This window comes from Ranitomeya imitator, unplaced genomic scaffold (genome assembly GCF_032444005.1).
Source record: "Ranitomeya imitator isolate aRanImi1 unplaced genomic scaffold, aRanImi1.pri SCAFFOLD_590, whole genome shotgun sequence".
Lineage (NCBI taxonomy): Eukaryota > Metazoa > Chordata > Amphibia > Anura > Dendrobatidae > Ranitomeya > Ranitomeya imitator.
This window is the reverse complement of record NW_027193464.1, coordinates 269,192-341,280: the sequence shown is the minus strand read 5'-3', so window position 1 is coordinate 341,280 and position 72,089 is coordinate 269,192. Positions and strand designations below refer to the sequence as shown.

The 72,089-nt window shown below is 44.3% G+C and overlaps 1 protein-coding gene across 3 annotated transcripts; it reads right to left on the bottom strand.

Moving 5' to 3' along the window:
* Positions 1-11,759: 11,759 nt before the first annotated feature.
* On the bottom strand, positions 11,760-61,686 carry LOC138653385 (5-oxoprolinase-like). Of its 3 annotated transcripts, XM_069743242.1 has the most exons (28): positions 61,579-61,681; positions 61,443-61,483; positions 54,478-54,668; positions 54,186-54,377; positions 53,896-54,010; positions 53,650-53,773; positions 53,371-53,566; positions 53,135-53,300; positions 51,976-52,114; positions 51,770-51,837; positions 51,337-51,602; positions 49,102-49,214; positions 48,847-49,017; positions 47,601-47,738; positions 46,854-46,992; positions 39,871-39,983; positions 36,641-36,792; positions 36,392-36,552; positions 35,146-35,247; positions 31,396-31,570; positions 28,321-28,505; positions 22,283-22,429; positions 21,422-21,556; positions 20,669-20,818; positions 16,346-16,503; positions 14,034-14,194; positions 12,591-12,688; positions 11,760-12,051 (listed from the first exon to the last, which is right to left on the bottom strand). In XM_069743242.1, the coding sequence occupies exons 3-28, from the start codon at positions 54,643-54,645 to the stop codon at positions 11,902-11,904; spliced, it is 3,882 nt and encodes a 1,293-aa protein (XP_069599343.1). In that variant the 5' UTR covers positions 54,646-54,668; positions 61,443-61,483; positions 61,579-61,681; the 3' UTR covers positions 11,760-11,901. The 3 variants fall into 3 exon arrangements, with proteins under 3 accessions (XP_069599343.1, XP_069599342.1, XP_069599341.1); XM_069743241.1 differs by having other exon boundaries at positions 61,340-61,686; XM_069743240.1 differs by having other exon boundaries at positions 61,443-61,686.
* Between the last annotated feature and the right edge of the window lie 10,403 nt (positions 61,687-72,089).

Here is a 72,089-nt window from a genome sequence, read left to right as displayed (position 1 = left end):
CAAAATCGCCAAAACTGACCCAAAATCAAATCTATGAAGTACGAAGAAAATTACATATTTGCTACAAACCCTATGAAAAGATTCAAAGAAGTTCCTCTGAAAGGGTTAAAAGCTGAAGGCTCAGATCTCTCTGTAAAGATGGCGGAAATTGACAAATGGAAGCAGGTGAGTATCTCGGGGGGTGCTCAGCTGAACACTCCATTATCACAGCTCTTCAAAGACTCTATAGGGTTAAAACTGACCTTATTAAGTAGAGCATTCCAACAGATTATCGACAGAGTTAAATTTTGGGTTTGGAATTGGCTAAAAATGTAATTATATTATGAGTTATACTGTACAATGTATTATTTATTAATGTAATTATTTTATTCAATATAATTCTGCAGTTACATACAAATATGCTACAGTATTTACTGTATATTAATATAAGTAGAGATTATATTAACTGTATTTTTATATATATATATATATATATATATATATATATATATATATATATATATATATATATATATATAGTGAAATAATTAAAATTTACTCCAGTAATATTTAGAATTACAATAAGTATATTTATTAAATATATACATATGTATAAGATATTTAAATTATTTTGTTTTTAAATAAATATGAAATTAACCTTTATCTTTCATTTTCCCTTAGGTATTTTTTGTTCAATCCTTGCTTTGAAAGTAAAATTCTGTTTCATGAATTTGTCTTATTCACACAGGAAGTTATATTAACTGCATGATTTTTTTTAATATATTTAACACTTAAAATAAATAATATATAACTAACAACCTAAAATTTGTGTTATTGTAAGTTTTTCTGTAACATAGTTTTTTTTTTCCACTGCATGGTGCATGACATGTCACACCCCTGTTTCAATTTAGACTGTAAGAAGAAGCTTTAGGAATTTCCTCAGCCTTTACATTCAAGTGGATCTAGTTGCAGGCCCTGTCCTATCTATAGGTTAGAACATTCAACTCAAGTTTCTTATGAACGAGTCCTTTCTATAGGTTAAAACATAGCGTTACTGTTAGATAATATTTGGGGAATATTCAAAGGAATATTAGAATACTAAATTTAATGATTACAATGCGCATTGATTGATAATTGGGATACAATATTTTGGGTTAATATATACATGTATTTTTTATTCTTTGTATGTGAAATATGTAGTTTCAACGTCTATGTGAGTCACAGTCTGAGTGACAGATGAGCGTATGAGCAGCTGCTGAGAGTGAACCTAATGCTATGAGTGGACTTAACGTAAGAGTGAAGTTAACGAGGGAGTGAATATAGTGTGGAATGTATGGTATGAAACAGGCCTCATGATTTATGGTATGTTGGAAAGAAGAAAAAAAACACCTGGTGTTAATGAGGAAATAAGATTCAGTTAAATTATTAGAATATTAAGATATATTGAATTATTTACTCAACATATTCACTATTGACTAAATCAAGAAATAATAATTACTAAATAAATAGAAACATAAGTACAATCGCACATCAATATGGTTTATCAAGAAAATCTACATTTAGAATAATTTTTCCTAACGAAAATTATGATATTCAGTGTTTTTTTAATAGTTACATAGATGAGTACACATCTTCAAACAAATATAAGTCATAAAGCTGGTATGACTGTTATAAAATTATTTTTCACTTGGGTTTTTACAAATTACCGTATATACTCGAGTATAAGCCGACCCGAGTATAAGCCGACCCCCCTAATTTTGCCACAAAAAACTGGGAAAACTTATTGACTCGAGTATAAGCCTAGGGTGGAAATGCAGCATTTACCGGTGAATTTCAAAAATAAAAATAGATCATTATTTCCCCATAGCTGTGCCATATAGTGCTCTGCACCGTTCATATTTCCCCATAGGTGTGAACCATATAGTGCTCTGCACCGTTCATTGTGCCCCCTAGCTGTGCCATATACGGTGCTCTGCACCGTTCATTGTGCCCCATAGATGTGCCATATACGGTGCTCTGCACCGTTCACTGTGCCCCATAGCTGTGCTGTGCCATATACGGTGCTCTGCACCGTTCACTGTGCCCCATAGCTGTGCCATATACGGTGCTCTGCACCGTTCACTGTGCCCCATAGCTGTGCTGTGCCATATACGGTGCTCTGCACCGTTCACTGTGCCCCATACATAGCTGTGCTGTGCCATATACGGTGCTCTGCACCGTTCACTGTGCCCCATAGCTGTGCTGTGCCATATACGGTGCTCTGCACCGTTCACTGTGCCCCATAGCTGTGCTGTGCCATATACGGTGCTCTGCACCGTTCACTGTGCCCCATAGCTGTGCTGTGCCATATACGGTGCTCTGCACCGTTCACTGTACCCCATAGCTGTGCTGTGCCATATACGGTGCTCTGCACCGTTCACTGTGCCCCATAGCTGTGCTGTGCCATATACGGTGCTCTGCACCGTTCACTGTACCCCATAGCTGTGCTGTGCCATATACGGTGCTCTGCACCGTTCACTGTACCCCATAGCTGTGCTGTGCCATATACGGTGCTCTGCACCGTTCACTGTGCCCCATAGCTGTGCTGTGCCATATACGGTGCTCTGCACCGTTCACTGTGCCCCATAGCTGTGCTGTGCCATATACGGTGCTCTGCACCGTTCACTGTGCCCCATAGCTGTGCTGTGCCATATACGGTGCTCTGCACCGTTCACTGTGCCCCATAGCTGTGCTGTGCCATATACGGTGCTCTGCACCGTTCACTGTGCCCCATAGCTGTGCTGTGCCATATACGGTGCTCTGCACCGTTCACTGTACCCCATAGCTGTGCTGTGCCATATACGGTGCTCTGCACCGTTCACTGTGCCCCATAGATGTTCCACATAAATTTGTGCCGCCGCTGCCGCAATAAAGAAAAAAAAACACATACTCACCTCCCTTGATTGCAGCTCCCGGCGTCTCGTTCCGGCGCCTCCATCTTCCCGGCGTCTCTGCTCTGACTGATCAGGCAGAGGGCGCCGCGCACACTATATGCGTCATCGCGCCCTCTGCCTGAACAGTCAGAGAGCAGAGACGCCGGGAAGATGGAGGCGCCGGCCGGGAAGATGGAGCGACGCCCGGCGGCTGGAACGAGGACAGGTGAATATAACATACTCACCTAGTCCTGGCGATCCTCGCGCTGTCCCCTCCTGTCTTCGGCGCTGCAGTTTCTTCCTCTCTTCAGCGGTCACCGGCACCGCTGATTAGAGAAATGAATAAGCGGCTCCGCCCCTATGGGAGGTGGAGCCGCTTATTCATTTCTGTAATGAGCGGTCCCACGTGACCGCTGAAGAGAGGAAGAAACTGCAGCGCCGAAGCCCGTGGGACGGCAGGGACAGCGCGAGGATCGCTGAGACTAGGTAAGTATACCCCAGCGCCCTCAGCCCCTCACCTGCCGACCCCACCGCTACCGTGACTCGAGTATAAGCCGAGGGGGGCACTTTCAGCCCAAAAATTTGGGCTGAAAATCTCGGCTTATACTCGAGTATATACGGTAATTTTTTTTTTCATAAAATATTTTTTTTATATTAACCCCTTTCTGACCTCGGACGGGATAGTACGTCCGAGGTCAGATCCCCTGCTTTGATGCAGGGCTCCGCGGTGAGCCCGCATCAAAGCCGGGACATGTCAGCTGTTTTGAACAGCTGACATGTGCCCGTAATAGGCGCGGGCAGAATCGCGATCTGCCCGCACCTATTAACTACTTAAATGCCGCTGTCAAACGCAGACAGCGGCATTTAACTACCGCTTCCGGCCGGGCGGCCGGAAATGACTCCATCGCTGACCCCCGTCACATGATCGGGGGTCGGCGATGCGTCAGGATGGTAACCATAGAGGTCCTAGAGACCCCTATGGTTACTGATCACCGGTGGCTGTGAGCGCCACCCTGTGGTCGGCGCTCACAGCACACCTCCATTTCTGCTACATAGCAGCGATCAGCAGATCGCTGCTATGTAGCAGAGCCGATCGCGTTGTGCCTGCTTCTAGCTTCCCATGGAGGCTATTGAAGCATGGCAAAAGTAAAAAAAAAAAAAAAAAAAAAAAATTAAAAAAGTGAAAAAAATAAAAAAAATATAAAAGTTTAAATCACCCCCCCCTTTCGCCCCAATCAAAATAAATCAATAAAAAAAAAATCAAATCTACACATGTTTGGTATCGCCGCGCTCAGAATCGCCCGATCTATCAATTAAAAAAAAGCATTAACCTGATCGCTAAACGGCGTAGCGAGAACAAAATTCGAAACTCCAGAATTAAGTGTTTTTTAGGTCGCCGCGACATTGCATTAAAATACAATAATGGGCGCTCAAAAGAACGTATCTGCACCAAAATGCTATCGTTAAAAATATCATCTCGGCACGCAAAAAATAAGCCCTCAACCGACCCCAGATCACGAAAAATGGAGACGCTACGAGTATCGGAAAATGGCGCAATTTTTTTTTTTTTTTAGCAAAGTTTGGAATTTTTTTCACCACTTAAAAAATAACCTAGTCATGTTAGGTGTCTATCTATGAACTCGTACTGACCTGGAGAATCATAACGTCAGGTCAGTTTTAGCATTTAGTGAACCTAGCAAAAAAGCCAAACAAAAAACAAGTGTGGGATTGCACTTTTTTTGCAATTTCACCGCACTTGGAATTTGTTTCCCGTTTTCTAGTACACGACATGCTAAAACCAATGATGTCGTTCAAAAGTACAACTCGTCCCGCAAAAAATAAGCCCTCACATGGCCAAATTGACGGAAAAGTAAAAAAGTTATGGCTCTGGGAAGGAGGGGAGTGAAAAATTAACACGGAAAAACGAAAAATCCCAAGGTCATGAAGGGGTTAAGGGGGAAATGTGTTTTTGATCCAGATTACATCATCACATTTCATTAATACCTCTTCTTCACACATTTTAATAAAGGAGAAATATTAATAAGGTATTATTGGGTATAATAACATTAAGTATTAAACAAGTCATTTTTTCCTCTAATGAAGAGTATTATATGCAAAGCTGCATAATTTCAATATTTTGGTAATCCAAGATCATGACAACATTTAGATGATAAAAATATTAAGGGAATGTGTTGCTGAGACATAATCTCAGCATTTGTCATCAACATATAAAGGCCTTATTCTTATTTTTTATTCTCATTTTTATTTTTCATTTCTTCATCAACAAATAAAGGCCTTATTTTTATTTTATTTTTATTTTTTTATCTCAAGAAAAAAACAATGTTTCATAAAGTAATGTCTAATACAAGAATATTGCTTTATTAAATATAATGATCATATGTTTTCATAATATAAGAAATGTTTCAATTCTGAGTTAAATACAACAATTCTTTCACTCATTCATTCATTCATTCATTCATTTATTCATATATATTCTTATTTTGGTTCATGGCTACACGTTTTTACATATAATTTATTAATAATGTTTTAATTAAAAAATGTCAGCACTTGTTACATAAAAGACACACTGACATCTATGGGTTCAAAAAGAAATTACACCTTTGACATAAAAATGTCCAATCACATGAAGAATATGGTTAATATGTTATCATTTATTATTTTATTTTTTCAAATATAAATTCCATATTAATATCATTTAATAATTATATGGATATAACTGACTGCTATGGTAAGCTGTGATATTATAGGTTAGGAATATTACCAGATTTGGTATAGAATAGGGAATGAAGACTTCAATCAAGATACTGAAATTACGTTAATAAAGATTTTCATATTTCTAAATTCAATTGATCCTTAAAAATTACAAGAAGATAAAGCCGTTATCCAGAAGTTCCACAAGGTAACAATGCAATGATTTCTGAGTAATAATAGACTGTGTCAAATACAGTTCATATCATCACTCACGACTGCTGCATCCATCACTGACAACTGAGTACAACATCAAAGATGAACTGTTATTACGTTTTTATCACGTTCCAGTGGTTTCTTATCACCTATAAGACTTCCATGAAAGCTGGTGAACAATCAGGTAATTGTCAGGACACTACAATCTTGACATGTGTCCTGTGCACTAAGGACTGGTTATGGTGCTATGTTTAGCGAGGAAGAGTCAATGTAACCCTTGCTGTGCTGACCAAAGACGTCACATCTGTCCCAAGACCAGTGCGGATGATATGAAGATTACAGATGACTTCCAAGGCGAGCCAATGTAAGTCCAAGTTTCTAAAGGTGACACTGCACAGATATTAAAGCTACATTTCATCTATGAACTTTGTTTTCTTATCAACTCACTTGTTCAGACTGGCCTACCGCCTCAATGCATTAACCTAACGATCCCTGTGTGGCCTATTTATAAAAAAAAAAAAAACAGGTTCCTCACATCATGTTCTCATACACTTTATGCAGTTATCAGCCCTCTGTGTCTGTACTGCTACATACTTAGGCAGTTAACTGGTTCATGCAGCTTTACATGAACACCTGAGCCTTACACTATGGCCGGTCCGAATAACTATAGCAATTGTTACCATCCACCTCTCGTGTCTCCCCTTTTCCTATAGTCTGTAAGCTTGCGAGCAGGGCCCTCACTCCTCCTGGTATCTGGTCTGAACTATATTTCTGTTATGCTGTAATGTCTATTGTCTGTACAAGTCCCCTCTATAATTTGTAAAGCGCTGCGGAATATGTTGGCGCTATATAAATAAAAATTATTATTATATTATAACATTTGAATTTATGGACTTTGATTGACACATGATACACAGTCTCTACATATCTACATGCTATCATCTATTTCAAAAGAATTATAATAAAGATTGTTTGAAAAGAACCAAGAAGAAGAACCAAGATAAAGACCAGATGACATCAGATGACATCAGACCTGAGATGCTTCAAGTAGATATAGGGAAGTATAATTATATATTTTATATGAATATTAGTCACGGCTTACCATAACATGAATTTACATATCATTATATTATTGAGAACATATAGCAATATTATTATTGATATTATTTATTACATCATTTTGCCGAAGAGAAGAAGAAAATCTAATATTTTTAATTTGAGGGTACCAATCAATGTCTGTCACCCTCAAAAGGGGGAATTGTTAAATATTAATTATTACCGTAATTGAATTATTCTCAATTCTGTACTGAGCACTTTGCTTCTTGCTGACACTATCAAAAGCTATTTCTGTGTATGTAGCTCAGAGTATAAGTTATCACCATATACAGAGGACACGTGATCTGTGTTGGACATATAAATAACGTCTCTTAGGAGGGTGTGGGGGCCTTTTGTCACGTGGGACTGTCACCCCTGCCTTCACCATGGACGTCGGACAAAGAAGGAAGAACAGCTGATAGCCATGATGATTTTGGACTTCACACAGATAGACGGTTTTACCATTCAGGACATTGGGAAAGATGAGTAACAAGACAAGCGCTGATATCTACACATGGACAATCTGTTCATAACTATTTCATCTACTTTTATGTTATTGCTGCAATGTGGTTTTCCTATGGACAATTCAATAAACCACTATATTTTTCATGAGAACACCGTGACATTTTTCTTTTAAGAGTAAGCACCTGGTGAATAGTCCTGATTAAATATATGTGCGAAATAATCATTTTTAACAATAACATGTACAATATATACAACGCTTGTGTGTATAAAGCTACTGTAGATCATTGCATTACCTGTACACGGATACTGTATACAGAGCTTTTGTGTACAATGTCACCGGTGATCACAGTATGCAGTGTCCATGTACAGGTAATACACAGTACAGATCCCCTGTGTATAATGGCACTTATGGTGATATTAGTATTGTTTTATTTTATTAGTGACCGAATACTACAATACTGATCATTATGTGGTGGTAATATGTGGTCCGGCCCATGTGTGGCTGTATTTGTTCCTTGTATGTGGTGTTATTGGTCACTATATGGTGGTAATATGTGGTCTGGTCATGGTGCGGTGGTATTTGTCCCTTGTATGTGATATTATTGGTTGTTTTAAAAATTAATAAAATATGCAATACAATTAAGATATTTATTTTAACAAATGTTTAAGTTAGACTCTTTTGGCCGAGCTCTACCTTGTCGTGGTGGCAGATTAAAAAAATATTTTGGCTAAAACAAAAGCTGCTGGCTATGTTTGCGATCTGGTGATGGGAACTATTAATGTGTGATTTGGTGACTAGTGGAGCTTTTCCAAGAGAGAGCGGTGGGACTGTTTACAGTTCGAAGGATGGAGGCTGTTTGTAGGGTAGTTGGAGTTTCTTGCAGCCCAGAGAGCCATGGACCATATTGTGATATTTAGCTTAGATTGGGGGAAGTCATCTGCAGAGGGTCCAAGCCATCCTAGATGCACCCAAAGAAGTGTCCCATGGGGAAAAAACAAGGGAGAATACATGGGCTATATCGTTGGAAGAGGCAAAGTAAATCTGCAGGAGGAGAAGAAGGTGGAGACAATCCAAAATTGGCCAAAACCAGTTTCCAAGGAACAGATTCGTCCATTTCTGGGAATGATGGGATACTATTAGCGGTGTATGTCGGATTTCACCATGATGGACGCACCGCTGATCAACCTTCTTAAGGGCAGGAACCCAATGCTGGGCAAATGGTCTCTTAAAGCAGAGATGGTGTTACAAGAGTTGAAACACAGGGCTGCAGGACTTCAGCTTTCATATGGAACACAGGTCTGGGAAGCTGCGTGGTAATGCAGATGCCCTGTCCAGACATCCCTGTTTGGTGACTGAAGGTGCTAAAACCCCTGGCTTTTGGCAGAAGGGGAAATATGTGACAAAGTCACTGGCAAAGTACTGAAGGGTAGATATGTAGCACGGGCGTTGTTAGATTTTAGTGTGCTGGAACATTTTAGCTGAGAAGGGTTAATCAGCCACGTTTAGTGCTAGGTTGATTATCCTCTGGACTCCTCTCACTCCACAATGGTTTAAAGGGAACCTGTCACCCGAATTTGGTGGGACAGGTTTGCGGTCATATGGGGAGGGTTTTCGGGTGTTTGATTCACCCTTTCCTTACCAGCTGACCGCAATATTGGGTTGAAGTTCATGCTGTGTCCTCTGAAGTACACGCCTGCGCAAGGCAAGATTACCTTGTGCAGGCGTGTACTTCGGATGACACAGCATAAACTTCAACCCAATATTGCAGCCAGCGGGTAAGGAAAGAGTGAATCAAACACCAAAAACCCCGCCCATATGAACGCAAACCTGTCCCGCTAAATTCAGGTGACAGGTTCCCTTTAAATACCCAGCCTTCTAGAGCATTCGGAGTGGGGTGGGCCTGGTGGTACATGTTCTGGAGCAGTGTCTTCATGTTAAGGAAAACAAACTTGTGTTTGTTCCTGAAGCAGGCGGTATCCCTGTAGCAACAAGGACTGTGCCATACATTACTGTTTTCCTTCTAGGCAGGGAAGAGCATTTGCTCTTCAAACATTGCACTGTCTATGCAGTATATTTAATAAACCAGTGGAAGATTTAAAGCGTAAGTATTCCTGTGTCCTCCTGTGGTTGATCAGCACACTCTGTGCAGAGGTATCATATCTATCTACCTGTATATCAAACAGCTGCTAATGTTACTTGTTCCTTTTTTACTACAGTCACCCTGTCTATCAGATCTAATACCAGAGATATATATACTAATGCCAGAAGGTTGTGCTATAAAAGGTGAATATTTACTTCCTGCAGGGGTCTGGATGATGTTCTAATAATTACGCAGTTTTCTGAAATCCTTGACATTGGTTCATACATTTTCAGCTCCATTAATATCATTTGAATATTTGTACATGTCGACTAATGCTCCAACACACCGTTTTTGTTCTACGACATATTGGTCTTGGGGGACCCTAGAACCCTTATGTCCTTGGATTGGAGGAAGAGCTTGACCAACAGCTCCTGTGGAAGTGTTCAATCCTATCACACCAATTACCAATCATCCATAGATTGCTTGAACTCCTCCTTAAGATCCCTTACCTATAGTGTAGAACCCTGCAAAATTACACAAAAAATGTTTTCCTCTATCTATAACTTTGCCGGCTCCCTCCAATTTTATTACTATGGCAATAATTTTTGGTTGGCCACAGATTTCATGTCTTCCACCATTATTTTCTGTAGTCTCAGTCCAGGCGACTAATAACACAACAGAAGTCCATGTATCCAGGACCAACAATCCTTAAGAAACTTTATGAAATCCAGACGACAAATCCCTCAGTCATAGCAGGGGGATTTAGCCTAGCCGGCAACCGATCTCCAAAACTTCATAGGCCATCCATCCACCTCAGCTTGGATCCTCTCCCTTCGAAGTCACTCCAACAACTGCATGACTAAGGGGGAAGGAAATAAAGACACCACGTGTTTAAACATTTGATTTTATCTCAAAGAATGATGCATATTCCAGAAGCCCATCACCTGGGACTCCATGTGAGACCCCATGTAGTGACGGCTCCCCTGGGTCTACATACAATCTCCATCCACACAATGGACCTAGTTGTTGGATGCACAGTGACTTGAGATACAGATGATATTAATAGAATGATTGCTTTACATTTATCTTTGGCAATTTCCTGTTTGGCCTTAGGTATAAATAAGATCCAGCCTGCACGCCTTCCTCTGCTTGCGGTCACTGAATGGAAACATTGATTCCTGAGGACGAACTGACGAGCAAGCAAATCACTAATATAACCCAACAATATTGATGCAACCGGTGCTCCGTGATGGAAAAGTCTGCGTCCCCTAGACTCCATTCTACAGGCATTGATCCAATAGTCTTTAGTCCGTGGCCAGCTCCTCACAACATTCAACAATCATGGAACAAAAGACTTCAACCCATGATATCCCCGGTCATTGCTTCTATGGCTTTCTTACCCGCTTTACAAGAAGGGTGACCTGTTCATAATTCATCTTTATAGGAGGTTTCTCCATCTCACATCACTTTTATTTCTTTATGGTCCTGTCCTTGTCTTACATGAACAAGACAGAGGAAAGAAAAGACACTCGCCTGTAACCATTGTGCAAAAATCAGGCACAAGTCTAAATGAAGTATCGGTTCAATCCATCGGCTGCAGCAACGCCTGTTATTCGCTGGACCGAAGAGGCTGGGAGTTACAGATGAAACTATAGAAAATCCATGGGCTAAAGGTGCGATGCCGAGGAGTAGGAAGTCCAGGAGGATAAGAGACATAATTTAGCCAAACTACGTGTTCTGGAGTCGATCAGGCTCCTTCATCAGGTCTGTCAGTACATTTATGAATAAATTGTATTTCTCACCCGCCTGGACTACCTACTTTTTGGCAGCGCACATTTAGTTCATGGATTTTCTCTCGTCGTTTCATCTGTAATTCCAGGTCTCTTCAGTCCAGGGAATAACGGCCGTTGCGGCAGCCGATGGATTGAACCGATTCTTCATTTAGAGTTGTGCCTGAATTTTGCACATTGGTAACAGGCGAGTATATTACTCACCGGTAACAGCACTTTACCAGCTGATCTGCTAAGCTTTTTCACATAAATTGTATTGGGTTTCATTTTGAAGTTATAAAGGAAAGATATTGTATGCCCGTGCTTGTCAACTCTGTCCATTCCAGATGGACGCTGGATGTGGCTTCATGTTGGTCTTTGCCGCCACCGTTTACCGGTTAACCAAGATCTACGTTTTCAAAAAACGTTACTGAACCATAAAACCTATTGGTCCTTGTTCTCCATTTACTCAGAGTTTTTGTGTTCAATTTTTTAAATCATATCAAGAAACTAAAAAATAAAATGTAAACAAATTTATGAAAAGTGTTATTTCTTTTTATTTTTTATTAGTAAAATTCTATCATATAATCTTCTAGGACAGTGAGAGCGGATTGTCTCAAAAGCGCTACGACTGCATCCATTGCCCAGTCGTGGATCTCAGACTCCTGGAGCGATTCACACGGTCTCCTGAGCCATCCGATAATCGTAGACACTTCCTCGCTCTGCAAAACTGCGACTTTGACTCTTTATAGGCACTTGGGTATTATCACCGCCCTTGTGATCACCGTACCCTCCTCCTCCAGGGGTATGAAGAGTGAATATGTCCTGGGTGAGAAAAAAAATTAAACATACAATCTATATTTCAACCATAACAGGCCAATGTCCCTGGGGTTGTGATGTAGAAGAAAAGCATCTGGCAGATTTGCTGGTATGTCTGTTATGCCAAGTAAAGACCAGCAATATGATTGTGGGGTGCTGATAGCATGGACAAGACAACCATGATGATGCTGGAGACTTCTTTGTCTGACGTGATTGTACATCTGAAGTGTAATCGAGATCAGAAAGGACCCCAAAATGGAAAATACAGATGGTGTGTACTGCATGGTAATTTAGGGCCTCAAGCCCTCGTAACATCACTGCTGCCCTAAATATTAAAAAAATATATAGTTTCGGGAAGAAGTAGAAAGCAATGCAGGGTCCACCTCTACCTGGAGCTGACCTTGCCTCTAGGTACCCGGCCTCTCTAACATCTGCAATCCCTTTACCCATGATCAAGACAACCAAGCAGAAAAGAGACAACCAATGAGGCCTTAAGAAGCTCATACATTTGGGACAATAATAATGTGTAAGATGAATTCTCTTACCCCAGGTTCTAATGAAACAGATGTTTTCCCACCCAAGTTAATGTTTTTCCCTTGACTTCGTAGCAAGATGTTGAGCCCAGGGGCACCAGGAGATCCACCTAGAATTAAAGTAATTGATTGGTTGTTAAAAGCAATTGCAGGCGTGTACTATGGAGGACAGAGAATCACCTTCAATCCAATATTGCAGCCAGCGGGTAAGGAAAGGGTGAATCAAAAACCCAAAAACCCCGCCTCCATGGCAGAAGATTGTTCCCTCCAAATTCAGGTGACAGTGTCCCTTTAATGGTAATCTGACGAATATTTTGTTGCACTGAATGCTCTTGAGCAAATCATCAAGATCTGCTGGTGGCAACTCCTGTGTATTTACTGACCAATAATGTCCAGCTGTGTTCGATGGGAGAAAAGTCCGTAAATGATGCAGCGGTAGCCCGTTTAGGCCACGTAGGCGTCATATAGTAGCACAGGCAACATGAAGTCTCATTTTATCATGTTTAAAAACAGCTCATGGGACTCCAAAAAAATGGCCGCACTAATGGTTACATGACCACATCAACGTAAAGTAGAGCTGTTAATGTACCCGGAAGGGAGACTAGAAGAGTCCAGTTACCCCACACCATCATTCCGAGATTAGAACCAGTGTGACATTCCCTCGTGAAAGCACCTTCATGGCATTGCCCAAATGATCTTGTCAGTTTAGCAAAAAAGACATGTAGTGAGTGATCCATGTTGTACTGCAAATAAAATTAGATGCCACATACAGAGCGTAGGACATCAAAAACAGTGTCTACACAAACCATCAGAAGGCATTGAGCTTCAAGCCAGATGTCCATCTACAGGCATCCATAGATCTCAAGTCACCCTGCTCAAAAGGCATTGTGCGGCAGAAGAACATGGCAAGGGAGGCTGGAATTGAGGCCTCTCCTCCTCAGCGACGAGCCCCAGGTGGCCTAAAGGACTTGTCTATCATGTCCGGACTTGTCTATCATCGAGCACATTGGGGATGTCATAGGTCGGTGATTATACAGGAGCTGCCAGAACTTTCTTCAGACAAGCAACCATAAATAACCTCAGTGATAGAAGAGTTGGTGTGCTAAGAGCCTGTGTATCTGCACAAAAACATATCCGATACTGAAAAACTTTTAAATGTTTTGAAAATGTGGTTTCCAATTTTTCATACTTTGCATATAATTAATATGTCTTGATCTAGTGATTTTTATAATTCTATGACTTTTCCTTGCTTGTGTTGTGATTTCGATGTTGACTGTAGTTTGAAAGCCGTCCAGGGCCCACAGGTTGAGACATGTCTGGTCCAATGAAGGTCAGCTGCGCCCCACCTCACTCCAGTTGATTGACTGGTGTCTACCATGTATGTACTTACTCCATAGCTCTGCTATTAGGCACAGTGACATTAGGCGGTATCACGAGGAAGATCTATCGTGTCACCTTGGATTCCGTACGGTCGGAACACTCTTCGTTCTGTGAGAACCGATAAGATGACACATTCTCTGAACAGCAGCTCCCGAATCACACCGTCACCACCACAGAACTTTCCCTGACCACCGGAGCCCGGACGTAACTGGAAACGCTTCAGGACCACTGGGTACCTAAAGAAAGAGGCACAGGAACAAACTGAAGGAAACATCTAGCCCCATCTCTGCTGGATTATAGTAGATTCTCCTGCATGAAATTAGTAATAATGTCGGTTTGACATTAATCCAAGTGGACTTCTTCACAGATTGGCATGTGCTGCAAAGCATTGTAGAAAGAAAGTATCCTCCAAAGGAATAAATTAAAAAAAAAAGTTTTTCCCAGTAACAATTTTCAATGGTGTCCTAACATTCCTTGATACATTTGTTATTTGTTCTGGTGTTCGTGACGTAGCTATTGAAAAATGATGGGTTTAGTGTGGAAAAGTACTAAATTGTAAAAAAAACAACCAACTTTTTCACTGTATTCCTACACATTTATATGCAAGTTGAGTTATTTTTTCCCCACACAGATTTAATAAAAAAAAACAACAAAACACATAAGTAATTTTATATTTGCTTTACTAATTATTTACTCTCGTAGAGGAAAAAGTATAAAGTCTTATTAGCTCAAAATGATGCCTTTGAGAAATACAACCCGTCCTGCAAAATGAAGGCGACCCTATAGCTACATCTACAGATAACTTTTTATTTTATGTCTCAAATATTAACAACTAGATGGTGGCCCGATTCTAACGCATAGGGTATTCTAGAATATGTGTGTAGTTTATTTATGAAGATTTCAGAATAATGCAATGAATACACAGGATTCAGCCGGCCGGGCGCGACCAATTAGCGAAGCGTGGTTCAAATCCCGCGCCAATTCGCGGCCGGACTGCGCCTGTCGCTGATTGTTCGCAGCCGGCCGTGACCAATCAGTGAAGCCAGGGCCAGCGGCAGGTTTTTGAGGGCCCCGGGCAAAAGAGTCTCACAGCTCACGAAGCATATAACACAGCCCACGTAGTATATAGCACAGCTAGGTAGTATATAGCCCAGCTACGTAGTATATAACCCAGCTACGTAGTATATAACACAGCCACATAGTATATTGCAGTCACGTAGTATATAACACAGCCACGTAGTATATATCACAGCCCACGTAGTATATAACACAGCCCACCTCGTATGTAGCACACCCACTTAGTATATTGCACAGCCACGTAGTATATAGCACAGCCCACATAGTGTAGAGTACAGCAACATAGTATATAACACAACCCATGTCGTATATAGCAACGTGGGCACCATATAGCTGTTAAAAAAATTATTAAAATAAAAAAATAGTTATATACTCACCTTCCGGCGGCCCCTGGATCCAACCTAGGCCTTTAGCGATGCTCCGTTCCCAGTAATGCCTTGCGGCAATAACCCGTGATGATGTAGCGGTCTTGCGAGACCGCTACGTCATCATGGGTCATTGCCGCAATGCATTCTTGGGCTCGGAGGGTTGCGAGGAGCGGGAAAGGCTGCCACGGACGCCGGAAGGTGAGAATATAATGATTTTTTTTAATTATTATTTTTAACATTATATGTTTTTACTATCGATGCTGCATAAGCAGCATCAATAGTAAAAAGTTGGTCACACTTACAGGGTTAATGGCAGCGTTAATGGACTGCTAAAATGCTATATGGGCGCTGACTGGAGGGGAGTATGGAGGGGGCACTGACTGGAGGGGAGTAGGGAGGGGCCAATTCACAGCCGGACTGTGCCTGTCGCTGATTGATTGGTAGCGGCCGGCTGGGCGCGACCAATCAGCGACGTGGGATTTCCGTGACCGACAGACAGACGGAAGTGGACCTTAGACCTATATATTACATCGTCATTGGGTCCACATGTACGGTGTGAGGCTCAGGAGCCGCTATCGTCAGATGAAGCTGCTGTTAACTATTTAATTGACTCTGTCAATCACTGATCGTTCTTATGCCTACACACACCAGACCCTATCGGCCCCCAGTGATGCATTTTGGGGGGCTGATGTTTTCAGTAGACCCCAGCTGCCATGTTAACCCATGTGCCATCCTGGTACACCTATGACTATGCTTCATAGGAGACCATCATTTGCTCTATATACTGCAATACTACAGTATCAAGGGATCTGAGGGTCAAGTCCCTTAGAAAGACTAACAAGTGAAGCACAAATTACAAAATAATAATCACAATCCAAGAAAACCACTCTGATCTGACTCCCAATATCACTATCTGGCCTCCATATACATTATTCCTCGTACCGTCTCTCCAGAATCTCCGGGTCTGTAATTCGCGTATTGGTCATGTGACTATGAATTCCACTTCTCCCGTCCCAATGTGGACCGGCCCCGGCACCGCCGGCCACCGTCTCATAGTATCCAATGTTCTGGTTCCCAAATGTGATGTTGTTCATACATCCCTGAAGAAAAGGACTCCATTATGATGATGGCACCGCAGAGATGTGCTGCTTCTTCATACATCATGGGGAATTTGGATGGAGTAGTGAAAATATTTTGGTAAATATTTCCAATTACAGTGGCTTGTGAAAGTATTCACCCCCTTGGCATTGTACCTATTTTGTTACATTACATCACCGTGTTTAAATATTTTTGTAATCCGATTTGTGTGTGATGCCTCAGCACTAAATAATCTAAGTTGCTGAATTAAAAAAAACAAATAGGCATAAATTAAATATAAGAGACAAATAACTAAAAATTGGCATGGGCATATGTATTCACCCCTTTTGCTGTGAAGTCCTTAAAAATTTCTGGTGCAAGCAATTCCCTTCATGAGCCACATGCTTAGATAGATTGTACACATGGGAACGTCCTAAGTGTCACAGGTCTGTCAGTATACAGTGCCTTGCGAAAGTATTCGGCCCCCTGGAACTTTTCAACCTTTTCCCACATTTCATGCTTCAAACATAAAGATACCAAATGTAAATTTATGACGAAGAATCAACAACAAGTGGAACACAATTGTGAAGTTGAACGAAATTATTGGTTATTTTAATTTTTTGTGGAAATTCAAAAACTGAAAAGTGGGGCGTGCGATATTATTCGGCCCCTCTACTTTCAGTGCAGCAAACTCTCTCCAGAAGTTCATTGTGGATCTCTGAATGATCCCATGTCGTCCTAAATGCCTAATGATGATAAATATAATCCACCTGTGTGTAATCAAGTCTCCGTATCAATGCACCTGCTCTGTGATAGTCTCAGGGTTCTGTGTGAAGCACAGAGAGCATCATGAAGACCAAGGAACACAACAGGCAGGTCCGTGATACTGTTGTGGAGAAGTTTAAAGCCGGATTTGGATACAAAATGATTTCCAAAACTTTAAACATCCCAAGAAGCACTGTGCAAGCGATCATATTGAAATGGAAGGAGTGTCATACCACTGCAAATCTACCAAGACCCGGCCGTCCCTCTAAACTTTCATCTCAAACAAGGAGAAGACTGATCAGAGATGCAGCCAAGAGGCCCATGATCACTCTGGATGAAATGCAGAGATCTACAGCTGAGGTGGGACAGTCTGTCCATAGGACAACAATCAGTCGTACACTGCACAAATCTGGCCTTTGTGGAAGAGTGGCAAGAAGAAAGCCATTTCTCAAAGATATCCATGAAAAGTGTAGTTTAAAGTTTGCAACAAGCCTCCTGGGAGACACCAAACATGTGGAAGAAGGTGCTCTGGTCAGATTAAACCAAAATCGAACTTTTTGGCAACAATGCCAAATGATATGTTTGGCGTAAAGGCAATACAGCTCATCACCCTCAACACACCATCCCCAATGTTAAACATGGTGGTGGCAGCATCATGGTTTGGGCCTGCTTTTCTTCAGCAGGGACATGGAAGATGGTTAAAATTTATGGGAAGATGGATGGAGCCAAATACAGGATCATTCTTGAAGAAAACCTGTTGGAGTCTGCAAAAGACCTGAGACTGGGACGGAGATTTGTCTTCCAACAAGACAATGATCCCAAACATAAAGCAAAATCTACAATGGAATGGTTCACAAATAAATGTATCCAGGTGTTAGAATGGCCAAGTCAAAGTTCAGACCTCAATCCAATCGAGAATCTGTGGAAGGAGCTGAAAACTGCTATTCACAAACGATCTCCATCAAACCTCACTGAGCTCGAGCTGCTTGCTAAAGAAGAATGGGCAAGAATTTCAGTCTCTTGAAGTACAAAACTGATTTAGACATACCCCAAGCGACTTGTAGCTGTAATCGCAGCAAAAGGTGGCGCAACAAAGTATTAAGTTAAAGGGGCCGAATAATATTGCACGCCCCACTTTATAGTATTTGAATTTCCACAAAAATTTTAAATAACCAATACATTTTGTTCAACTTCACAATTGTGTTTCACTTGTTGTTTACATTTGGTATCTTTATGTTTGAAGCATGATATATGGGAAAAGGTTGAAAAGTTCAAGGGGGCCGAATTCTTTCGCAAGGTACTGTATATGCTTTACCTTTTCTGAAAGGCCACAGAGGCTGCAACACCATTAAGCAAGAGGCTCTACTAACCAAACACTATGAAGACCAAGGAGATCTCCAAACACCACCATGAAGACCAAGGAGATCTCCACACAACACCATGAAGACCAAGGAGATCTCCAAACAACACCATGAAGATCAAGGAAACCTCCAAACACCACCATGAAGACCAAGGAGATCTCCAAACACCACCATGAAGACCAAGGAGATCTCCAAACACCACCATGAAGACCAAGGAGATCTCTACACAACACCACGAAGACCGAGGAGATCTCTACACAACACCATGAAGACCAAGGAGATCTCCAAACACTATGAAGACCAAGCAGATCTCCAAACACTCCAAACAACAAATGAAATCAAACACCATCAAATCCATTATCATTAAATGGAAAGAACATGGTACCACACCAAACCTGTCAAGAGAGGGTTGCCCACCAAAACTCTCATCCTATGAGAAGTGCATTAATCAGAATGGCAGCAAAGAGACAAAAGGTAACCCTGAATGAGCTGCTGAGTTCCCAAGCAGAGAGTGGGGTATCTGTCCATATGACCACAATAAGCTGTACACTCCATTGGGGTGACCTTTATGGAAGAATAGGCACAAAAAACCTCTACTTACAAACAAAATTTGTGAAGATCCTTTGAGTTTGCCAAAAGATTTGAAGGAAACTCAACAAATGTGTGGAGGAAGGTGCTGAGTTCAGATGAGACCAAAATTGAACTTTTTGGCCACCAAGGTAAATGCTATGTCTGTTGCCAAACCAATACATCTAATCACTCACTGTGGGGATGGTGTTCTTGGAAACATGGTGGTGGCAGCATCATACTGTGGGGATGTTTTTTGCAACAGACACAGAGAAAATGGTCCAAGTCGAGGGGAAGATGGATGGTGCGAAATACAATAATATTCTTGAGCAAAACCTGTTTCAGTCGGTCAGTGATTTGAGACTGGGACGGAGGTTCACCTTCCAACAAGACAATGACCCCAAATATTACTGCTATAGCAACACTACAGTGGTTTAGGGGAAAAGTGTAAATGTTTTTGAGTGGCCTAGACAAAGCTCAGACCTTAATCCACTGGAGAATCTGTGGTCAGACTTGAAGACTGTTATTCACCCTGAGGAAACCATCTAACTGAAGAAGCGGTTTTGACTTGAGGAATGGACAAAATTTCCAGTGGCAAGATGTGGAAAGCCCATAGAGACTTATTCAAAGCGACTTGCAGCTGTAAGGAGGGTCTTCAAAGTACGGGGGTGAATAGTTATGCACACTGAAGTTTTCAGTTACTTTGTCCCATTTGTTGTTTGCTTCACAAAAGGAAAGAAAACCAAATGTTCACAATTGTCGGCATGTTCTTTATATGAACTGATGCAAACCCTCAAAAAAAAAAAATAGCGAAATTCCAGGTTGTGAGGTAGCAAAACACGAGAAATGATAAGCGTGGGGGGAGGGGGTGACTGTGGTGAATACTTTTGAAAGCCACTGTATATTCATCCCCTAATTATATCAATTCCCACTGAAAAAAAAAGCAATAAAAAGTTTTATGTACTGTAAAATGTTATCAGAACAAGACCTCATACTCCGCTTCATCGATGGAAAGTAAAGTTATGGGTCTAAGAAGATCGCACCACAAGGCGATTTTTTTTTTTCCATGAAATTCAGAATTTTTTAAAGTTTAGTAAAATAAATCATAACAATTTTGGTATCACCGTAATCGTACTGACATGGAGAATTCGGATTCCAGGTCATTCTTAACCGATAATAAACGCCGTTAAAATGAAACCCAAAAAACGATGGTGGAATTGTGTTTTTAATCATGTCATCCCACGTGGAATTTTTTCAGTTCATTATATGGTAAAGTGAACGGTGAAATTCAGAACTAAAACTCTTCTCAAACTACGAGCCCTTATACAGCTATGTCAAGGGAAAAATAAAACGTGGTGGCTCTTGTAAAAAATGAGGAAAAAAAACAACACAAACAAGAAAAAAAATGGCTGTAGTGGGTTCTGGAGTTGGTGCGCCAGAGTCCGGGGTCTGCACTCGCGGCATAATAGTGTGAATGAGGCCCAGCCCATCTCACCTGTGAAGCCGCACAAACTTGAAAGGCCTTAAATATGACATCAACAATCCTCTGTGATGTCAGCACATTGCCCCCTACAACGGCAGCGTCCGGAGAGGGGTCCAGGATCGATCCTTTTGGGATAATGACTCGAATGGGCACCAGGCAACCCTAAAAAAAATATTCCAAAAATAAAAAAAAAATCAGTGAGGCCCAGAGTCATGGTCCTTCCTTTCTGGAGTAAATATGGTTCTATAGATTATACATTATTTTATCTGCACTTTTAAGTGAACTTGTCACAAGATACAAGTTTCCAAAACTCAGCGCAGCATGAATCAGATGCTGGCGGCACGATTACAGGCAGGAACAATGTTCTCCGAAGTTCTCCAGTGTTTCAGAGAACATTTAGTTAGAAGATCCAGCTGGGGACCATAACCGGAGATCAGACTGGTCCACCACTGTCCCTGGCCGGCAACTGCCACCACCGCTGTAGGCGATTGATAGGTTTCTCCCAATGCAAGAGACCTGTCAATCACCTGGAGTGGTGCTGGGAACCAAACCTGGAGAGGACACTGGCCGAAACCTCTAACTACTACATATTTCCTCTGAAACGCTGGAAATATTCAGGGGAAAGGTTCTGAGCTGTAGCCGTGCGGCCGGGCTCCTGTGATTGTGGCAGCATGAATCCCCCGACAACCCATGGACTGTGAGTGCTTCTGGGGTCTCATCCATTAACTTCTCATCGATTACACGTGGAGAGATGTCTCCGCTGACCTGGTTTAGTGGAATATCTTGGCCGACCATGCAGCGTAGACAGTAAATGAGGGCGGAGAGGGTGATGGCTCGAGGGGCATTACAGTTCCCAAAGACTTCATATCCGGAGTCAGTGAAATCAAAGATCGCGCTGCCCTGAGACAAGTGGAGAACATTTACTGTAATTCCTCATAACATTTCTGACTTAATAAAAATAAAAAATTAATAAAAGATCTGCGCCCGAGAGGCGAATGAAGGAATTACACAATATTAATCCGTACACGGAGCCATGCAGACCAGAACACTTGGGCATAAGGAGAGTCGTAGAAAAGTTATGAATAGAAAATGGTTATAAAGACATAAAAATCAACAGCTGAAAAAATATATAAAAAAATCTATTCTTAGACTGTTACGTCAAACGTCTTACATTTTGATCATTAAATAGAATCAAGTTGTATGTAAATTAGCGATGAGCAGATCAGGAAAACTTATGTTTTGGTTCATTTGTTTCTCAGAGCAAAATAAATGCAAAATGGAAAAAAAAAAAAAACGAAAAAAAAACAACAAAAAAAGCTCTTATACCGACCTCCCCACTGACCTCTACAACCGATCCAAACTGCGGTCCGGTAATTTGCGCCAAACAAATTACAAAAAAAAAAAAATATTCTGCAGAAAGCAGATAATTGTAAAATCCGAGTACAGATCAGTCCCATCCAAATAAATGTGTCCGCCTCCAATATAAATATATCAAAAAGCTCAGGATGCAGGAAAGACACGATCTGCGCCTCCCCTGCATCACTACATGGCGTCACTATTACCAGTTATTTATACCAAACCTGGAAACTGCGAAACTACAGCAAATTACAGCGCGATAGGTTTTACCTCCTCATTGTTAATCTTCACCTTCAGCTTGATAGGAGACCCGTCATCCATGTAATCTACAGACTCCACCTCTAGAGCTCCTGTCTGCTGCTCCCACCGACGAGCAAACTCCCGCAGCATGTCTCTCACTGCAACCTCTGCGTTACCCTAAACAAAAAGAACGTGCACTACATCGCTCCAAAAATGATAAAATAACAACATGAGCAAAGAAAAATAGCATAATACAATAACAGTAGTTATATTCATGTACATAGGGGCAGTATTATAGTAGTTATATTCTTGTACATAGGAGCAGTATTATAGTAGTTATATTCTTGTACATAGGGGCAGTATTATAGTAGTTATATTCTTGTACATAGGGGGCAGTATTATAGTAGTTATATTCTTGTACATAGGGGCAGTATTATAGTAGTTATATTCTTGTACATAGGGAGCAGTATTATAGTAGTTATATTCTTGTACATAGGGGCAGTATTATAGTAGTTATATTCTTGTACGTAGGGGGCAGTATTATAGTAGTTATATTCTTGTACATAGGGAGCAGTATTATAGTAGTTATATTCTTGTACATAGGGGCAGTATTATAGTAGTTATATTCATGTACATAGGGGCAGTATTATAGTAGTTATATTCTTGTACATAGGAGCAGTATTATAGTAGTTATATTCTTGTACATAGGGGCAGTATTATAGTAGCTATATTCTTGTACATAGGGGGCAGTATTATAGTAGTTATATTCTTGTACATAGGGGCAGTATTATAGTAGTTATATTCTTGTACATAGGAGCAGTATTATAGTAGTTATATTCTTGTACATAGGGGCAGTATTATAGTAGTTATATTCTTGTACATAGGAGCAGTATTATAGTAGTTATATTCTTGTACATAGGGGCAGTATTATAGTAGTTATATTCTTGTACATAGGGGCAGTATTATAGTAGTTATATTCTTGTACATAGGAGCAGTATTATAGTAGTTATATTCTTGTACATAGAGGCAGTATTATAGTAGTTATATTCTTGTACATAGGAGCAGTATTATAGTAGTTATATTCTTGTACATAGGGGCAGTATTATAGTAGTTATATTCTTGTACATAGGAGCAGTATTATAGTAGTTATATTCTTGTACATAGGAGCAGTATTATAGTAGTTATATTCTTGTACATAGGGGGCAGTATTATAGTAGTTATATTCTTGTACGTAGGGGGCAGTATTATAGTAGTTATATTCTTGTACATAGGGGCAGTATTATAGTAGTTATATTCTTGTACATAGGGGCAGTATTATAGTAGATATACAGTTAGGTCCATATATATTTGGACAGAGACAACATTTTTCTAATTTTGGTTATAGAAATGACCACAATGAATTTTAGACAAAGCAATTCAGATGCAGTTGAAGTTCAGACTTTCAGCTTTCATTTGAGGGTATCCACATTAAAATTGGATGAAGGGTTTAGGAGTTTCAGCTCCTTAACATGTGCCACCCTGTTTTTTAAAGGGACCAAAAGTAATTGGACAATTGACCCCAAGGCTATTTCATGGACAGGTGTGGGCAATCCCTTCGTTATGTCATTCTCAATTAAGCAGATAAAAGGCCTGGAGTTGATTTGAGGTGTGGTGCTTGCATTTGGAAGGTTTTGCTGTGAAGTACACATGTGGTCAAAGGAGCTCTCCATGCAGGTGAAACAAGCCATCCTTAAGCTGCGAAAACAGAAAAAAACCATCCGAGCAATTGCTACAATATTAGGAGAGGCAAAATCTACAATTTGGTCCATCCTGAGAAAGAAAGAAAGCACTGGTGAACTCATCAATGCAAAAAGACCTGGGCGCCCACGGAAGACAACAGTGGTGGATGATCGCAGAATAATCTCCATGGTGAAGAGAAACCCTTCACAACAGCCAACCAAGTGACCAACACTCTCCAGGAGGTCGGCGTATCAATATCCAAATGTACCATAAAGAGAAGACTGCATGAAAGTAACTACAGAGGGTTCACTGCACGGTGCAGCCACTCATAAGCATCAAGAATAAAAAGGCTAAAAAACATCTAAAAAAGCCGCACAGTTCTGGAAGAACATTCTTTGGACAGATGAAACCAAGATCAACCTCTACCAGAATGATGGAAAGAGAAAAGTATGGCGAAGCCGTGGTACAGCTCATGATCCAAAGCATACCACATCATCTGTAAAACCCGGCGGAGGCAGTGTGATGGCGCGGGCATGCATGGCTGCCAGTGGCACTGGGTCACTAGTGTTTATTGATGATGTGACACAGGACAGAAGCAGCCGAATGAATTCTGAGGTATTCGGAGACATACTGTGTGCTCAGGTCCACCCAAATGCAGCCAAACTGATTGGTCGTCGTTTCATACTACAGATGGACAATGACCCAAAACATAAAGCCAAAGCAACCCAGGAGTTTATTAAAGCAAAGAAGTGGAATATTCTGGAATGGCCAAGTCAGTCATCTGATCTCAACCCAATTGAGCAGCATTTCACTTGTTAAAGACTAAACTTCAGACAGAAAGGCCACAAACAAACAGCAACTGAAAACCACCGCAGTGAAGGCCTGGCAGAGCATCAAAAAGGAGGAAACACAGCGTCTGGTGATGTCCATGAGTTCAAGACTTCAGGCAGTCATTGCCAACAAAGGGTTTTCAACCAAGTACTAAAAATGAACATTTTATTTAAAATTATTGAATCTGTCCAATTACTTTTGGTCCCTTTAAAAACAGGGGTGGCACATGTTAAGGAGCTGAAACTCCTAAACCCTTCATCCAATTTTAATGTGGATACCCTCAAATGAAAGCTGAAAGTCTGAACTTCAACTGCATCTGAATTGTTTTGTTTAAAATTCATTGTGGTAATGTCTATAACCAAAATTAGAAAAATGTCGTCTCTGTCCAAATATATTTGGACCTAACTGTATTCTTGTAAATAGGAGCAGTATTATAGTAGTTATATTCTTGTACATAGGGCAGTATTATAGTGGTTATATTCTTGTACATAGGGAGCAGTATTATAGTAGTTATATTCTTGTACATAGGGCAGTATTATAGTGGTTATATTCTTGTACATAGGGCAGTATTATAGTGGTTATATTCTTGTACATAGGGAGCAGTATTATAGTAGTTATATTCTTGTACATAGGGCAGTATTATAGTGGTTATATTCTTGTACATAGGGAGCAGTATTATAGTAGTTATATTCTTGTACATAGGGCAGTATTATAGTAGTTATATTCTTGTACATAGGAGCAGTATTATAGTAGTTATATTCTTGTACATAGGGGCAGTATTATAGTAGATATATTCTTGTAAATAGGAGCAGTATTATAGTAGTTATATTCTTGTACATAGGAGCAGTATTATAGTAGTTATATTCTTGTACATAGGGAGCAGTATTATAGTAATTAATTTCTTGTAAATAGGGGCAATATTATAGTAGTTATATTCTTGTACATAGGGGCAGTATTATAGTAGTTATATTCTTGTACATTGGGGGCAGTATTATAGTAGTTATATTCTTGTACATAGGGGCAGTATTATAGTAGTTATATTCTTGAACATAAGGGCAGTATTATAGTAGTTATATTCTTGTACATAGGGAACAGTATTATAGTAGTTATATTCTTTTACATAGGAGCAGTATTATAGTAGTTATATTCTTGTACATAGGAGCAGTATTATAGTAGTTATATTCTTGTACATAGGGAGCAGTATTATAGTAATTAATTTCTTGTAAATAGGGGCAGTATTATAGTAGTTATATTGTACACAGGGGGCAGTATTATAGTAGTTATATTCTTGCATATAGGGGCAGTATTATAGTAGTTATATTCTTGTACATAGGGGGCAGTATTATAGTAGTTATATCCTTGTACATAGGAGTAGTATTATAGTAGTTATATTCTTGTACATAGGAGCAGTATTATAGTAGTTATATTCTTGTACATAGGGGGCAGTATTATAGTAGTTATATTCTTGTATATAGGAGCAGTATTATAGTAGTTATATTCTTGTACATAGTAGCGGTATTATAGTAGTTATATTCTTGTACATAGGGAGCAGTATTATAGTAATTAATTTCTTGTAAATAGGGGCAGTATTATAGTAGTTATATTGTACACAGGGGGCAGTATTATAGTAGTTAAATTCTTGTAACATAGTAACATAGTAACATAGTTAGTAAGGCCGAAAAAAGACATTTGTCCATCCAGTTCAGCCTATATTCCATCATAATAAATACCCAGATCTACGTCCTTCTACAGAACCTAATAATTGTATGATACAATATTGTTCTGCTCCAGGAAGACATCCAGGCCTCTCTTGAACCCCTCGACTGAGTTCGCCATCACCACCTCCTCAGGCAAGCAATTCAAGCATTTGTACATAGGGGCAGTATTATAGTAGTTATATCCTTGTACATAGGAGCAGTATTATAGTAGTTATATTCTTGTACATAGGAGCAGTATTATAGTAGTTATATTCTTGTACATAGGAGCAGTATTATAGCAGTTATATTCTTGTACATAGGAGCAGTATTATAGTAGTTATATTCTTGTACATAGGAGCAGTATTATAGTAGTTATATTCTTGTACATAGGGAGCAGTATTATAGTAGTTATATTCTTGTACATAGGAGCAGTATTATAGCAGTTATATTCTTGTACATAGGAGCAGTATTATAGTAGTTATATTCTTGTACATAGGGGCAGTATTATAGTAGTTATATTCTTGTACATAGGAGCAGTATTATAGTAGTTATATTCTTGTACATAGGAGCAGTATTATAGTAGTTATATTCTTGTACATAGGAGCAGTATTATAGTAGTTATATTCTTGTACATATGAGCAGTATTATAGTAGTTATATTCCTGTACATAGGAGCAGTATTATAGTAGTTATATTCTTGTACATAGGTAGCAGTATTATAGTAGTTATATTCTTGTACATAGGAGCAGTATTATAGTAGTTATATTCTTGTACATATGAGCAGTATTATAGTAGTTATATTCCTGTACATAGGAGCAGTATTATAGTAGTTATATTCTTGTACATAGGGAGCAGTATTATAGTAGTTATATTCTTGTACATAGGAGCAGTATTATAGTAGTTATATTCTTGTACATATGAGCAGTATTATAGTAGTTATATTCCTGTACATAGGAGCAGTATTATAGTAGTTATATTCTTGTACATAGGGAGCAGTATTATAGTAGTTATATTCTTGTACATAGGGGCAGTATTATAGTAGTTATATTCTTATACATGGGGCAGATGGTTAGTGTTAAAGCAGTTTTATTATTGATCCATCATTATATATTTTGTGTTAATAATTCATTAATACACATAAAAATAAGTAACTTTGTAAAACATCTTATCAGAGGAATCTGCTGTTTTTCCTCATGGATTGATCTTTCACTCAATTCAGGGGAAACATTTGTCTTTAGTGAAAACAGTTTCTCATCAGTGAGAGGGGAGAGGACAATTGATGCTCATTCTATGGAGAGAGGACGGGTGAGGAACTAGAGGCAGACATAGACATTCTACTGCAGGTTCTCCTGAATCAATAGTTAGACCTTAAAGGGATTCTCCATGAAAGTGATAGAATGGCTCCTGTTACACAATTCTAATAGTAGGCCATCCTAATCGAGTGTACCGAGCTGCAGCCTAAAAAAGAAAAACCGCTCCCGAGACCTGACAGAGGAGATGTATTGTAAGCGCATATGCCATTGAGCTGCTTAGAAGGACTGTGACAGGAGAATAAATAAACCTTCTCGACTGACTGAATACTAAAGATTTTTTCTCCAGCTTTAGTCCTCAGTCAGCTGAGGAGATGTGTTTCCCTCCTGTTACCTCTCCGGTTTGTTGTGTGCTTCCATACAGCTCCTCTGACAGTTGAGACAGACGTCATGCTGACACGTGACTAGGATGGGCTGTGTGAATTAAGTGATGTGGGTCATTTCATTATATTCTAGAACACTTAACAATAAGCCAGATATATAATTAGTGACTGGCAGTGCCCAACACTCACCTGAATATGTGCCATGTATGCCTGCACCACTTCCAGACCGTAGATGTCGATTAGCTCATTCACCAACTGGATGCCCTTCTGATTCGCTGCTACCTGAGCTCGCAGGTCCGATAAATTATCATGGAGATTACGGGTTCCACTGCTGCCAGGTATTAGTCCTGGAGCCATTAGAGCCTCAGTGACCGCTGTCAGGACGCAAGAAGGAAAAAATATTTTACTGGGACTAAGGTACCATGGAGTAATAGGGCTAGAAATCCCAAGAACCAACAATCTTGTAATTAAAGCAAATATTCACTCCAGAGCTGCACTCACTATTCTGCTGGTGCAGTCACTGTGTACATACATTACATTACTGATCCTGAGTTACATCCTGTATTATACTCCAGAGCTGCACTCACTGTTCTGCTGGTGCAGTCACTGTGTACATGCATTACTGATCCTGAGTTACATCCTGTATTATACTCCAGAGCTGCACTCACTATTCTGCTGGTGCAGTCACTGTGTACATACATTACATTACTGATCCTGAGTTACATCCTGTATTATACCCCAGAGCTGCACTCACTATTCTGCTGGTGCAGTCACTGTGTACATACATTACATTACTGATCCTGAGTTACATCCTGTATTATACTTCAGAGCTGCACTCACTGTTCTGCTGGTGCAGTCACTGTGTACATGCATTACTGATCCTGAGTTACATCCTGTATTATACTCCAGAGCTGCACTCACTATTCTGCTGGTGCAGTCACTGTGTACATACATTACATTATTGATCCTGAGTTACATCCTGTATTATACCCCAGAGCTGCACTCACTATTCTGCTGGTGCAGTCACTGTGTACATACATTACATTACTGATCCTGAGTTACATCCTGTATTATACCCCAGAGCTGCACTCACTATTCTGCTGGTGCAGTCACTGTGTACATACATTACATTATTGATCCTGAGTTACATCCTGTATTATACCCCAGAGCTGCACTCACTATTCTGCTGGTGCAGTCACTGTGTACATACATTACATTACTGATCCTGAGTTACATCCTGTATTATACTCCAGAGCTGCACTCACTATTCTGCTGGTGCAGTCACTGTGTACATACATTACATTACTGATCCTGAGTTACATCCTGTATTATACCCCAGAGCTGCACTCACTATTCTGCTGGTGCAGTCACTGTGTACATACATTACATTATTGATCCTGAGTTACATCCTGTATTATACTCCAGAGCTGCACTCACTATTCTGCTGGTGCAGTCACTGTGTACATACATTACATTACTGATCCTGAGTTACATCCTGTATTATACCCCAGAGCTGCACTCACTATTCTGCTGGTGCAGTCACTGTGTACATACATTACTGATCCTGAGTTACCTCCTGTATTATTCTCCGGAGCTGCACTCACTATTCTGCTGGTGGAGTCACTGTGTACATACATTACATTACTGATCCTGAGTTACATCCTGTATTATACCCCAGAGCTGCACTCACTATTCTGCTGGTGCAGTCACTGTGTACATACATTACATTACTGATCCTGAGTTACATCCTGTATTATACCCCAGAGCTGCACTCACTATTCTGCTGGTGCAGTCACTGTGTACATACATTACATTACTGATCCTGAGTTACATCCTGTATTATACTCCAGAGCTGCACTCACTATTCTGCTGGTGCAGTCACTGTGTACATACATTACATTACTGATCCTGAGTTACATCCTGTATTATACCCCAGAGCTGCACTCACTATTCTGCTGGTGCAGTCACTGTGTACATACATTACATTACTGATCCTGAGTTACATCCTGTATTATACTCCAGAGCTGCACTCATTATTCTGCTGGTGCAGTCACTGTGTACATACATTACATTACTGATCCTGAGTTACATCCTGTATTATACTCCAGAGCTGCACTCACTATTCTGCTGGTGCAGTCACTGTGTACATACATTACATTACTGATCCTGAGTTACATCCTGTATTGTACCCCAGAGCTGCACTCACTATTCTGCTGGTGCAGTCACTGTGTACATACATTACATTATTGATCCTGAGTTACATCCTGTATTATACTCCAGAGCTGCACTCACTATTCTGCTGGTGCAGTCACTGTGTACATACATTACATTACTGATCCTGAGTTACATCCTGTATTATATCCCAGAGCTGCACTCACTATTCTGCTGGTGCAGTCACTGTGTACATACATTACTGATCCTGAGTTACCTCCTGTATTATTCTCCAGAGCTGCACTCACTATTCTGCTGGTGGAGTCACTGTGTACATACATTACATTACTGATCCTGAGTTACATCCTGTATTATACCCCAGAGCTGCACTCACTATTCTGCTGGTGGAGTCACTGTGTACATACATTACATTACTGATCCTGAGTTACATCCTGTATTATACCCCAGAGCTGCACTCACTATTCTGCTGGTGCAGTCACTGTGTACATACATTACATTACTGATCCTGAGTTACATCCTGTATTATACCCCAGAGCTGCACTCACTATTCTGCTGGTGCAGTCACTGTGTACATACATTACATTACTGATCCTGAGTTACATCCTGTATTATACCCCAGAGCTGCACTCACTATTCTGCTGGTGCAGTCACTGTGTACATACATTACATTACTGATCCTGAGTTACATCCTGTATTATACCCCAGAGCTGCACTCACTATTCTGCTGGTGCGGTCACTGTGTATATACATTACATTACTGATCCTGAGTTACAGATTGTTGATGATTTCTAATAGTAATCAGGAAGAAGAGTTCAGCTCTGAAGTGTAATACAGTAACGTACCGCAGCTATTTATTACATTTTAGATATAAGAAGCTTAAACATTATACAAAAAAGGAACATTCTTGCAGCTTTTGTGGTCACATATCAATGTTCTGCCCAACGCTCCAGAACAGGTGACACGTTCTCATCGTGTATAAGCAGCGGGGGGAGAATTACAGCTGCTACTGGGGGTCTCAGGTTTAGAGTCAGGAGTATTTCTGCCTTACCCAATTTTGCGGTTTTTACCCTCAGGGGTGTCACGTCCGCTCACCTTCTTCTTGGAATGTTCCTTCCTTCACGAGTTTGAAGGACATAAAGACGGCGCCTTCTTCCTTCAAGGACTTGGAATGGGGCGGCATGGAGCCGGGGGTGATGCCTCCAATGTCAGCATGGTGCCCACGGGACGCCACGAAGAAAACCGGGCGAGGGGCTTCTACGCGGAAAACCTGCAAAAACCGTGTGAAGACAATGGAAACCGTCACTTATAATAAGAGGTATTCTGTGACTGTGGGGAAGAGTCTCCGCGCCTCCTGCTGCCATGTGCAGTGCGGGCAAAAGTCCTAGGCGGGTGGAGGAGGAACGCTGCCGTGCAAGAAGGTTTCACTACAGAAGAGTCAATATAAAAATGGACATTTCAGCTGTAGAAGGTCCTGCGGGAGGAGTCACCCCACAATGTACTGGGAAACGGCCGCTCTATTTATTCTCTACGGGGCTGCGGGACGCCCGACCACCGCTCTATTTATTCTCTACGGGGCTGCGGGACGCCCGACCACCGCTCCATTTATTCTCTATGGGGCTCCCGGACGCCCGACCACTGCTCCATTTATTCTCTACGGGGCTCCCGGACGCCCGACCACCGCTTTATTTATTCTCTATGGGGCTGCCGGACGCCCGACCACCGCTCCATTTATTCTCTACGGGGCTCCCGGACGCCCGACCACCGCTCCATTTATTCTCTATCGGGCTCCCGGATGCCCGACCACCGCTCCATTTATAGTCTACGGGGCTGCCGGACGCCCGACCACCGCTCCATTTATTCTCTACGGGGCTCCCGGACGCCCGACCACCGCTCCATTTATTCTCTATCGGGCTCCCGGATGCCCGACCACCGCTCCATTTATAGTCTACGGGGCTGCCGGACGCCCGACCACCGCTCCATTTATTCTCTACGGGGCTCCCGGACGCCCGACCACCGCTCTATTTATTCTCTATAGGGCTCCCGGATGCCTGACCACCGCTTTATTTATTCTCTATGGGGCTGCCGGACGCCCGACCACCGCTCCATTTATTCTCTACGGGGCTCCCGGACGCCCGACCACCGCTCCATTTATTCTCTATCGGGCTGCCAGATGCCCGACCACCGCTCCATTTATTCTCTATGGGGCTGCCGGACGCCCGACCACTGCTCCATTTATTCTCTATGGGGCTGCCGGACGCCCGACCACCACTCCATTTATTCTCTATGGGGCTCCCGGATGCCCGACCACCGCTCCATTTATAGTCTACGGGGCTGCCGGACGCCCAACCACCGCTCCATTTATTCTCTATGGGGCTCCCGGATGCCCGACCACCGCTCCATTTATTCTCTATGGGGCTGCCGGACGCCCGACCACCGCTCCATTTATTCTCTACGGGGCTCCCGGACGCCCGACCACCGCTCCATTTATTCTCTATCGGGCTGCCAGATGCCCGACCACCGCTCCATTTATTCTCTATGGGGCTGCTGGACGCCCGACCACTGCTCCATTTATTCTCTATGGGGCTCCCGGATGCCCGACCACCGCTCCATTTATTCTCTACGGGGCTCCCGGACGCCCGACCACCGCTCCATTTATTCTCTATCGGGGCTGCCAGACGCCCGACCACCGCTCCATTTATTCTCTACGGGGCTGCGGGACGCCCGACCACCGCTCCATTTATTCTCTACGGGGCTGCGGGACGCCCGACCACCGCTCCATTTATTCTCTATGGGGCTCCCGGACGCCCGACCACTGCTCCATTTATTCTCTATGGGGCTCCCGGACGCCCGACCACCGCTCCATTTATTCTCTATGGGGCTGCCGGACGCCCGACCACCGCTCTATTTATTCTCTATGGGGCTGCCGGACACCCGACCACCGCTCCATTTATTCTCTACGGGGCTCCCGGACGCCCGACCACCGCTCCATTTATTCTCTATAGGGCTCCCGGACGCCCGACCACAGCTCCATTTATTCTCTATGGGGCTCCCGGATGCACGACCACCGCTCTATTTATTCTCTATGGGGCTCCCGGATGCCCGACCACCGCTCCATTTATTCTCTATAGGGCTCCCGGATGCACGACCACCGCTCTATTTATTCTCTATGGGGCTCCCGGATGCCCGACCACCGCTCCATTTATACTCTATGGGGCTCCCGGACGCCCGACCACCGCTCTATTTATACTCTATGGGGCTGCCAGATGCCCGACTATTGCTCCAATATCAAAAATTACCGCACACTTGAAGCTGGTATGATGCAAATATATAACAAGTTTATTGTGTTCACAAAACAGGTTGCCACAAAAAGGAAACAAAAAGTGCAGATAGAAACCCAACGTTTCGACCCTCCCGGGCCTTATTCATGGGGTTACTTGATGCACGCTAGGATACATATGTAGGTGGCAGGCATAGGGTAGGAGGGCAAGTCCCTTGGTATATAAGCTGTCGCTGTGTATAGCTGGATGACCCGTGCGGGCAGCACTCCTGAGGCTTGTAGTGACGTGAATGGAGGGTGCTGGATGAGCGGCGCTCCTGCGCCCTGCTGCTGCGGCCATTGCTCCATTTATTCTCTATGGGGCTGCCGGATGCCTGACCACCGCTCCATTTATACTCTATGGGGCTCCCGGACGCCCGACCACCGCTCCATTTATTCTCTATGGGGCTGCCAGACGCCCAACCACCGCTCTATTTATTCTCTATAGGGCTCCCGGATGCCCGACCACCGCTCCATTTATTCTCTATGGGGCTCCCGGATGCCCGACCACCGCTCTATTTATTCTCTATGGGGCTGCCAGACGCCCAACCACCGCTCCATTTATTCTCTATGGGGCTCCCGGACGCCCGACCACCGCTCCATTTATTCTCTATGGGGCTGCCGGATGCCCGACCACCGCTCCATTTATTCTCTATGGGGCTCCCGGACGCCCGACCACCGCTCCATTTATACTCTATGGGGCTCCCGGATGCCCGACCACCGCTCTATTTATTCTCTATGGGGCTGCCGGATGCCCGCCCACCGCTCTATTTATTCTCTATAGGGCTCCCGGATGCCCGACCACCGCTCCATTTATTCTCTATGGGGCTCCCGGATGCCCGACCACCGCTCTATTTATTCTCTATGGGGCTGCCGGATGCCCGCCCACCGCTCTATTTATTCTCTATAGGGCTCCCGGATGCCCGACCACCGCTCCATTTATACTCTATGGGGCTCCCGGATGCCCGACCACCGCTCTATTTATTCTCTATGGGGCTGCCGGATGCCCGCCCACCGCTCTATTTATTCTCTATAGGGCTCCCGGATGCCCGACCACCGCTCCATTTATTCTCTATGGGGCTCCCGGATGCCCGACCACCGCTCCATTTATTCTCTATAGGGCTCCCGGATGCCCGACCACCGCTCCATTTATTCTCTATGGAGCTGCCAAAAAAAGCAGAGTGCAGGGAAGGAACAGAGAAACAGTCGTTCCCAGGTCATTTTTATCAAACGATGAATGTCTTAAAAATATAACATAAAAAGGGAATTAATTATCATATGAGCCATGATATGACCAACGGGGGATACAATTCCAATAATAATCTTTAAATCAGCACAGTGATGGCTTTATATTCAAGTGAGTAGTAATAGGCTGTAGTACCAGGCACGGCCACAATCTTACATAAGGCGCTGTGCAGGTAAAAATCAACATGGGCAATAAAAAATAACCATATAAAAACAGAAAATGATACTCTGAGACTATAACATATGGAGATAGATAAGGCGGGTGTTCAGTGGCCACTTACTGGTGTGATCACTGTCAGATCCGGCAGGTGACTGCCCCCGGCACATGGGTGATTGCTCAGAATCACGTCACCCATTTTCAGATCATCTTTCAAGTTTCTAATCTAAAACCAAACAAAAATGTAAAACTCATTTAGTCAAATCACAAAGATATCCTGAATTGTCCGAATGATGGAAATAATCAGTGCGGTCCAGGACTGGATGGAGCAGGAAAAAAAGAGCACAATCCAAGAACCCTACATGTACATGTTTCCTACTTTCCGATCTACGAAGCAGGTTGTGTTTTTTCCTGGGGTGGGCCGCATTCTTTATATTTTATAAAATTAAAGAGGTTGTCCACTACTTTTTTTTACATCGACGATCTATCGTTAGGGTAGGTCATCAATGTCTGATTGGCCGGGGTATGACACCCAACACTCCCACCGATAAGCCGTTATCGACGGTGGCCTCCGGCTGGAAGTACTGACTTGCCGAGCTGCTCAGTCTACTTGTTTTGGCTGCCGTGGGATACTGCACATCCGCCTCTTATTGATTTGAATCGGAGGCGGATGTATATTACCCTGCGGAGACCAATAGAAGTAGAGAAGCAGCTCGTCAAGCGAGTATTTCCGGCTGGAGGCTGCCACCACCGATACCGGCTGATCGGCGAGCGCGCCAGGTGTCGGACCCTGGCCAATCACACATTGATGACCTATCGTGTAATAGTAGTGGATAAGCTCATTAAGGTTTCTTTTTTGTTTGTTTGTTTTCCCACGTGGTCTTCAGGATTTTATTCTGCAGGTTGTTACCAAAGAGGAAAGTATAAAAAAAAAATACTACAAATTTGTATGTTCTACCATATTGGGTTCAAAAAAATAGAAGTCTTAGTTCATCAGTTTAGATTTTAGGCGCAAAACTGTTTGAAACCTTGAAAAAAAATGCTGTGACCTTTGTAATTTTTTTTACGCCAGTCGTGGCTCCTCTCATTCCTTCCTTGAAAGTGGGCATCACCCAGTGGTAGGAATATGGCCGAGCCCGCACGAAAAAAACCCCCATCACAATTTGGGCCAGAAAAGTGACATAAATGACAACAAATGTTCTAAGGTCCCTGCCTGGACTGCAGTCCTTGTGGAGGTGCACGGCAGGGGGAAAGATGTGTCACATTCATTTAGAGGAACAAGACTCTAGAATTTGGCACATCTCACTCCGGTAGACATTACAACAAGACTGGCGTCCTGAGGAGCTGGTGATAGATGCAAGAGGCCTCACCTGAAATTGGACAGTTTCCTGCATCGCCCCTAAATGCACTGGAATATGGGGGGCATTAGACACCAAACCTCCATCAGGACCAAAGAGAGCGCAAGAAAAGTCCAGGCGTTCCTTGATGTTGGTGGAGATGGCCGTTCTTTGAAGGATTCTGCCCATTTGTTCTAAGCAGAAAGAGGGGGATGTCTGATTAATAACAAAATGGACGTAGGTCTTCTACTCACGTAATACAAGAAAATATAAGAGTCTGACCGGCGATGCTCATAAAACGGTGGGAAAAGATGGACAACTGGATGGTGTCGAGCTCCGGTCCAATCGTTTTCTGTTTTCCGCTCCCCACAGCAATGTGGATGTCACCATACTCTGTTATTGAGGCCGTGCAGTCAGGCTCCACCAACACAGTGCTAAAGATACAAACATATGTTAAACCTGGATCCAGAGGTTTATCGTTCAGTCACAGGCTTGATTTCATACCAGAAAGCACGTGAACACCAGATTTGCAGCCCTGAGCGGCCATGCATGGACTCCCCTTAGTATATCATGTGCTTTGCCTACAGCTCAGAGATGCAAGGATATCTCAAGATGATCATTGGGTCTAGTAATTGTGGCCAAGTGATCAACAGTTCATCCAGTTCCTTTAGCGCCAAGGACTTCTCAAAAGGCTTTATACTTGTGCTCAATTTGGGGTTAGAGGTACAAGTTACTGTCCAGTTGATATTGGTGACTGGTCATGTCACATACATGCCGGAGGAGCTCCTCTGACACCGGCTCATGCCTCTACAGCAGGTGGACGTGCCTCAAAATCAAGACTATATCGGAAGCCACATTGTCCTTATTCAATTTCACGACCTCTTCCACCTTGTCTATCAAACCTGCGGTTTCCTTCCTCTCCCTTATGTCAGGTTCCACGTCTCGATTAAAGAGGCATCTTTAGACAAAACCAAGCAGCCTCCATGTGATCTTACATATGAGTGACCCGAGACTCCCTCTACTCTACAAGATTTAATAAACACTCAGAAGAACTAAATATAATAGATCGGAGCCTCACGATTCCTCACGGCTGCCCAGGATACTCTTCAGTGGCTCATGCTCTCAGTACCCTAAGTCTGCTCACTCCCACCCAGCCTTGTGAGGGGTTCTTGGATTTATTCCCCCTCTTTTTCTTATTCTACAAGTTCCTTGTGCTCCTTCCTGTTCTCCGTCTCTTCCTCTTAGGCCGGTTTCACACGTCCAGATAATTCCGGTACCGGAAAAAAATCGGTACCGGAATTATCCGTGTCCGTGTGGCCCTACATTTCTGTGGCACATCAGTGTGGCACACGTGCGGCACACTTGTGCCGCCCGTGTGCCCACTGGGTACCACACGCACCGTGCTGGATACCACACGTACCAGCATCTGGTGCTGAAGCCCCGATTCATATCTTCCCTGCAGCAGCGTTTGCTGCAGAGAAGATATGAATAATAGTATTTAAAATAAAGATCTATGTGCCCACCGCCCTCCCACCCCCTGTGCGCCCCCCCCGCTGTTCTGAAAATACTCACCCAGCTCCCTTGTTGGCTGTCGCTGCTTCCTGTTCTGGCCGCATCTTCTCCTGTATGCGGTCACGTGGGGCCACCGATTACAGTAATGAATATGTGGCTCCACCCCTATGGGAGGTGGAGCTGCATATTCATGACTGTAAATGAGCGGCCCCACGTGACCGCATACAGGAGAAGATGCGGCCAGAACAGGAAGCAGCGACAGCCAATGAGGGAGCTTCAGCACCAGTGGGGGGGACAGCGCTTAATGTAGCGCTGTCTCCTGCACGGCACACGGACTTCACGCGGACAACGTCCGTGTGCGGTACGTGTTTTACACGGACCCATTGACTTTAATGGGTCCGTGTAATACGTGCGCTCCCACGAACACTGACATGTCTCCGTGTTTGGCACACGGAGACACGGTCCGCAAAAAAATCAATGACATCTGCACAGATGCATTGATTTTTATGTGTCTACGTGTGTCAGTGTCTCCGGTACGTGAGGAAAGTGTCAACTCACGTACCGGAGACACTGACGTGTGAAACAGGCCTTAGTCCACATGTTGACTTTGTAGCAGATAATTTTTTATGTTATCTTTTCACTTGGAAGTTCACAGACACTATTTGTGCATTTTAATAGCCGAACGTGACTTACGTAATGGTCAGCTACTTGAAGACGGATATAACTATAACCTGTTTGTACTTTCTCTTCCCACACTAGACCTGTATAAAAGCACGGTCCTTCTGCACTCATCCCCCTCAACAATTTAAACCTGCTTTTAGTGCGCATACCAGTTTAATAAGTCCAGGAATGGTCTCATTTTTCTATAACTTGGGGGCAGTTCCTCCTCATTAAAGAGGCAAAGACCCGCCCCCACTTCCTGTAAAGAGGCAAAGACCTGCCCTCACTTTCTGTAAAGAGGCAAAGACCCGCCTCCACTTCCTTGTAAATAGGCAAAGACCTGCCCCCACTTCCTGTAAAGAGGCAAAGACCCGCCCCCACTTCCTGTAAATAGGCAGACCTGCCCCCACTTCCTGTAAAAAGGCAAAGACCCGCCCCCACTTCCTGTAAAGAGACAAAGTCCCAGCCTCACATCCTGTACAGAGGCAAAGACCTGCCCCCACGTCCTGTAAATAGGCAAAGACCTGCCCCCACTTCCTGTAAAGAGGCAAAGACCCGCCCCCACTTCCTGTAAAGAGGCAAAGACCTGCCCCCACTTCCTGTAAAGAGGCAAAGACTCGCCCCCACTTCCTGTAAAGAGACAAAGACCCGCCCCCACTTCCTTGTAAAGAGACAAAGACCCGCCCCCACTTCCTGTAAAGAGACAGAGACCTGCCCTCACTTCCTGTAATTTGGGTCAGTACTTCTGTTGGTAGAGACGGATTACACTTGACAACAGGCAGTGAGCAGCAGATTACACAGGATACATTAAGTAGTCAGCACTTCTAATGATTTTTGTTGGGGTTAAGGCAACTTTGTTTCCAAATAAAATTATTTGTTGCTTGTCAAATTGTCTGACAATACAGAAACTATATCTAGGCCCTTGAACAGATTTTTTCTATAGTTTATCCCACCGATTCTGGCCAGAATAGCAACTAATGTGGACAGGAGCCTCCTGACATAATGTTGGGGAAGGTATGGTTGGGGCAACTTTAATTCAAGCCTTCTTTGTTCTGCAGATAAATAAACCGCTGGCAGATGAGCCTGGCATTGGCTAGCTCCACTCTCCCCATAGGAAACATATGAATGCTCAGCATGGTGTTAATGTGTACGGGTGAGAGGGGTTGGGAATGATAGCTGTCGGGAAAACATCATCTAATGTGTAAGGGCACCATACGGCCCACAGCCTCTCCAGTACTGGAAGCTCATATTACACTCATCCACTGACAGATCTTATTGATCCGTAGATGGCCACAATAGATTCAATACTTCATAATCTCGGTATTATGTGATGTCCGCACCTGTTCTTGTCAATAATAATGGCCGGCCCATCAATTGTGTGGTCACAGGATAGGTCCTCCAGAAGATACACACTGGTGTCCATGTATCCTTCTTCAAAATAGCATTTAGTGACCTGCGAGGAGGTGACAGATTAAGAAAGGAGAAATAAAGTGTTGTCAGATTAAAAACAGAGAAGTCGATAGCACTAAAATAAAAGACACCATTGGTTTGTGGGATGTGTGTCCACTGGGCGAGTGGAGTGGGTGAGTTGTGTGCGGCAGAAGTCCAGTGTGGATGTGGTGGGTTGTCGTCAGTGCCGGTGGCATGTGAATGTGAAGTGTGGCCAGCAGGCAAGTGGCGTGAGCGTGAAATGTGATCAGAAGAGAGTTTATTCAATAGGTAGGTGGAGTGTGTCCAGCTGGTGATTGGCGTGAGAGTGTAAAAAGTGTCAGCGGGTGGGTTGTGTCTGTGTAGTGTCCTGTGTGCACAATTATTCAGTGGTCGAGTGGGACATAAGTCCAGTGATTGCAATACACAGAATTTGCCTGGCATTGGATTATTGGGTATACTGAATGTGTGTGACATGTATCTAGCAGATAGGTGACGTGTGTGACATGTATCTAGCAGATAGGTGACGTGTGTGTGACATGTATCTAGCAGATAGGTGACGTGTGTGACATGTATGTAGCAGATAGGTGACGTGTGTGTGACATGTATCTAGCGGATAGGTGACGTGTGTGACATGTATGTAGCAGATAGGTGACGTGTGTGTGACATGTATCTAGCGGATAGGTGACGTGTGTGTGACATGTATCTAGCGGATAGGTGACGTGTGACATGTATGTAGCAGATAGGTGACGTGTGTGTGACATGTATCTAGCAGATAGGTGACGTGTGTGTGTGACATGTATCTAGCAGATAGGTGACGTGTGTGTGTGACATGTATCTAGCAGATAGGTGACGTGTGTGTGACATGTATCTAGCGGATAGGTGACGTGTGTGACATGTATGTAGCAGATAGGTGACGTGTGTGTGACATGTATCTAGCAGATAGGTGACGTGTGTGACATGTATCTAGCAGATAGGTGACGTGTGTGTGACATGTATGTAGCAGATAGGTGACGTGTGTGTGACATGTATCTAGCAGATAGGTGACGTGTGTGTGACATGTATCTAGCAGATAGGTGACGTGTGTGTGTGACATGTATCTAGCAGATAGGTGACGTGTGTGTGACATGTATCTAGCGGATAGGTGACGTGTGTGACATGTATCTAGCAGATAGGTGACGTGTGTGACATGTATCTAGCAGATAGGTGACGTGTGTGACATGTATCTAGCAGATAGGTGACGTGTGTGTGACATGTATCTAGCGGATAGGTGACATGTGTGACATATATCTAGCAGATAGGTGACGTGTGTGTGACATGTATCTAGCAGATAGGTGACGTGTGTGACATGTATCTAGCAGATAGGTGACGTGTGTGACATGTATCTAGCAGATAGGTGACGTGTGTGACATGTATCTAGCAGATAGGTGACGTGTGTGTGACATGTATCTAGCGGATAGGTGACATGTGTGACATATATCTAGCAGATAGGTGACGTGTGTGTGACATGTATCTAGCAGATAGGTGACGTGTGTGTGACATGTATCTAGCAGATAGGTGACATGTGTGACATGTATCTAGCAGATAGGTGACGTGTGTGTGACATGTATCTAGCGGATAGGTGACGTGTGTGACATGTATCTAGCAGATAGGTGACGTGTGTGACATGTATCTAGCAGATAGGTGACGTGTGTGACATGTATCTAGCAGATAGGTGACGTGTGTGTGACATGTATCTAGCAGATAGGTGACGTGTGTGACATGTATCTAGCAGATAGGTGACGTGTGTGTGACATGTATCTAGCAGATAGGTGACGTGTGTGACATGTATCTAGCAGATAGGTGACGTGTGTGTGACATGTATCTAGCGGATAGGTGACGTGTGACATGTATGTAGCAGATAGGTGACGTGTGTGTGACATGTATCTAGCAGATAGGTGACGTGTGTGTGTGACATGTATCTAGCAGATAGGTGACGTGTGTGTGACATGTATCTAGCGGATAGGTGACGTGTGTGACATGTATGTAGCAGATAGGTGACGTGTGTGTGACATGTATCTAGCAGATAGGTGACGTGTGTGTGACATGTATGTAGCAGATAGGTGACGTGTGTGTGACATGTATCTAGCAGATAGGTGACGTGTGTGTGACATGTATCTAGCAGATAGGTGACGTGTGTGTGTGACATGTATCTAGCAGATAGGTGACGTGTGTGTGACATGTATCTAGCGGATAGGTGACGTGTGTGACATGTATCTAGCAGATAGGTGACGTGTGTGACATGTATCTAGCAGATAGGTGACGTGTGTGACATGTATCTAGCAGATAGGTGACGTGTGTGTGACATGTATCTAGCGGATAGGTGACATGTGTGACATATATCTAGCAGATAGGTGACGTGTGTGTGACATGTATCTAGCAGATAGGTGACGTGTGTGACATGTATCTAGCAGATAGGTGACGTGTGTGACATGTATCTAGCAGATAGGTGACGTGTGTGACATGTATCTAGCAGATAGGTGACGTGTGTGTGACATGTATCTAGCGGATAGGTGACATGTGTGACATATATCTAGCAGATAGGTGACGTGTGTGTGACATGTATCTAGCAGATAGGTGACGTGTGTGTGACATGTATCTAGCAGATAGGTGACATGTGTGACATGTATCTAGCAGATAGGTGACGTGTGTGTGACATGTATCTAGCGGATAGGTGACGTGTGTGACATGTATCTAGCAGATAGGTGACGTGTGTGACATGTATCTAGCAGATAGGTGACGTGTGTGACATGTATCTAGCAGATAGGTGACGTGTGTGTGACATGTATCTAGCAGATAGGTGACGTGTGTGACATGTATCTAGCAGATAGGTGACGTGTGTGTGACATGTATCTAGCAGATAGGTGACGTGTGTGACATGTATCTAGCAGATAGGTGACGTGTGTGACATGTATCTAGCAGATAGGTGACGTGTGTGTGACATGTATCTAGCAGATAGGTGACGTGTGACATGTATCTAGCAGATAGGTGACGTGTGTGTGACATGTATCTAGCAGATAGGTGACGTGTGTGTGACATGTATCTAGCAGATAGGTGACGTGTGTGACATGTATCTAGCAGATAGGTGACGTGTGTGTGTGACATGTATCTAGCAGATAGGTGACGTGTGTGTGTGACATGTATCTAGCAGATAGGTGACGTGTGTGACATGTATCTAGCGGATAGGTGACGTGTGTGTGACATGTATCTAGCAGATAGGTGACGTGTGTGTGACATGTATCTAGCAGATAGGTGACGTGTGTGTGACATGTATCTAGCAGATAGGTGACGTGTGTGTGACATGTATCTAGCAGATAGGTGACGTGTGTGTGACATGTATCTAGCAGATAGGTGACGTGTGTGTGACATGTATCTAGCAGATAGGTGACGTGTGTGTGACATGTATCTAGCAGATAGGTGACGTGTGTGACATGTATCTAGCGGATAGGTGACGTGTGTGTGACATGTATCTAGCGGATAGATGACGTGTGTGTGACATGTATCTAGCAGATAGGTGACGTGTGTGACATGTATCTAGCGGATAGGTGACGTGTGTGTGACATGTATCTAGCAGATAGGTGACGTGTGTGACATGTATCTAGCGGATAGATGACGTGTGTGACATGTATCTAGCGGATAGGTGACGTGTGTGTGACATGTATCTAGCAGATAGGTGACGTGTGTGACATGTATCTAGCGGATAGGTGACGTGTGTGTGACATGTATCTAGCAGATAGGTGATGTGTGTGACATGTATCTAGCAGATAGGTGACGTGTGTGTGACATGTATCTAGCAGACAGGTGACGTGTGTGTGACATGTATCTAGCAGATAGGTGACGTGTGTGACATGTATCTAGCGGATAGGTGACGTGTGTGTGACATGTATCTAGCAGATAGGTGATGTGTGTGACATGTATCTAGCAGATAGGTGACGTGTGTGTGACATGTATCTAGCAGATAGGTGACGTGTGTGACATGTATCTAGCAGATAGGTGACGTGTGTGTGACATGTATCTAGCAGATAGGTGACGTGTGTGACATGTATCTAGCGGATAGGTGACGTGTGTGTGACATGTATCTAGCAGATAGGTGACGTGTGTGTGACATGTATCTAGCAGATAGGTGACGTGTGTGACATGTATCTAGCAGATAGGTGACGTGTGTGTGACATGTATCTAGCAGATAGGTGACGTGTGTGACATGTATCTAGCGGATAGGTGACATGTGTGACATGTATCTAGCAGACAGGTGACGTGTGTGTGACATGTATCTAGCAGATAGGTGACGTGTGTGTGACATGTATCTAGCAGATAGGTGACGTGTGTGACATGTATCTAGCGGATAGGTGACGTGTGTGACATGTATCTAGCAGATAGGTGACGTGTGTGACATGTATCTAGCAGACAGGTGACGTGTGTGTGACATGTATCTAGCAGATAGGTGACGTGTGTGACATGTATCTAGCGGATAGGTGACGTGTGTGTGACATGTATCTAGCAGATAGGTGACGTGTGTGTGACATGTATCTAGCAGACAGGTGACGTGTGTGTGACATGTATCTAGCAGATAGGTGACGTGTGTGACATGTATCTAGCGGATAGGTGACGTGTGTGTGACATGTATCTAGCAGATAGGTGATGTGTGTGACATGTATCTAGCAGATAGGTGACGTGTGTGTGACATGTATCTAGCAGATAGGTGACGTGTGTGTGACATGTATCTAGCAGATAGGTGACGTGTGTGACATGTATCTAGCAGATAGGTGACGTGTGTGTGACATGTATCTAGCAGATAGGTGACGTGTGTGACATGTATCTAGCAGATAGGTGACGTGTGTGTGACAATCTAATGTCTGGAATGTGGATGGTGGATAAGCAGCGCATCTCTGCCATGTTAAACAAAGTGAATCAGATCAGCCACCACTCACTTCTAATTAGCCTCCAATTCTTTGTGGTTTTTGGAATTCAGGCAAGGGAGGCATATGTTAAGGAAAAAGGGCACATACACTGAGGGAAGATGGCACATATGCTGGGGGAGAGGGCAAATACTTTGAGAGGAAAGGGTACATACACCGAGGGGAGAGGGCGCACATACTGAGGGGAGACGGCGCGGACACTGAGGGGAGAGGGCACACACACTGAGGGGAGAGGGCGCACACACTGAGGGGAGAGGGCGCAGACACTGAGGGGAGAGGGCGCGGACACTGAGGGGAGAGGGCGCACACACTGAGGGGAGAGGGCGCACACACTGAGGGGAGAGGGCGCACACACTGAGGGGAGAGGGCGCACATACTGAGGGGAGAGGGCGTGGACACTGAGGGGAGAGGGCGCACACACTGAGGGGAGAGGGCGCGGACACTGAGGGGAGAGGGCACATACACTGAGGGGAGAGGGCGCACACACTGAGGGGAGAGGGCGCACACACTGAGGGGAGAGGGCGCACACACTGAGGGGAGAGGGCGCACACACTGAGGGGAGAGGGCGCACACACTGAGGGGAGAGGGCGCACATACTGAGGGGAGAGGGCGCGGACACTGAGGGGAGAGGGCGCACACACTGAGGGGAGAGGGCGCACACACTGAGGGGAGAGGGCGCACACACTGAGGGGAGAGGGCGCGGACACTGAGGGGAGAGGGCGCACACACTGAGGGGAGAGGGCGCACACACTGAGGGGAGAGGCACACACACTGAGGGGAGAGGGCGCACACACTGAGGGGAGAGGCACACACACTGAGGGGAGAGGGCGCACACACTGAGGGGAGAGGGCGCACACACTGAGGGGAGACGGCACACACACTGAGGGGAGAGGGCGCACACACTGAGGGGAGAGGGCGCACACACTGAGGGGAGAGGGCGCACACACTGAGGGGAGAGGGCGCACACACTGAGGGGAGAGGGCGCACACACTGAGGGGAGAGGGCGCACACACTGAGGGGAGAGGGCGCACACACTGAGGGGAGAGGGCGCACACACTGAGGGGAGAGGGCGCACACACTGAGGGGAGAGGGCGCACACACTGAGGGGAGACGGCACACACACTGAGGGGAGAGGGCGTGGACACTGAGGGGAGAGGGCGCACATACTGAGGGGAGAGGGCGTGGATACTGAGGGGAGAGGGCACATACACTGAGGGGAGAGGGCGTGGACACTGAGGGGAGACGGCACACACACTGAGGGGAGAGGGCGTGGACACTGAGGGGAGAGGGCGCACATACTGAGGGGAGAGGGCGTGGACACTGAGGGGAGAGGGCACATACACTGAGGGGAGAGGGCGCACACACTGAGGGGAGAGGGCGCACACACTGAGGGGAGAGGGCGTGGACACTGAGGGGAGAGGGCGCACACACTGAGGGGAGAGGGCGCACACACTGAGGGGAGAGGGCGTGGACACTGAGGGGAGAGGGCGCACATACTGAGGGGAGAGGGCGTGGACACTGAGGGGAGAGGGCACATACACTGAGGGGAGAGGGCGCACACACTGAGGGGAGAGGGCGCACACACTGAGGGGAGAGGGCGCACACACTGAGGGGAGAGGGCGCACACACTGAGGGGAGAGAGCACACACTGAGGGGAGAGGGCGCACACATACTGAAGGGAGAGGGTGCGGACACTGAGGTGATGGGGAGTAGACATTGAGGTAAGAGGACACATGAATGGACGATTGGTCGCCTGTACGTTGAGAAGAGTGGGAGCACGCCTTGACTGGAGAGAAGTGAGGGAGTATACACTAAGTGGAAGGGGGCACATACATTGAGCAGGCGGTGGAATCTCTTACATGGAGGGGCACATACTTTCATTGGGGGGAGCATACATAATCGCGTGTTTCTATCACTTGGTGCTGCCGCCTGTCACTCACAGTCTCCACACGAGCCGGCCGTCCACTGGGCACAATACGAGTCTCACAGCGGACGCCGGTGCTCCCCGTTCCTCGCACACGGATGTCGTCCACCACAATATTCCGGGACGGGATGGTGAATCCAAACTCCTTCATGTACCTGTCAAGGGTCTCATTTATATTAACAAATCATAAATATGACGGGGGGACGTTTATTATCTTAAGAACTATTGTTCTCCCATCCTTTGACCGAGTCGCCTTTTTCATCCTTACATTTACTAGAAGAGAAGGAAATATCTGAACTTTTTTTTCTTTTTCTCCAATGCACCTAAAAATAACACAATAATGTCTCACTGGTTTCCGTATACGGCTCCTATGTAGTTCACCTTATCTGAACCTATATTTACTTCTCACCCTCTTCTTCATGACTTATACACATTGGGTGAGAAGACATAAATGGCGGGAATATCACCCGAGGAAAGGTTTCGATTGCACGGGGTTGGTGTGGAGATTGGAGACGCATAACTCTGCATAAGAGCTGCCGACACGTAATGTTGGAGAGTTGACTTTGTTCATTTGTTGCAATGCGAATTATGGTGTCGCGTGGGTCCATGCAAGTTCATAAACGCAGCTCTGGGTGTGACTGGAGGACATTACTGGGGATAAGTAGGAGAGAAGGGAAGGACTTTCACGGTGAAGTTTGGCATATGGGGACACAACAGAGAGGTCGCGCCGATATGTAGAATCCAATGAGTTCCCGGATGGTACCTGGCAGTGAAGGCCGCCTTGAAATCCCCCGCACGGCAGGAGTTGGGGGCACCGGGGTAACCTCTCGCGGAGCACATTAGTGCACAGTCAGTCCGCTCGTACCGGAGATGGAGGAAGGGCTCCGTGTCGATTTGTGACCTGTATGAGATGATATATACACGGTATGAGCAGCGATTTATGGGGTCCTGATACAAGAACCCCAAAGTGCGAAAAGCCTAAAATGCCTAAGTGCCAAAATCAGATCACAAGAGAAGCAAACGTAGACAAGAGATTAAAGGTTAATCTAAAAAAAAAAAAAACAAGTTCTCCTTACCACTATAAATGGTGGATAAATTGCTGATCGTTGGGGGTCTGACAGCTTGGACGCCCCGGTGATCCTGAGATGGGAATTCTGTAACCCTGAGAACATGTCAGGAATGGAGCAGAGGAGCACACACGCGGCCTCCGCTCCATTCATTGTCTATAGCACTGCCAGAAATAGAGGAACACTGTACTCAGCAGTCCCATAGACAATGGATGGAGCGGAGGACGATCATGCGAACCTCCGATCCCGTGGGGTTCTAGAGCACTGATCTCAGGATCACTGGGGACTCCAGGGGTCCATCCCAATTATTCCCTAGCCTATGGCTTGAGGGTAACTTTTGATTCTACAACGGTTCTGGAGAAAAAGGCACCAACCTCTCCAAGAGCTTAGACAACAAGGGTGGCCTAGATCACAGGGGGTGGTGGCATTAGATTTTCACCTCCACCAGGGATGAAGAAATTAACGTACCTGCTGTTCTAGCCCATCAGGGGTGCCAACACTGACCTCTTTACTAACGGAGACCAGAGGGACGGTGACATTATCATCTCTTTTGCTCTCGACCACCAGGGATGCAGATAATTACGTCTCCATTACCCTAGACCACCAGGTACGGTGACATTACCTCCTAAACTGTCGAGAAAACTGGCGCTAACAACTAAAGTGAAGAAGACCATGAGGATTGGGCATTAGCCACTACATTGCCTGGCACAAAAACAGGAATTAGGGGACATGGAATGTAAGGGGGGAAAAGTGTTAAATATCCCGCCACCAAGGAGAGGTCAGGTCAGCCCCTGTAACATGCCGCTACACTAGAAATGCAGCAAGGGCTGACATACTTGATTTTTGGGGGTAAACTTGGGTGCATTGTAAAAACTGAGACACCTGGTAAATGTTACATATAATACTTCTGTACCAGGAACTAATATCTACGGCGCCAATTACCGGTGAAATCCTTGCTGCCGGAGAGATTCTATGCACTGCGACTCCAAGGCTGCGATTCTCTCCTCCAACAGCGGAAAGGAGTCTTTACTGTACAGCACAGAACTCGGCTCCTGAGCCTCGTGTACGACGTCCGCCAGCGCCATGCCGAACGCCGACAGCACGCCCCCGTATCTGGAAACAACCGACACAAAATCCGGGGTCAATAAACCGACTCATGGGTTCTAGAGCAAGAAAGGAACAATACGAGCCGCTCACTTGTGAATAAACACGGTCTTCATGCCGAGAGAACGAGCGATAGCACAAGCGTGCTGCCCCCCGGCCCCTCCAAAGCACGCCAGCACGTGACCAGACGTGTCGTGACCCTTGGCCTGTACACAAAAGGAAAACACACTCAATATTATTCACCGATATCACAGTCATTTGTTTTCACAATTTCTGGATACAATTTTGTTTTATCTTTCTGCTAATATCACATGAGGGCTCGCTGTTTTATAGAGGGGTGAGCAGTAGCCTTAAAGGCAACCATTTAATATGTTATAGCAAATAATACAATGGTAAGAAAAAAACAAAAAAATGTTATGCATTGGAATGCTGAAGAATAAACATAATTCCGCCATTGTTGCTCGGGATTGCATTTTTATAACATTCACTGTGCGGTAACTTATTCTGCCGGTCTGTGCGATCACATTTACATACATCTTCATATATTACTCTCAAACTATTATATCTAGATTTTATTTTTTTTCGGTGTTAGTATATTTTATGTTTATTTTTTTTCGGGGTTAGTATATTTTATGTTTATTTTTTTTCGGTGTAAGTGTATTTTATTTTTTTCGGGGTTAGTATATTTTATTTTAATTTTTTTTTCGGGGTTAGTATATTTTATGTTTATTTTTTTTCGGTTTAAGTGTATTTTATTTTTTTCGGGGTTAGTATATTTTATGTTTATTTTTTTTCGTGGTTAGTATATTTAATTTTTATTTTTTTCGGGGTTAGTATATTTTAGTTTTGTTTTCTTTCGGTGTTAGTATATTTAATTTTTATTTTTTTCGGGGTTAGTATATTTTAGTTTTGTTTTCTTTCGGTGTTAGTATATTTTATGTTTATTTTTTTTCGGGGATAGTACATTTTTTTGTTTTCTTTTGGTTTTAGTATATTTTATGCTTATTTTTTGGGGGGGTTAGCATATTTTATTTTTTTCAGGGTTAGTATTTTTTTTTTAGGGTTAGTATATTTTAGTTTTGTTTTTTTTCAGGGTTAGTGCATTTTTTTTTTTTTTTTCAGGGTTAGTGCATTTTTTTTTTTTTTTCAGGGTTAGTATATTTTATTTTTGTTTTCTTTCAGTGTTAGTATATTTTATGTTTATTTATTTCAGGGTTAGCATATTTTATTTTTGTTGTTTTTCAGGGTTAGTATATATATTTTTTTCGGGGTTAGTATATTTTATTTTTGTTTTTTTCAGGGTTAGTGCATTTTATTTTTATTTTTTTCGGGGTTAGTATATTTTATTTTTATTTTTTTCGGGGTTAGTATATTTTAGTTTTGTTTTTTCAGGGTTAGTATATTTTTATTTTTTTTCGGGGTTAGTATATTTTTTTTTTTTCAGGGTTAGTATATTTCAGTTTTATTTTTTTTCAGAGTTAGTATATTTTATTTTCTCTGCCTTGTTTTCTGTGGCAGGAGGTTCATTGTTACATTTGGACTTTTTGACTGTTTTTTTTTTAATGTTTTTAGAATTGACCATAAAAGACAATTCTAGTGTTTTTTTTTATGTTTTTTTCCAGCTTTTATTTACATGGCGACACCAAATGAGTTTCTATCATTTTTCACAGAATAGTAATGGAGTAGACTGGACCCTCTACGTCCTGTTCACATCACGTTGGGGCTTCAGTCTGATGCTGTGGATAAAAATGGTGGTGCAGCCAATGACTATAATGAAGCATGCGGAGTCACTCTGCGCTCCCTCTGACCTCTTTTTCTGCAGTGTCCACATTTTCGAGGAGGACACCAATTTGTGGATGACTGCACTTTCGTTCTCACTTCACAGTCAGAGCACAAATTGACTTCGTCTGCGGTTTCGCCCGATTCCGCTTTTTCAGGGACTAAATTTAGACAGAATCCCGGACAGAGCCACTAATGGGAGTGTAAAGCTTGCTGTGAACATAGCCTTATGCTTTTATGTCTACAGCAAATTATTTTATTTTTCTATTATTATTTTTGCAGCTACTTTTCACATTTTTCAGACGCCCTTTATGGAGTTGAACCTGTAATCGCTTGTATAACACACTGCGAGGCCAGTGTACCGCAGTGTGCTGTAAATCTAACAACACCCTATGAATCCCCTGTGAAGAGCAGGGATGGGCAATATTTTGACAGGCGTACCACAATATCTTGGTCTAAACATGGATGCAACTGATGCAGCATCTAAGGGGTGACAGATTAGAGGTTCACTCATGAATACGGATATTACAGTCGCCCATCAGTCCGCACCTGAGTGAGTGATCGGATTGGGCGACACATGGCTTCGTTGGCCACTCGGATGAAACCCATGGCCACTTCCTCAACGCTAAGCCAAGCTCCGCCCCCTGGTCGGCCATGTTGGAATTGGTTGATTTCCAAAGTGAGTTCCTTAAACATTCGAGTTGTGTCTTCCTTTGAGAGAGGCTGGTCCTCAGATGGACCAAAGATCCGAGGAAAGTAATCAGGCAGGAGACGGCCTAGACAGAGGTTGGCGTCGGTTACCGTCAGGGGTCCCCCTAGAGAAGGACGGGTGTGTTTACTGATGGTTTAGGAAAGGGTCACATAAATGTCTTGAAAGTACCAAGTAATCAGGACATTCGGCCTTTGAATAGATTCTAGGAATGATTCCAGTCACTGACTTCCTTCCATATATGACTGGAATCCCCATCCTAAAGCCTTTTACCCTTCCTGTAGCACGCGGGTCCAGGGTGGGCTCCTGCAGACTCCGGCCCCACAACAAACAATCCCGATCTGAAAAACAGATCAGAGTCCATTATTATTATTATAACATTTGGTCAGATGAACGGCCGTGTGAACAAAGCTCTTCAGGTAAGGATGAAAGTCGCTGCAGTCTCCTAATGACTGGTACGAATGTCTCTATACACCCACCTAAAGAAAAGCATGGAGCCCCCGCCAGCAGCCACCGTGTTCACATCCAGCTGCGGGGCCTGGATGCTGATCCCCGCGGTGGTGGCCTCAAACACATGTTCATACTCCCCCGCATAGCGGCTGACGTCTGTGGAGGTCCCTGGTAGGGAGAGAGGAGCGAGGGTGAGAAGTATCCGAATCTCTGATCTCCTAGTGCCCTACAGCAGCAGGTACTACAAGCCTCAGCATTGCCACTACAAGAAGGAAAGTGGTGGAAATCACAGGATGGAGACGTCACTGATCTGGAAATTATCAAAAGTGGAAACTAAGCTTTCAAAATCTCTCGATATATTTAGTATGGAGCATAAGCATCACATGCAGAAATCTCCGCAGTTATAGCCTCAGCTGCTATCACCGAGGTTATTAATGGTCGTCTGAGGAAGGTTCTGCTGCTGAGTGTACAAATCATCAAGATCCTCTGCTGGCAGCTCCTGTGTACACATATTACTGATCCCAAATGATATCCTCTATTATACCCCAGAGCTGCACTCACTATTCTGCTGGTGCAGTCACTGTGTACATACATACAATACTGATCCTGAGTTACCTCCTGTATTATACCCCAGAGCTGCACTCACTATTCTGCTGGTGCAGTCACGGTGTACATACATTACATTACTGATCCGGAGTTACCTCCTGTATTATACCCCAGAGCTGCACTCACTATTCTGCTGGTGCAGTCATTGTGTGCATACATTACTGATCCGGAGTTACATCCTGTATTATACTCCAGAGCTGCACTCACTATTCTGCTGGTGCAGTCATTGTGTACATACATTACTGATCCTGAGTTACCTCCTGTATTATACCCCAGAGCTGCACTCACTATTCTGCTGGTGCAGTCACTGTGTACATACATTACATTACTGATCCTGAGTTACATCCTGTATTATACCCCAGAGCTGCACTCACTATTCTGCTGGTGCAGTCACTTTGTACATCCATTACTGATTCTGAGTTACATCCTGTATTATACTCCAGAGCTGCACTCACTATTCTGCTGGTTATTATTGGAAAAAGTCAGCAATGTTGTATACAGATAGTCATTAACGTTGACAGATTATGTGGAAAGTTGATAATCGTGTTCGGAGGTGAATTCCCCATTGATCTTCTATCTCACCTCCCATATCAAAGCCAATAACCGGCTGACGATTTTCGGGCTGGTAGGTGGTGATTGCGTAACCTACTACGCCCCCTGCTGGTCCAGAAAGGATGGCACGTGACCCATTGAAGCTGTGCATTGGAGTCAGTCCTCCATCTGAGCGCATAAAGAGAACTTGGAGATCCTGAAAAAAGTGACAGATCACGTGAATTCAGCATCACTGCCAAAGGGGCTGCAATTAAATAAAGTCTCACCCTGAGATGGTCCTGAAAGCCGCTGCGAAACCCATCCAGATATCTCTGTATACACGGGGTCAGATAGGCGTCAGCACAAACCGTGAAGCCCCTGGGCACCATCCGAATCATTGGCATTACCTCCGAGGAAAGAGACACATGGGTGAAACCCAAGGAACGCGCCAGCTCCCCAATCTGATGCTCATGAGACGACCATCTGTGGGCGACAAAGTAACATCTAAATAACGAAAAATAGGAATTGCTAAGGAAAGTATCCCACAAAGTGACTCCTCCACTCACGCATATGAGTGCATCAGGACCACAGCGAGACTGCGGATCCCCCTGGACAAGACACCTTGCAGCAGGATCCTCAGCTTCTCCATGTTAATTGGCTCCCAGACTTCTAGGGTGTCACCTGTGGACCCTGAATACGGGAAGACACCAACATCTATCACATTCAGTTTAATGGTTGATAAAGCGACCACCAAATAACAGACAGATGTCATGTGAGATATCGGCCAGGCGTCCCACAACATCTGATCTCACCTATGAAGGTCTTCAGAGAAGGGTGTTTAGGAAGCTGACAGCCTCCTTGATGCAAAACGACTCTTTCCTCCACCTCAATCACTTCTTCATACAGAACCTCAGGCATACGAATTTCCTTAGAAGAAAAACATGGACAGGAGCCACATCTACCATGTGCCAACTATAATACAGGTGTCACATAATACGTGACAGAACGACTTTAATTGGTACCAGAGCCAAGATTCCATTGTTACCTCTGCAACCCCTATGGCTACAGCCCTGAATATTGTCCATATGACATGGAGGCTCACCAGGTCAAAGATTTTAGGCCGGGCTTGGTTTCCAATATGCAGCAAATCTCTGAAACCTTTTGTAATCAGCAGAGCGATCCTCTCTCCTTTTCGTTCCAGAAGAGCGTTGGTCGCCACTGTTGTCCCCATCCGTATCCATTCTATCTGCTGTGTGTCCAGAGGTTGGTCCCGGGGGTACGTACACCCAGTCTCCTGGAGATGAAAAAAAACCCACAAAATAAAAACAGAACTTAAATTATACAATATAGAGCAATGCTCCATCTCCGTGAAAACAGTTGTTTTGTCCTCTTACATTTTCTAGGATCCGCCGGATTCCCTCGGTGGGAGCGTCCTTGTAGTTTGCTGGATCCTCAGACAATAATTTCATGACACGAACCTTTCCTCCAGGGCATCGCGCGAAGACATCGGTGAAGGTGCCACCACGGTCTATGGCAAACTGGAACTTTTGAAGTTCGGCCATTATAGCTTGGCCACCTCACAGCTCTAGATAAAAAGCAAGAATAGTTTTCTTAATTGGTATTGTTTAGAAATGTTGCTTCAAGCCTAGATATTGCAAGCCTGATTCTTGTTGTCAATATCCTGGTTCCACTAGAAGCCTGAAGAAGAACACTGTCAGAAACATTGCCTTGTCATGAAACTCTGATGATGCCAATAAAATTTCCAGTTCGGAAAGTGGACTACTGCCAATGCGGTTCCTTTTCTATGGGCTTTCCTATAACTTTCTTGTTATGAAGCTTCCTTCTGTTCTTTTGACTCCATGATGGAATGTCCACCTAATATGTCCATGGCTATTGGTCACACATACTTAGAAGGTGGATAATATGTTGCGAAGGCCAGGGAACTACTATGGCTGCATTCACAAGATATTGGGAGTTTTGCTATATACTGCAACGCACGTGTATTACAGAATCTAGGCTTCAAAAACTCTTCGAAAACTCTTCCTACTAATTTCTAAGGGAATCCATATTGAGGTGCATATGGGAAGTTTTTCGAGTGTTTTCTTTTTCCTGAAGAGGTTTTCAAAAAACACCACATGGAAAGAAAAGAAAGATGCACATTAAGTGAATACATAGAGAATCCAAACCAAAACGAAGCATGATTGAGTGAAGTGGGCGAAGTCACTGATTGATAGGACCGTCCACTGGACTCCGAACCTCAGGAAAAAAAAACATGGATTAATCCTTTTCCCCAAAAACTATATATCCTTCTGCTCTATAAAATGAGGTCTGCAGATGGGACATGTTCACTGAGACAACAGAATGGAAAGGTCCATGAGTAGATGGGGATGAGGGGAAGGGGATGTGACAAGGCAAAGTCTGAATCGAAGCTTCAAACAGCTGACAGCAGAATTCTTTGGCACATTCCTCGGAGATAATCATTAATCCAATTATTTCTGTTCCCGAACCTCAGGAAAAAAAAACATGGATTAATCCTTTCCCCCAAAAACTATATATCCTTCTGCTCTATAAAATGAGGTCTGCAGATGGGACATGTTCACTGAGACAACAGAATGGAAAGGTCCATGAGTAGATGGGGATGAGGGGAAAAGGATGTGACAAGGCAAAGTCTGAATCGAAGCTTCAAACAGCTGACAGCAGAATTCTTTGGCACATTCCTCGGAGATAATCATTAATCCAATTATTTCTGTTCTTGGCTTTGAAAATAAATAGTTTTATGGTTCAATGAAGACAATTGTAGCAAAATGACTTTTAAAGTCCAAATAAAAAAAACAAACAACTGTCTGGAAACATCGACAGCCCCGAGATGATCATCCCTGGAGATTACACAGAAACGTGTAATTACACTGCTCAAAAATATAAAGGGAACCTTTAAACACCACAATGTAACTCCAAGTCAATCACTTCTGTGAAATCAATCTGTCCAGTAATGAAACAACACTGATTGTGAATCAATTTCTCCTGCTGTTGTGCAAATGGAACAGGTAGCAGCTAGAAATGATCGGCAATTAGCAAGACAGCCCTATAAAGGAGCGCTTCTGCGGGGAGTAACCACAGACCATTGCTCTGTCCTCATTCATTTTTGGCTGGTGTTTTGGTCAGTTTTGCATTCTGTCATTGCTTTCATCCCTAGAGTTATTGTACAGTAGTATGAGGCGGTGTTCTACAACCCACAGAGGTTGCTCAGGTAGTACAGCTCATCCAGGATGCCACATCAATGTGAGCAGGGTCATACTGGCCCACCGGAGAACCAGAGGATTCTCCGGTGGGCCCAGGCACTGACACCTGCTGGCATATTGGCCAACAGCTGCCTAGGGCCCCCACTGCTCCAGGGGCCCCCAGCCAGTCGTGTGTCGCTAATAGCGGTACACCCAGCTGTTATGGGGCCCCTGAGTCAAGGGGGGCACTCCTGGTGCCAGAGAGCAGCAGCTAGACAGGAGCCTGTCCCCGCTGCTAAAGAGAAATGAATATTCACGCTTCAGGCAATGATGATGGTGGAGGCAATGATGATGGTGGTGATGGGGGAGGCAATGATGATGGTGGTGGGGAAGAAAGCAATGATGGAGGTGGTTATCAGTACAATGGTGGAAGGGGAGAACAATCATGATGGTGGAGGGGCCTGCATTACACCCTGTGAGGGGGCTACATTATAATTCTGTGGGGGGCTGCATTATTCTCTCAGGGGGCTACATCATACTATATGAAGGGAGCTGCATTAAATTCTGTGGAGGGGCTGCATTATATTATATGTGCGGGGCTGCATTATTCTCTCAGGTGGCTACATCATACTATATGAGGGGAGCTGCATTATGCCCTATGAGGGGGCTACAGAATATTCTATGGGGGCTGCCTTATGAGGAGGCTACATTATATTCTGTGGAGGGGCTGCATTATATTATATGTGGGGAGCTGCATTATTCTTTCAGGTGGCTACATAATACTATATGAGGGGAGCTGCATTATGCCCTATGAGGGGGCTACAGTATATTCTATGGGTGGCTGCCTTATGAGGGGGCTACATTATATTCTGTGGAGGGGCTGCATTATAATATATGTGGGGAGCTGCATTATTCTTTCAGGTGGCTACATAATACTATATGAGGGGAGCTGCATTATGCCCTATGAGGGGGCTACAGTATATTCTATGGAGGTCTGCCTTATGAGGGGGTTGCATTATACATTATATTCTGTGGAGGGGCTGCATTATGCCATATGAGGGTGCTACATTATATCTTATGAGGGTGTTGCATTATATTTTGTGGGGTGCTGTATTATACCCTATGAGGGGAGCTGCATTATATTCCACGAGGGGGCTACCCCAACCCCTGCTACATAATTAAGACGTGAACTACCTTATATTATACCCTGATATAAGCGCTTTTTACCGCACAAATGGCGGTCTTGAATTTATTTCTATGTAGATACATAGTGGTCCCCAAGAATGATTTTCTCTGGTGGACCCAAGGTGCTCCAGTCCGACGCTGAATGTGAGCTATGGTAAGAAGGGCACCTGTGTGTTAGCACAGTGTCCAGAGCATGGAGCAGATATCAGGACACAGGCCAGTACACCAAGAGATGTGGAGGGGCCGTAGAACAACAACCCAACATCAGGATTGCTACCTGCATCCAGCAGGCCACTAACATCCATGTGTCTGCTCAAACTGTCATTAACAGATTCCATTAGGGCTCGACCTTCACAAGTGGGTGTTGCGCTTACAACCCAACACCATGTGGAGCGCCCCCAGACACAGGGCCTCGGGGTACTCGGTACCGGTTCTCTCTGTCTTGGTGCTGGGGTTGTCACGGTGGCTGGACCCGGTCCGTGACCCTGCTAAGGGGCGTCCAATAAAAGGGGTGATGAAAGTTGTCAAGGGTTCATGACGCCACCTGTGGTATTCGGTCAGGGTGTCCGACTCTGCTTAGGGGTCCGCTGGGGTGATGGAATGGCAGCTAGATGGTATACCTTCCCACAGGTGAAGTATATCCCCAGGGCTTCCCAGTAGAGTAGGTGGTGATGATGTGAGGCGCAGTTAATAACGAGGACACAGGGTTGCAGTCTCTTTACCTTTTTACTGAAGACTTCGGGATCCACAATCCAGGGCACTGCTAACTGGGGTGGCTGAGTCCGGCCGGTCCGAAGGCACATCCAGAGTTCCCTTTGCAGGTAGAAATCAGTGCCTACCAACTAGCGCTTGTTTGTTGTAGTCCTTCCCTGCTGAGCATTCGGGATAGTCCTCACAACTTTCGTATTCGTTCTTTCTCTTCTCCGTCCCCCAAATTTATCTGGCTAGGACGCACCCGTATGACGGGTAGGCTCGGAGCTATTCTGGGACCCTAGAGATGCCCCTCTCCAACTTTGCCCTCTATGTCTGCTTAGGTGATGTAAGGGAGACAGCCAACCTAAAATCAACTGTCCTGCCGCTGTTTGAAGTAATGCTTGAAGTCTGTTACTTCCTCGGTGTTCCGGCCACGCGCCTCAGTAGGATGTTGCCGATCTCGGGGCACGACTCCTACTGGTTATCTCCTTGTGCTGCGATTTCGTTTCTCACTTCTCCACAATATCCTTTGCTTCGTGTCCTTCCTTAGGATGCCGCCGCAAGATAGTGCAGGCGCGGCTCCGCAACTGTCTGTCCTTTCTGCTAGGTACCTGCCAGGAACCCACCCCTGACAGGTCCTCCCTGGAGCTCTCCCAGGCTGCATTCTGCCCTAACTTCCTATCCAACCCCCAGTTTTAAAAAAGTGTGAGAAGTGGCCTAATACATAGTGCCTTTTGCTCCCCCTGGTGGCCGGAGTGTGAAGTGTAATGTGTGACACTGATACCTGGTCAGGTGAACTCCTTTAGTGCAATCAGACATAACATCACTCCCCTTAGTGGCAGAGCGACATTACTGCAACGACCAGGACTCTGGGGCGCTGCACATGCAGGGCGATTGGCAATTTTCAGAGAACACCAAGATTGGCAGATTCGACATTGGCATCATGTGCTCTTCATGGATGAGAGCAGGTTCACAGTGAGCACATGTGACAGACGTGACAGAGTCTGGATACGTAATCGAGAACGTTCTGCTGCTTGTAACATCAAGCATGACCAGTTTGGAAGTGAGTCAGTAATGGTGTGGAGATGAATTTCCTTGGAGAGCCGTACAGCCCTTCGTGTGCTAGCCAGAGGTACCCTGAATGCTCCTCAGACCCATTGTGAGACCATAAGCAGATGCAGTGGGCCCTGGGTTTTTTCTGATAAATGACAAGGCTAGGCCTCATGTGGCTGAAGTGTGTCAGCAGTTCCTGCATAATGAAGGTATTGAGGTTATGGACTTGGCTGCCCGTTCCCCAGACTTGAATCCAATGGAGCACATCTCGGACATTATATCTCCAAGAGTTGACTGATGTTTTAATCTAGGTCTGGGAGGAGATCCCTCAGGGGAACGTCCGCCACCTCATCAGGAGAATGCCCAGGCAATGTAGGGAGGTCATACAGGCACGTGGAGGCCACACACACAACTGAGCATCATGTCCTTGTCTTGAGGCATTTCTACTGAAGTTGCATTAGCCTGTAATTTGATTTTCCACTTGGATTTTGAGTATCATTTGAAATCCAGACCTCTATGGGATATTAATTTTGATTTACATGGATCATTTGTATGGAAATCCTGAAGACATGACCTGTTGGTGGCTGTTGAGGACCAGAGTTGGCGAACACGGCCATATACCATGAATAGGGGATAACTTTCAAACTTGTGAATATCCCTTAACACCATTTCTTGTTGTGCTCTGTATCTAAATACCCTGACAAGACCAGAGTGGACTGTTGCCCCCCGACCATCTTAGCACCCAGAGCACAGGGCCCACCGCCCCATTCCCTGGACACCAGTCCCTTCACTTTCCATTACTCACATGATCAGTTTGCACTTACACCTAGAATCTTTTTTGGCAGCAGAAGTTTATGATTTCCACTTTAACAACTCGTTATCATCTCCAGTCCCACGAGGCGTCAAGTACTGTTTGTTTAGATAGATAATATAAAAAATAGACGACGAACACTGCCGATCACCCCGACTGTGAAATATGCAGAGAGAGCACCAAGGATAAATGACTGCAGTCCTATGTAAGACAACAGGTAACTGAGTACAGATAATGTCGATGTCATCTGCAGTCCTATGTAACACCACAGATAACACAGTGATAACTCTCTGAGTACAGATAATGTAGTAGATGTCACCTGCAGTCCTATGTAACACCACAGATAACACAGTGATAACTCTCTGAGTACAGATAATGTAGTAGATGTCACCTGCAGTCCTATGTAACACCACAGATAACTCTCTGAGTACAGATAATGTAGTAGATGTCACCTGCAGTCCTATGTAACACCACAGATAACACAGTGATAACTCTCCGAGTACAGATAATGTAGTAGATGTCACCTGCAGTCCTATGTAACACCACAGATAACACAGTGATAACTCTCCGAGTACAGATAATGTAGTAGAGGTCACCTGCAGTCCTATGTAACACCACAGATAACACAGTGATAACTCTCTGAGTACAGATAATGTAGTAGATGTCACCTGCAGTCCTATGTAACACCACAGATAACACAGTGATATCTCTCTGAGTACAGATAATGTAGTAGATGTCACCTGCAGTCCCATGTAACACCACATATAACACAGTGATATCTCTCTGAGTACAGATAATGTAGTAGACATAACCTGCAGTCCTATGTAACGCCGCATATAACACATCATTTTCTGTAATTCTTTAAAAAAAAAAGCGATAAAAGCAGCGAATGGAAAAAACAAACCCGAAACACAAGCGCCCACATTAATTAGTGCCGGGATCCACAGAGTTCTTTACAACATTTCGTAGGCCATGTGCACACGTTGCAGATTTCCTGCAGATCTGCACCTTTTTTTCCGCGCAGAAACGCTGCAGATCTGCAAGTGATTTACAGTACAATGTAAATCAATGGCAAAAAAAATGCTGCGCTAATGGTGCGGAAAAATCTGCACTGAAAACGCAGCAAATTCAGAAAAGGAGCATGACAATTCTTTTGTGCAGTTCTGCAGCGTTTCTGTACCATTACATAATCGAAATCCGCAGGGGTAAAAAAACGCATGAAATCCGCACAAAATCCGCAGCAAATCCGCAACAAAAACACACAAAATCCACAAGAAAAACGCATCAAATCTGCACCTGCGTTTTCTGCCAGGAGATGGAGCCGGTGACGATTTCTTAGATCCGCTGCGGCAGTGTGAATTACGGACCTGTGTGACGGCGCCGCTCACTTCCCACCTACCGGATGACGACTCTCCACGATCAGCTGGTGAAATCCTGCTCCTGGGGGAGGACGGACAGTGATTGGGGGGCTGCACGGCTCAGGTTAGAATCCCAGACTGTGCCCCAGAACTGTCGGCAGATCCGCTTGTACTGACCATGTGCCCTCCTCTGTATCTATGGCCAGACGTGTCCTGTATATTCCCTTCCTGCAGATTCTTCACCTGCTGCTTCTCCTCCGGCTCCTGGTGTCATGTGTCTGTGAACACTCACTAACCTGCTGCGCTGAAGGGGTTAACATTCCTGAATGCAGATTTATCCACACGCCTCCTACTCCTCCAATGAAAACCAGGAGTAATGAGCAGCCGCCTGTGATTGGCCAGGACAGTCATTCAGATAAAAGGTGCAGCCACATGGCCTGGTGCTGTGCAGTGTGGGGTCATGTGACCTGCGAGCAGGGTATATAAGGGCGCTGGTGTGTGAGTATACAGCAGTGCAGGAGCAGAGTCTGCATGTACACATGCTGGAATAGACAGGGTGATTGCTCAGAGATAGATTTGCATGAAGGGAAAAAAGGTCATTTTCGTATATATGTAATTCTGCACATAATGACATCAGGGCTGCAAATATCCAGCTACATGCAACGATGCAGGAAAAGTGCAAAACAAGGAGATTATGCACAAACCCAAATTACTCCATTGTGAATGAAGCCATCATAGGGCGTTCATAGAGGTGCACAGGGCCCGTAAAGTATCTACAGAAGCCTCATTTCATATACAGACAATCCAACAAAAAATAAATAGCGACCTACACACAATGATGATTATTCTCCTGTTACCTCGACAAGTGCTCCACCTGACAAATGGTTAGGATGAAAGATGAAACCTGTACAGCCCCTGTAACATTAAAGCTCCCTGTGACACAGCAGCATCTATCCCGACACAACAGCACAGCAGCATCTATCCCGATACAGCAGCACCTATCCCGATACAGCAGCATCTATCCCGACACAGCAGCACCTATCCCGATACAGCAGCATCTATCCCGACACAGCAGCACAGCAGCATCTATCCCGATACAGCAGCATTTATCCCGATACAGCAGCATTTATCCCGACACATCAGCAAAGCAGCATCTATCCCGATACAGCAGCATCTCTCCCGACACAGCAGCACAGCAGCATCTATCCCGACACAGCAGCATCTCTCCCGCCAGTCCAGCATCTCTCCCAACACAGCAGCATCTCCTACAATACCGTAGCATCTCTCCCACCAGTCCAGCATCTCTCCCGATACAGCAGCATCTATCCGGATACAGCAGCACAGCAGCATCTATCCCGATACAGCAGCACCTCTCCCGACACAGCAGCACCTATCCCGACACAGCAGCATCTCTCCCGCCAGTCCAGCATCTCTCCCAACACAGCAGCATTTCCTACAATACCGTAGCATCTCTCCCACCAGTCCAGCATCTCTCCCGATACAGCAGCATCTCTCCCACCAGTCCAGCATCTCTCCTGATTCAGCATCTTATCTCCTGACACAACAGCATCTGTCCCGACACAACAGCATCTCTCCCGACACAGCAGCATCTCTCCTGATACAGCATCTTCTCTCCCGACACAGCAGCATCTCTCCCACCAGTCCAGCATCTCTCCTGATTCAGCATCTTCTCTCCCGACACAGCAGCATCTCTCCCGACACAGCATACCTTCCGATACAGCAGCATCTCTCCCGATACCACAGTATGTCTCCAGATACATATTTCCTACAAAGACTCATGGCGTAATGTCCACATTAAATGGGTAATAGAAATAGATTTATTCAAAAATTTAACACAATCAAAAAATACACAAACTGGTAACACAAAAATAACATGTTAAAAGCAGCTTATCATGGACAAAGTACACACAAAGGGGGTCTTCATGCGTTAAGCCACATGAACAGGCAAACACTGAATATATGTAAGGCTAGCAAGCAGGACGGGATTTATCCAGTGGCATCGCTAAAGTGCATAGTGCATTCCAATAAAGTGCCAAAGTAAATAATTGGTGCTAGTAACCATAACCTAGCGTACCACAAAAATATACCTAGAGGGCAGGCGGGAGGGACAGGAGGAAGTGTGCATAGATCTGTGCTGTTCAGAACATTCCGCCCCCTGGTCACATAATATACCCACTGCGTCACCACACCATGAAAATCAGGTCCTGCTTACCCATATAAGGCCGTCAGTGTGTGCGCCCAGACAGTCCTGACATTCGTTTCGCGTGGGCTTCCTCGGGGGACCGTGGCTGTGTGTGACTCTAAACCCTCCACCCTTATAACTGCATTCTCCAGGTGTCCGGCATCAGCGGCGTGATTAAACGGCGCATGCGCGCTGGATCCCGAGTCCCATGTGGGGGCCACCCCCCAAGCCTCCCATGTGACACGGACGGTCAGAGGGAAATCCCTCATCACGTCACAGACTGGCAGCGTCACTGACGGAAGCCGAAGAGATCCGCCAAGGACACGGGCACAGCGGGCATGCGCACTCGCCCAAGTATGCCAGGGGAACAAAACAGAAGGAGGATAAAAAGAAATCCTATATGTAAGTGCGGGACTCTATGTTCCGGTATTGGTAATGCAATAACAGGTGCGGGAGCAGATGCATACAGTCCGCAAATTTCGAGATTATAATTAAATCAAATCCCCCTCTCAAAAGGCTTATTACATAGTCAATGAAAGAAGCATAAAGGGGTTCAGACACAGTATACGTCCTGGAATCTCTACATACGTATGTCCATCAGATATAGAACAGTAAATTCCGTAATTATATACGACAAAAAGATGGTGCTAACATCTGATGGAGAGAGCACGCTTCTTAATCCGGAGCCATACATTCGGATTTCCAATAGGATGAAGGATTAGAGGCTTGATAGCAAGATTAGATAAGGCGAATACTAAAAAAATATAAAAACACACACAATTAAAATCCAAACATGGAGACATAACCAAAAGCTTATAAGAAAGGGGAAAAGCTTAACTGCTCATTCAGGCCTATCGGGGTCATAGTATCTACTAGTTATCCACCTACATTCAATCTGAGCCAGCATTCGGCTCCAATCTCCACCCCTACTGCCACTCCTCACTCGATCAATGCCATGTATCTTGAGACCTTTCGGATTGCATTTGTGGTATACCTTGAAATGGAGAGGGATCGTCTTAATTTGTGCCAAGTTGTCCACCTCTCCTGCAGCTAAAATGTCCCATGTACCATGACAAGGTATACTCTTGGCTGAGCACTACTCTACTCTATCCTATTAATCATTTGTTAAAATATCCAATACAATTTTGGCATATTTTTATCTTTCAATTTTTAAAATGACCAATGATATCACATACAAGGGACAAATACCACTGCACCATGACCAGACACCATATTACCACCACAGTGACCTATAATACCACATACAAGGAACAAATACCACCACACCATCTTTCACAATTGGTGCAGAATCCAACCAGAGGAGCAGCACTTTTAGACCTAATACTATCTAATAGACCTGACAGAATAACAAATCTGCAGGTGGTCGGGCATCTAGGAAATAGCGACCACAATATTGTACGGTTTCACCTGTCTTTCACTAGGGGGACTTGTCAGGGAGTCACAAAAACACTGAACTTTAGGAAGGCAAAGTTTGACCAGCTTAGAGATTCCCTGAATCTGGTAGACTGGGACAATATCCTCAGAAATAAGAATACAGATAATAAATGGGAAATATTTAAGAACATCCTAAATAGGCAGTGTAAGCGGTTTATACCTTGTGGGAATAAAAGGACTAGAAATAGGAAAAACCCAATGTGGCTAAACAAAGAAGTAAGACAGGCAATTAACAGTAAAAAGAAAGCATTTGCACTACTAAAGCAGGATGGCACCATTGAAGCTCTAAAAAACTATAGGGAGAAAAATACTTTATCTAAAAAACTAATTAAAGCTGCCAAAAAGGAAACAGAGAAGCACATTGCTAAGGAGAGTAAAACTAATCCCAAACTGTTCTTCAACTATATCAATAGTAAAAGAATAAAAACTGAAAATGTAGGCCCCTTAAAAAATAGTGAGGAAAGAATGGTTGTAGATGACGAGGAAAAAGCTAACATATTAAACACCTTCTTCTCCACGGTATTCACGGTGGAAAATGAAATGCTAGGTGAAATCCCAAGAAACAATGAAAACCCTATATTAAGGGTCACCAATCTAACCCAAGAAGAGGTGCGAAACCGGCTAAATAAGATTAAAATAGATAAATCTCCGGGTCCGGATGGCATACACCCACGAGTACTAAGAGAACTAAGTAATGTAATAGATAAACCATTATTTCTTATTTTTAGGGACTCTATAGCGACAGGGTCTGTTCCGCAGGATTGGCGCATAGCAAATGTGGTGCCAATATTCAAAAAGGGCTCTAAAAGTGAACCTGGAAATTATAGGCCAGTAAGTCTAACCTCTATTGTTGGTAAAATATTTGAAGGGTTTCTGAGGGATGTTATTCTGGATTATCTCAATGAGAATAACTGTTTAACTGCATATCAGCATGGGTTTATGAGAAATCACTCCTGTCAAACCAATCTAATCAGTTTTTATGAAGAGGTAAGCTATAGGCTGGACCACGGTGAGTCATTGGACGTGGTATATCTCGATTTTTCCAAAGCGTTTGATACCGTGCCGCACAAGAGGTTGGTACACAAAATGAGAATGCTTGGTCTGGGGGAAATTGTGTGTAAATGGGTTAGTAACTGGCTTAGTGATAGAAAGCAGAGGGTGGTTATAAATGGTATAGTCTCTAACTGGGTCGCTGTGACCAGTGGGGTACCGCAGGGGTCAGTATTGGGACCTGTTCTCTTCAACATATTCATTAATGATCTGGTAGAAGGTTTACACAGTAAAATATCGATATTTGCAGATGATACAAAACTATGTAAAGCAGTTAATACAAGAGAAGATAGTATTCTGCTACAGATGGATCTGGATAAGTTGGAAACTTGGGCTGAAAGGTGGCAGATGAGGTTTAACAATGATAAATGTAAGGTTATACACATGGGAAGAAGGAATCAATGTCACCATTACACACTGAACGGGAAACCACTGGGTAAATCTGACAGGGAGAAGGACTTGGGGATCCTAGTTAATGATAAACTTACCTGGAGCAGCCAGTGCCAGGCAGCAGCTGCCAAGGCAAACAGGATCATGGGGTGCATTAAAAAGAGGTCTGGATACACATGATGAGAGCATTATACTGCCTCTGTACAAATCCCTAGTTAGACCGCACATGGAGTACTGTGTCCAGTTTTGGGCACCGGTGCTCAGGAAGGATATAATGGAACTAGAGAGAGTACAAAGGAGGGCAACAAAATTAATAAAGGGGATGGGAGAACTACAATACCCAGATAGATTAGCGAAATTAGGATTATTTAGTCTAGAAAAAAGACGACTGAGGGGCGATCTAATAACCATGTATAAGTATATAAGGGGACAATACAAATATCTCGCTGAGGATCTGTTTATACCAAGGAAGGTGACGGGCACAAGGGGGCATTCTTTGCGTCTGGAGGAGAGAAGGTTTTTCCACCAACATAGAAGAGGATTCTTTACTGTTAGGGCAGTGAGAATCTGGAATTGCTTGCCTGAGGAGGTAGTGATGGCGAACTCAGTCGAGGGGTTCAAGAGAGGCCTGGATGTCTTCCTGGAGCAGAACAATATTGTATCATACAATTAGGTTCTGTAGAAGGACGTAGATCTGGGGATTTATTATGATGGAATATAGGCTGAACTGGATGGACAAATGTCTTTTTTCGGCCTTACTAACTATGTTACTATGTTACACCATGTCCAGACCACATATTCCCACCACATAGTGACTGAATACTGCAATACTGATCATTAATTAAAAAAAAAAAAAAAAACTAATATCACCAAAAGTGCCATTATACACCGGAGGTTTGTACTTGGTATGCAGTGTCTGTGTACAGGTAATACAGTGATTACGGGTGACATTATACACAGGAGCATTTTAATATTGTACAGGTTCTACAATGATCAATGACATTATACACTGGAGGCTCTGCATATAGTGTTAGTGTAAAGGTAATAGTGATGACTGGTGACACTGTACACAGGACTGATGTGTATATAGTATACAGTGTATAGTGTCAGTGTACAGGTAACACACTGACTCACCAGTGATGTCTCTAGGTGAAGTCCTTCATCTTAGCTTTTCATCTGCATGCAGCACAGACCACCATCACTTCTTCCAGCCAGGGCTCTTCTCTGCAGGAAATAAGTTATCTAGAGCACCGCTTGCAGAACACATTACTTAATTTTTTTCCCAATTTTTACACTACACCAGATGAAAAAAAAAAAAGGAGGCGAACACGCAATTCGCGTGATGTCAAACCAATATAGAGCATATTGCATGGACATTTCGCCATATAAATTACGTGAGTAGTGCTACATGAAATGTAGTCCGTGATTTTAAATGTCCTTTTGCCATCAGCAGAGGTGAAGGACGTGGCACGTACATGATTGTGACAGGCAAGGCAATCCCCACAGTGTCCGTGATCAATATGATCGTGTCTTTGTCATAGAGGTATTATACCCTGATTGACTTTAAATATGTATCAGTGGATATTGTTTATGTCTCCAGATACAACAGCATCTCTCCCAACACAGCAGCATCTCCCCAGAAACAGCAGCTTCTCTCCCGACACAGCAGCTTCTCTCCCGATACAGCAGCATCTCTCCTGACACAGCAGCATCTCCGACGACACAGCAGCATCTCTCCCAACACAGCAGCATCTCTCCCGATACAGCAGCATCTCTCCCGAAACAGCAGCATCTCTCCCGACACAGCAGCATCTCTCCCGACACAGCAGCATCTCTCCCGACACAGCAGCATCTCTCCCGATACAGAAGCATCTCTCCCAACACAGCAGCATCTCTCCCGATACAGCAGCATCTCTCCCGATACAGCAGCATCTCTCCCGATACAGCAGCATCTCTCCCGATACAGCAGCATCTCTCCCGATACAGCAGCATCTCTCCCGATACAGCAGCATCTCTCCCGATACAGCAGCATCTCTCCCGATACAGCATCTCTCCCGATACAGCAGCATCTCTCCCGATACAGCAGCATCTCCCCCGATACAGCAGCATCTCTCCCGATACAGCAGCATCTCCGACGACACAGAAGCATCTCTCCCAACACAGCAGCTTCTCTCCCAAAACAGCAGCATCTCTTACAATTCCATAGCATCTCTCCCACCAGTTCAGTATCTCTCCTGATACAGCGGCATATCTCCTCATACAGCGGCATCTCTCCCAATATAGCAGCATCTCTCCCTACACAGCAGCATCTCTCCTGATACAGCATCTTATCTCCTGACACAACAGCGTGTCTCCCGACACAGCATACCTTCTGTCCCGACACAGCATCTCTCCTGACACAGCAGCATCTCTCCTGACACAGCAGCATCTCTCCTGACACAGCAGCATCTCTCCTGACACAGCAGCATCTCTCCTGACACAGCAGCATCTCTCCTGACACAGCAGCATCTCTCCTGACACAGCAGCATCTCTCCTAACACAGCAGCATCTCTCCCAACACAGCAGCATCTCCTACAATACCATAGCATCTCTCCCACCAGTCCAGCATCTCTCCTGACACAGCAACATCTCTCATACAGCATCTTATCTCCTGACACAGCATTTCTCCCGGTACAGCACCTCTCCCGACACAGCATACCTTCCGATACAGCAGCATCTCTCCTAACACAGCAGCATCTCTCCCAACACAGCAGCATCTCCTACAATACCATAGCATCTCTCCCACCAGTCCAGCATCTCTCCTGACACAGCAACATCTCTCATACAGCATCTTATCTCCTGACACAGCATCTCTCCCGATACAGCACCTCTCCCGACACAGCATACCTTCCGATACAGCAGCATCTCTCCCGATACCACAGTATGCCTCCTGATACAGCAGCATCTCTCCCTACACAGCAGCATCTTTTCTGATACAGCAGCATTCCTTCCGATAAAGCACCATTTCTGTTGAATCAGCAGCATCTCTACCGACACGCATCTTTACCGACACAGCAGCATCTCTCCCGATACAGCAGCATTCCTTCTGATTTGGAGTAAGCGATGACGTAATCTTTGTTACGGGGGTCACCACTTGTTAATAACCAGTAAAGCTAAGTAGACAGCTGTGAGCTGATATTAACCCCTTCCTGACCTTGAACGTACCCAGTACATCATGGTCGGCTGGTACTTACTGACATTGGACTAAAATGTGGAAATGCGACTGCCACGATGATCGCATTCATATGCCTGAGACATTTTGCAGCATTCGTCATCCTTGAGGGTGTCGCTGCCTCCCAAACCCACCACAACTACAATCACTGTGATTCTTAACAATCGTGAACAGCAAATCTCAGCGTTTTTAGTATTGCCCGAAATTCCTTGAAGCACTGATGTCCAACCTACGATCTGTACTGTAAGAGCACCGATTATAGGCTGGAGCTTAGCAACCACGGCATCATAAGGACCAGCTGTGATTGACAATGATGTCGATCGCACCAGAATGCAGACGTGATCTGACCTCACAATGACCGCTATGAACTTCCTCACTCCAACTTGGAGATGTTACACAGCAGTCACTGTGCTCATCTGTCGAACTGTGCTGGGCCTTGTGGTGCCACATACTTTTTGAAGCCTGTGCATCACTGCTGGTGCTCATGCCCATGCTGAAGAGAGTAGAGTTCCTAATTCCTCCTTGATCCTTGCCTAATATTTCCTATTCCAACCCAATCCCCCTCTTTTGTGAAAACTTAATTGAGTAAAAAATAATTTAGATCAGTTGAAAGAAGTAGATTAGGGATAGTAAAAATATACTGCAGTGATCGCTGTCTACTACAATATTTCCTACTGAATTGAGTTGGTGTCAGAGTGGAAAAAAAGAATTTGATCAGTGTATCCTTCCTATAGTAATTGAGCGCTGATCACTGACGCACGCTGCAGTGCTATCCACTGAGCCACCGTGCTGCCCATGAAATAGTGAAAAATGAAAATTCCCAGTTCTATATTGGGTTTTGTTACTATGATATTCATTTTGCAGTAAAGAAAAAATATGGGTCATTGAAGACACTAGTGGGATCACCCCCACTAAACTGGTGTTTGGACTCGCTCTGACCCTCGGTGGCTTTTGAGCCTGCGCCTGAAGATGTCCCGAGTCAGATGCTGAGTCCAAGGGGGAATTCCCACCCTACACTGACCGGTTGTCAGGAAAGCGCACTGATAGCGCACGGCGCCGCACTGGCGGGCACTGCGAAGAGACGCTGTAATGTGTGCTGAGTGTGCAGGTTAGCACTGTCGGGCGCTAGGTAGCACCATTCGCGAGCAGTCATCAACACAAGGAATGGGAATGATTAAGGAGGTTTCATCCATTGACAGACATTCATCTACACACACGTTAGTAAAGTATACACTAGCGCATGGCTGAGCGGCCATGCAAACCTTTTATAGCAGTAGCAGACCGGGACCTTCCAGATGGTCCAAAAGGAACCGCAACAGGACCTGAACATGTGATCCCCGACCTCCAATGGGAGGTCGTCCCGTGTGCATGCTCAGTATGGGAAAAGCTGGACTTAGTCCCAGAAACGCCTGCTTGCTGCTGATCAGTGCTGGCTACAAAGGCAGAGCCTGGAAGCAGTGTCCAGTCGCACAACATCAGCATGAGCCAGATGCTGGGACTGACTTCTCTGCTGAGCAAGTTCCCCTGCGGCTAGAGAAAAATGAGAGACCGCAGTGGACATGGTTCAAGATTCCCCCTGTGTAGTGGTAGGGGCTTGACACCTAACAGATACCTACTCAATTTCTATTGAAACATTTATTATTGCATGCTCTTTGTTTCCTTCATTTATTTTCATTAGCTGTTTAGCGTGACATTGTCAATCTCTTACCTACATTTTTTTTTGGATTGACTGAGTTTTGTTTTATATGTGTTTAACCTTAGACATTTTTGCTATGTGTAAAAGTAGTGGTTTTTAATTTTCTTCGATGTCTTTGTTCCCTTGTACTTCCGTTATATATCAAGAGGGAGGCACGAGGAACGATGACCGGAAGGAAAGGGGTTAACAACTGCATAATGTCGTTCATTATGTGCTATCACTGATCATCTCAGCATCCCTTAAGGTACCTTCACACTAAACGATATCGCTAGCAATCCGTGACGTTGCAGCGTCCTCGCTAGCGATATCGTTTAGTTTGACACGCAGCAGCGATCAGAATCCTGCTGTGATGTCGTTGGTCGGGGCTAGGGGGCCAGACCTTTCTTTGATCGTTGAGGTCCCGCTGACATCGCTGAATCGGCGTGTGACACCGATTCAGCGATGTCTTCGCTGGTAACCAGGGTAAACATCGGGTTACTAAGCGCAGGGCCGCGCTTAGTAACCCGATGTTTACCCTGGTTACCATCCTAAAAGTAAAAAAAACAAACGCTACATACTTACCTACCGCTGTCTGTCCCCGGCGCTCTGCTTCTCTGCTCTGGCTGTGAGCACAGTGGCCGGAAAGCAGAGAGGTGACGTCACCGCTCTGCTTTCCGGCTGCCCGGCGCTCACAGCCAGAGCAG

Excerpts from the sequence above, each read along its gene's own strand:
- LOC138653385 (XM_069743241.1), bottom strand. The coding sequence starts at position 54,645 with ATGGCCGAACTTCAAAAGTTCCAGTTTGCCATAGACCGTGGTGGCACC. Across the intron at positions 54,378-54,477 it reads TCCGGCGGATCCTAGAAAAT|GAGACTGGGTGTACGTACCC; the intron begins GTAAGAGGACAA and ends TTTCATCTCCAG. Across the intron at positions 22,430-28,320 it reads CATACATGGCACATATTCAG|GGTAACGCAGAGGTTGCAGT; the intron begins GTGAGTGTTGGG and ends CTTTTTGTTTAG.